At 59.7% G+C, this 66,153-nt stretch overlaps 32 non-coding genes across 32 annotated transcripts; 19 read left to right on the top strand and 13 right to left on the bottom strand.

Annotated features, from left to right (window-relative positions):
* Window positions 1–7,903: 7,903 nt before the first annotated feature.
* Window positions 7,904–7,976, bottom strand: TRNAV-CAC. Its single transcript has one exon. It is a non-coding gene; the product is annotated as a tRNA-Val (tRNA).
* Window positions 7,977–13,722: 5,746 nt separating this feature from the next.
* Window positions 13,723–13,794, top strand: TRNAE-UUC. The gene has a single exon. It is a non-coding gene; the product is annotated as a tRNA-Glu (tRNA).
* Window positions 13,795–14,606: 812 nt separating this feature from the next.
* On the bottom strand, window positions 14,607–14,678 carry TRNAE-UUC. Its single transcript has one exon. It is a non-coding gene; the product is annotated as a tRNA-Glu (tRNA).
* A 7,997-nt stretch (window positions 14,679–22,675) lies between these two features.
* Window positions 22,676–22,749, bottom strand: TRNAN-GUU. Its single transcript has one exon. It is a non-coding gene; the product is annotated as a tRNA-Asn (tRNA).
* Window positions 22,750–26,023: 3,274 nt separating this feature from the next.
* Window positions 26,024–26,095, top strand: TRNAD-GUC. The gene has a single exon. It is a non-coding gene; the product is annotated as a tRNA-Asp (tRNA).
* An 825-nt stretch (window positions 26,096–26,920) lies between these two features.
* Window positions 26,921–26,992, top strand: TRNAG-UCC. Its single transcript has one exon. It is a non-coding gene; the product is annotated as a tRNA-Gly (tRNA).
* A 301-nt stretch (window positions 26,993–27,293) lies between these two features.
* On the top strand, window positions 27,294–27,365 carry TRNAE-CUC. The gene has a single exon. It is a non-coding gene; the product is annotated as a tRNA-Glu (tRNA).
* Window positions 27,366–29,688: 2,323 nt separating this feature from the next.
* On the bottom strand, window positions 29,689–29,759 carry TRNAG-GCC. Its single transcript has one exon. It is a non-coding gene; the product is annotated as a tRNA-Gly (tRNA).
* Window positions 29,760–31,263: 1,504 nt separating this feature from the next.
* Window positions 31,264–31,346, bottom strand: TRNAL-CAG. The gene has a single exon. It is a non-coding gene; the product is annotated as a tRNA-Leu (tRNA).
* Window positions 31,347–31,976: 630 nt separating this feature from the next.
* TRNAD-GUC lies at window positions 31,977–32,048 on the top strand. Its single transcript has one exon. It is a non-coding gene; the product is annotated as a tRNA-Asp (tRNA).
* Window positions 32,049–32,879: 831 nt separating this feature from the next.
* On the top strand, window positions 32,880–32,951 carry TRNAG-UCC. The gene has a single exon. It is a non-coding gene; the product is annotated as a tRNA-Gly (tRNA).
* A 301-nt stretch (window positions 32,952–33,252) lies between these two features.
* Window positions 33,253–33,324, top strand: TRNAE-CUC. Its single transcript has one exon. It is a non-coding gene; the product is annotated as a tRNA-Glu (tRNA).
* A 2,326-nt stretch (window positions 33,325–35,650) lies between these two features.
* Window positions 35,651–35,721, bottom strand: TRNAG-GCC. The gene has a single exon. It is a non-coding gene; the product is annotated as a tRNA-Gly (tRNA).
* Window positions 35,722–37,227: 1,506 nt separating this feature from the next.
* Window positions 37,228–37,310, bottom strand: TRNAL-CAG. Its single transcript has one exon. It is a non-coding gene; the product is annotated as a tRNA-Leu (tRNA).
* Window positions 37,311–37,943: 633 nt separating this feature from the next.
* On the top strand, window positions 37,944–38,015 carry TRNAD-GUC. Its single transcript has one exon. It is a non-coding gene; the product is annotated as a tRNA-Asp (tRNA).
* Window positions 38,016–38,849: 834 nt separating this feature from the next.
* Window positions 38,850–38,921, top strand: TRNAG-UCC. Its single transcript has one exon. It is a non-coding gene; the product is annotated as a tRNA-Gly (tRNA).
* A 301-nt stretch (window positions 38,922–39,222) lies between these two features.
* Window positions 39,223–39,294, top strand: TRNAE-CUC. Its single transcript has one exon. It is a non-coding gene; the product is annotated as a tRNA-Glu (tRNA).
* Window positions 39,295–41,618: 2,324 nt separating this feature from the next.
* Window positions 41,619–41,689, bottom strand: TRNAG-GCC. Its single transcript has one exon. It is a non-coding gene; the product is annotated as a tRNA-Gly (tRNA).
* Window positions 41,690–43,195: 1,506 nt separating this feature from the next.
* On the bottom strand, window positions 43,196–43,278 carry TRNAL-CAG. Its single transcript has one exon. It is a non-coding gene; the product is annotated as a tRNA-Leu (tRNA).
* Window positions 43,279–43,908: 630 nt separating this feature from the next.
* TRNAD-GUC lies at window positions 43,909–43,980 on the top strand. The gene has a single exon. It is a non-coding gene; the product is annotated as a tRNA-Asp (tRNA).
* Window positions 43,981–44,812: 832 nt separating this feature from the next.
* TRNAG-UCC lies at window positions 44,813–44,884 on the top strand. Its single transcript has one exon. It is a non-coding gene; the product is annotated as a tRNA-Gly (tRNA).
* A 301-nt stretch (window positions 44,885–45,185) lies between these two features.
* On the top strand, window positions 45,186–45,257 carry TRNAE-CUC. Its single transcript has one exon. It is a non-coding gene; the product is annotated as a tRNA-Glu (tRNA).
* Window positions 45,258–47,582: 2,325 nt separating this feature from the next.
* TRNAG-GCC lies at window positions 47,583–47,653 on the bottom strand. Its single transcript has one exon. It is a non-coding gene; the product is annotated as a tRNA-Gly (tRNA).
* Window positions 47,654–49,157: 1,504 nt separating this feature from the next.
* On the bottom strand, window positions 49,158–49,240 carry TRNAL-CAG. The gene has a single exon. It is a non-coding gene; the product is annotated as a tRNA-Leu (tRNA).
* Window positions 49,241–49,873: 633 nt separating this feature from the next.
* On the top strand, window positions 49,874–49,945 carry TRNAD-GUC. The gene has a single exon. It is a non-coding gene; the product is annotated as a tRNA-Asp (tRNA).
* An 831-nt stretch (window positions 49,946–50,776) lies between these two features.
* On the top strand, window positions 50,777–50,848 carry TRNAG-UCC. The gene has a single exon. It is a non-coding gene; the product is annotated as a tRNA-Gly (tRNA).
* A 301-nt stretch (window positions 50,849–51,149) lies between these two features.
* Window positions 51,150–51,221, top strand: TRNAE-CUC. The gene has a single exon. It is a non-coding gene; the product is annotated as a tRNA-Glu (tRNA).
* Window positions 51,222–53,549: 2,328 nt separating this feature from the next.
* TRNAG-GCC lies at window positions 53,550–53,620 on the bottom strand. The gene has a single exon. It is a non-coding gene; the product is annotated as a tRNA-Gly (tRNA).
* Window positions 53,621–55,126: 1,506 nt separating this feature from the next.
* On the bottom strand, window positions 55,127–55,209 carry TRNAL-CAG. Its single transcript has one exon. It is a non-coding gene; the product is annotated as a tRNA-Leu (tRNA).
* A 633-nt stretch (window positions 55,210–55,842) lies between these two features.
* On the top strand, window positions 55,843–55,914 carry TRNAD-GUC. Its single transcript has one exon. It is a non-coding gene; the product is annotated as a tRNA-Asp (tRNA).
* An 824-nt stretch (window positions 55,915–56,738) lies between these two features.
* TRNAG-UCC lies at window positions 56,739–56,810 on the top strand. Its single transcript has one exon. It is a non-coding gene; the product is annotated as a tRNA-Gly (tRNA).
* Window positions 56,811–57,111: 301 nt separating this feature from the next.
* Window positions 57,112–57,183, top strand: TRNAE-CUC. Its single transcript has one exon. It is a non-coding gene; the product is annotated as a tRNA-Glu (tRNA).
* The last annotated feature ends 8,970 nt before the right edge of the window (window positions 57,184–66,153 follow it).

Genomic DNA, 66,153 nt, shown 5'->3' with positions numbered 1-66,153 from the left:
GGACGTGACACGAGGACTGGGGGAGCGATGACGTCCGCCAGCGGGAGGCGGGGCCGGACATGACCGGGGGCGGGGGACCGGGGACGTCCGCCGGCGGAAGGCGGGGCCGGACGTGACAGGAGGCTAGGGAGGTGGGACATCCACGGGCAGGAGGCGGGGCCGGGCGTGACAGGGGGCGGGGCGTGCGGGCGGAGACCTCGGTGGGCGCGGTCGTCGGGCGTCCTCGGGCTTCCGGGAAACGCTGGCTCACCTTTTCTCGGGCCTCAAGCGTCTCATCCGGGATTTGGATTCCCCGGGATGTTTGATGAGGCTGGCGAGGTTGGCCGATGTGCAGGGTCGATGTCCCGGAGAAGACACTTCCGTGTCCCTGGGCACGTGCGCGTGGCTGGCACACTGCGGGCACCCGCCCTGAGCCTGGGGGAGAGGGGTCAGGGATTAGGCGCAACTCGGACGCCCCCAGAAGTAGGAAGGCGAAATCACCACGTGACGAATAAGTTTTGGGGAAATACGCGTTAATGTGGCCCCGTTTGTCTTTGTAATGAAAAGGTACTCATAATCTCGCCTCTGCCTGACTCTTCCTGGCTCTTCCTCTTCCTGGCTCATTTGACATGATGCCGCCCGTCTTTTTACCGTACTCGCAATTCGGGGCGCACTGACCTTTCTTTTACGAACGTTTGTCATTTGGTAGATACTATGTTAACGTGATAAAAATAAGTTCATGGGAGTGCGGAACCACTTAAGAGAAAACCTGGCCTCCGTTTTCACAAAGGAAAAAAAAAAATAGGATAGGCTTCCCTGGTGCGGAGGGGAAAATGGTTTTTGTTTTCGTTTTGTTTTTAAATGGAGCCCTGAGGCATCAGCTCTTATACTTGGGACTCTACCTCTCACTCACTATATGCTGCCTTAAAGCCATTCAACAAGGAGTCCAGTAGGTATCTGAAATTCAATACTCAACGGACTCCTCTTTTTCAGCTGTATTTTTCAGGTACTGCGTGGTGAACGCCCCCCTGGTGTCTCTTACAGGGCCACTTTGGTAGTTGTGTATCTGCTCGTGTATGTGGTTTGACAAACCAGTTTTTTTAAAAAACAAATGGCTTTAAAAAAAAATAATAATAAGTTCAAACATTGAAGTACATGCAAGGAAAAGTAAATCTTTCCACCTGTGCCCTCAGTTCCCCATTCCCTTTCCCAGAAGCAACCAGTTACCGGTGTCTCGCAGGTTCTGCACGGATAATCCACGCATGTGCATATTTCTCTGTGCATATGATGTGGTTTGAAGGAGGGCTCAGGAGCCAACAGCCCAGAAAGAATTCTTGAGACATTTGCATAATAAAAGGTGGTTCTATTATAACAGGGGGACAGGACCCCTGAGCAGAGAGAGCTGCCCCGGGATTGTGAAGGCAATTGATTTTTATACTCTGGAGTTGGGGGTGGGGTGGGTAAAGACCAGATGAAGTTTCCAAAAGGATTTTCCGACCTTAGAGAAGATTTACAGGAATCTGGAGGCCTGCCTAGGGTCAAGCTAAGATTTTTCCCTTTAGCAAGGCATTACCGTAAAGACGGGGAGTTCCTCGAAGAATGTTATACTCTCCCTGTCTCAAGTATTTGTCAATGGGCTTTACGTGTAAGGAAATTTAATTTCACCTCTAGTTTCTTTTGCCTTGTTCTCCACATCACTTACATATATGTCCTCCATTTTTCCTTCCCCAAACACCACATATTACACACATGGCTCTGTCCCCGAGTCTTTCAATTAACATAACTTAGAGCCCCTGAATGAGTCCAAAAGTGAGGCGCTCTGCAAGATTCTATGGTTGGGCTTTAACGTGCGTGCTTTCAGCTTTTTGACAACTTAGGCAGGAGTCCCAGCCATGGGAATTATAGATGCATTTCTGGCCTCTGCCATGCACCGGCTGTTCCTAAACAAAGGGAAAAGGTTTGTTGAGTCTTCTCACTGGAGTTGGGCAGGATGGTGAAGCCTGAGACTCCCGACTCAGCCACGTGGAGCCCATCCCCCCAGCAGTGTGTGCGGCTCTTACCGGAAGCACCAAAACTTGAGTAGAACTACTGGCCTGTGTAGCGTGGCCTCTTCGAAAGCCAAGGCCGCTTTTGCATCAGTGGGGGTTCCCTGGGGCCTCACCAAATAGGTGGTGGTGATGCTTGTTGCCCGGGAGGCCACGTTCAGGCAGACAGGCTAGAGCAATGGAATATGGAAAGGGCCCACAGTTAGCACTTAGCTGAATACAAACAGGCCCATCAGGCAACCCACTTCAAAATAACCCCCTCAAAGTATTCATAGGCCGTAACTAACCAATGGACGGACTATTTACAACTAGGCACTGTTACCAAAAAAGGGAAAATTCCAAAAGTTGCCATACCTCCTTACTTTCCCTTTTTTTTTTTTTTTTTTTTCAACATTAAAAAAACTTTTTGGGGGCGCCTGGGTGGCTCAGTCGGTTGGGCGTCTGACTTCGGCTCAGGTCGTGATCTCGCGGTTTGTGAGTTCGAGCCCCACATCAGGCTCTGTGCTGACAGCTCAGAGCCTGGAGCCTGCTTCGGATTCGGTGTCTCCTTCTCTCTCTGCCCCTCCCCAACTTGTGCTCTTTCTCTCTATGTCTCTCAAAAAATAAATAAATGTTAAAAAAAATGTTAAAAAAACTGTTTTGAGAGAGAGAGAGAGAGAGAGAGCGAGCATGTGCACATGAGCAGGGCAGAGGGAGAGAGAATCCCAAGCAAGCTCCAACACTGGCTTGATCCAACAACCCTGGGATCATGACCTGAGCCGAAATCAAGGGTCACATGCTTGGGGCGTCTGAGTGGCTCAGTCGGTTAAGCATCCAAAGTCGGCTCAGGTCATGATCTTGCGTTCGTGAGTTTGAACCCCACGTCGGGCTCTGTGCTGACAGCTCAGAGCCTGGAGCCTGCTTCCGATTCTGTGTCTGCCTGTCTCTCTGCCCCTCTACCACTCATACTCTGTCTCTCAAAAATAAATAAATGTTTTTAAAAAACTAAAGAAAAAAAGAGTCAGATGCTCAACCAGACTGAGCCACCCAGGTGCGCCTCGCTTTCCCTGCTTAAAAGAAGCCCCCCTCCCACTCTCTTTGCAGACAGAGTCTCCTCCGCTGTCCTGCCCACCACTCCCCTGTGGTGGATTCAATAAAAATCTCCTTTGTTCTGCCTCAGATGAAATCTTTCACCTCTCATGCCACCAGCTTCGGCCCATCATTACCCCACATTTGGGGACCCCCATCCAACCGGACAGACACCCCATTTAGGCAACAACAGAAGGTTCTTGGTTCATCATGAAAATGAAGTCAAGGACATGCACGCAGCACAGCAGATGGGTGACACAAGCTGGAAAGTTTATTAAAGTGAAAAGTACACCCTTGAGATAGGAGAGAGGCCAAGCTCAAGAGAGAGAGAGAGAGCTGTGTGCCTTTGGTGGTTGTGATGTGGAAGACGTTGGGGTTTGGAGTCAATGGCCAAGAAAGAATTCTTGAGATGTCTTCAGTGCAAAAAAAAGTGGTTTGTTAAACCTGTGGGCAGAAAGAGTTGCCCTGGGATTGTAAGGAGCAGTTGATTCTATCCTTGGGGGTTGGAGGAGGGAAAGGCAAGGGAAGTTTCCAAAAGGACTTTCATATGCTAAAGAGGCCCAGCTAGGGTTCAGCTAAGGTGGTTTTTCCCTCTAGCAAAACATTAACATTAAGACAGTTTGGAGTTCCTGGAGGAATGACCTACTTTGCCAGCCTTTATAAGGACATTTAATTTATCTGCATTTCTTTCTGCCTTTGTTCCCCACATCAGTTGTTTCATTATCTTTTTTTTTTTTGACTGTTGTTAACTAGGGAATGGAATATTTGTTGCCTGAGGTGGGAAACAGGGTTTTGCACTTTTGCTTCGTAATTTGGTCAGGGGTTTCCTGTCTTGGCATCCGCCATCTTGGGCCTGTCTGGTTTGATCCGGCTTCCTGGGGAGTGTTTCCCGGACAGGCCTCAGACCTTCCCACAGCTGGCCACGACTTCTTTGTTGCTGGCCTCCGGGTGTCCTGTCAGAGCCTAACTAACTGTCTATGCTGACCTGCAGACTACCCTTTTCAGGCCCAAAACACACGCGACCCAGCCATTTTCTTATTTCTAAGCAAGCCTCGCGGATTCTATCCTGAAACTCCGCAGAAGGCTCATCACACTTTTCCTCGGACCTGGGGCGACAGCAGCCTGGGTTCTGCCTGACGGCAGAGAGGGGACTTGTTTGCTCCCGCAAAGAAGGTCTGTGTCCCTGCCCCCCGAATTTCCCTTCTGCATTCCACCAAGGATCAGACTTCGGAAGATGCTGACCAGTCTGGGTAGCACAGGCCTATCGCCCTACTAATTCTTTGTGCTCTCCATAAAGCCCTGAAATATTCTGACCAACAGGGAGGGACTCATTTCAAGGTGCACAAAGCTCTGAGGAATTTGCCCTTCTCCCCGACTGGCCCGGGTTTCTGGCGTCTACTCAGAAAGCAGCTAGCGGAATGGGTAACCTAGGAATGCTAGGTTAGTTGGTCTGGAACAAGGGTGAAGAAGAGCAGTCGACCACTTTGGGCTCAGGATAGAGAAGAAAGCAGGGCCACTGAGGGAGCTGTAGTTATTCCCTCCGTGCTGCTGTTTGGCTGCTGTTTCGCCATGTACAGCCGCAATGGCCGTATATCCATTCTCCGCCCTATTGTGCATTGCAGGGACATGCATTTCCCAAGCTTGCAAAGCAAAAGCCAAATTTCTTAATATGTCTCACAGGGAATTCTACTGCCCCCTAGCTCACTCTGATCCACTTACAGGGCTCTTTTTGCTATTTCCAGAATACAATAGCGCCTGCCACAGGACCTTTGCACTTGCTGCTGCGCTTGCTGGAAGCTGGGCATCCAGTTATCTACAGGGCTAGTTTCCTCACTTCTTGTAGGTTTTAACTCAAAAGTCACATTCTCAGGACCCCTTCCTTGGCCGTGCTGTCTAAAACTTCCCATGCCCCCCCCCCCACACACACGCATATCGCCGACACTTCCTATTCTGCTGCCCTCTATTTCCTCTTAGTATTTGTTATCACCGAGCATACTATATATTTGATCTTGTCATTGTCTGTCTCACCCACTGGACCGTAAACTCCATGCAGGCAGGGATTTGTTTTTGTCTCTCGTTGTCATTACCGAATCCCCAGGGGTTAGAACAGTACCTGGCACTTAGACACTCTATAAATATTTATTTAATAAAGAATGTATGACGGCATTGTTTGTCCTAGCAAGGAGTACGTGACAGCCTGGTATCCATCATGGGGGAAGGGACAGTAAAATGGGTGGGTGCTCACTGTAAAATTATTTACAGTAGTTGGAAACAAAGGACTAAATGTGCGTACAACCACGTGGGTAGACCCTAAAGTTACAGCGCTGAGTGTTACACACCTATCAACTGCACACTTTACAAGGATACATACAAATCCAAGATACATATCAAACACATTAGAGGGGGTGGGAGTAAGGAATAGGGATAAAGGAAAGAAGATTAAGACAAAAATAAAGAGTTTTGTACCCATCCATGTGGATAGAGGACAATGAATTGAGATTAACACTGTACCTGAGGTCCGCCCAAGAACTAATTAATGTTGTGAATATATATTCTTGTTTCATACAAACTTTTTTTTTAAGCTTATTTATTATTGAGAGACAGAGAGAGAGAGAGCATGAGCACTGGAGGGACAGAGAGAGGGGGAGACACAGACTCTGAAGCAGGCTCCAGGCTCCGAGCTGTCAGCACAAAGCCCGATGCGGGGCTGGAACTCAGGAACCGTGAGATCATGACCTGAGCTGAAGTTGGATGCTCAACAACTGAGCCACCCAGGTGCCCCTTGTTTTTGTTTTGTTTATTTTAGAGAGAGAGAATGAGACCGCATGAGCAGGTGAAAGAGGCAGAGAGAGAGAGAAACAGAGAGACAGAGAGAGTATCTTAAGCAGGCTCCATACTCAGCACGGAGCTCAGGACCTGAGCCGAAATCAAGTCAGATGCTCAACCCACTGAGCCACCCAGGCACCCCGAAAGGTTTTTAATATTTAAAAAAATAGTTTTTATGAAGGAAGTGGCCTACAACGTCCAGGTGCCTATGGCCAATGAAAGTCACAATATAGATCTGCTACAGTTAAGACAATGAGCATATTCATCACCCCCTTCAAATTTCTGTGGGCCCCTTTTTATTTATGTATTTAAAGTTTATTTATTTTGGAGCTCATGGGTGGCTCAATCAGTTAAGCTTTGGACTCTTGATTTCAGCTCAGGTCATGATCTCACATCGGGCTCTGTGCTGACAGTACAGAGCCTGCTTGGGATTCTCTCTCTTCCCCTCTCTCTGCCCCTCCTCTGCTCATGTGCTCCCTCTCCCTCTCTCAACATAAATAAATACACCTAAAAATAAAATTGAAAGAAATACATACACATTAAAAAAGTAATAAAAATACACAAAATACATTTGAGAGAGAGAGAGAGGTAGGGGCAGAGAGAGGGAGGGAGAGAATTCCAAACAGTGCAGAGCCTGATGCAGGGCTGAACCCATGAACTGCGAGATCATGACCTGAGCTGAAATCAAGAGTCCGAAACTTAATCGACTGAGCCACCTAGGCACCTCCGGGCCCCCTTTTCATCCTTATCACCTGCTATCCTCCCATTTCCCAAGCAAGCTCTGATCTGCTTCTGTCATTATAGTTTTCATTTTCTAGAATTTTACACAAATGGACTCCTCTAACCCTCTTTTTTGGTGGGGCTTTCACTCGGCCTAATTATTTTGAGGTCCATGTTGTATCACTAGTTCATTCCTTTTCGCGGAGGGGTTGAGGAGTATTCTTTTGCATGGGGATACCACAATTTACCTTCATCTGCTCATTGGCATTTGGGTTGTTTCCAGTTTCTGGCTATTACAGATAAAGCTGCTATGAACATTTGTAGACAAGCCTTCATATGGGCATTTATTTTCTTTTTGCTTGGTAAATACCGGGGATTGGAATGGCTCAGTCGTATTTTAGCAGTTTAACTTTCAAAGAAACTGCAAAGTGGACTTTTACATTCATACCAACACGTACGAGTGTATCGATTCCTCTGCATCCTGGACAGCCTGATACGGCAGGCGTTAATAACAGCGTCTAGTGAAATCCCAGCGTGTTTTTGATTTGCGTTTCTCTGGTTAACCACGTCGAACACCTTTTCGTGTGAGCATGTGCTACTCCTCTGTCTTCCCTGGTGAGGTGTCTGAGGGAGGGGTTGGATGGCGAGCATAACTCTTTAATGAGAAGAAAATGTCTCCTTTTCACCTGGTTGAGAACCGAGGGCCTTAGGATCCCCGTGGGGAGGGGCAGAGAAGAGGGAGGGAGGAGATCGCTGTCGTCGACTGAGAACCGGCGGGGGACCCATGGGGGAGAGAGCCCAGTGAAGGCAGGTTGGGCTGGGGGCCCGGCTCCTGGATCCCGGCACCCGAGAGCCGGACCGTCGCCAAGCACTGGCTGGGTCCCCGCACAGCTTTGGCAGATTGTCCGCAGGAGGCGCGACCGCCGCGGCCCCAGCCGAAGGGGGCGGAACCGAGCAGGGGGCGGAACCGAGCAGGGTCCGAGGCACAACCTGCTCATCGGGGGTCCGCAAAGGAACCGAGGGGCTTCGCTCGCTGAGCAGCCAAGAACTCTCCCTTTCCCGGCCGGAAAAGGACCCCGCAGCGGAGCGCGCCGAAGGGCTGCGGCGGTGCCTGCTGACCCGCGCGGGGCCGAGCCACCTGCCCACCCGCCGCCGGCTCCCGGGCGCCGGTAGTGTCCCCGCGGGCTCGGCGGATTCCTCCGCAGGACTCCCGACGGGGGTGGGGTGGGGGTTTGTTAAAAAAAAAAAAAAAAAAAAAGTACGGTTGTTTCCGCCCGGTTTCGAACCGGGGACCTTTCGCGTGTGAGGCGAACGTGATAACCACTACACTACGGAAACCGGACGGCAGCGGGTGCCTGGAAATCCGTCTTGAAGCTCTACGGCTGGGAGCCGCTGGCCGGCCGGCCGCGGTGAACCCGAGCGCGCCTCCCCCGGGAGCCCCCGGCCCAGCGGGCCCCGGCAGGTGTCGCCGGGGTGGAGAGTCGCAGTCTGCCCCGCGGATGCTGGCCGCGCTGGCGACGTGCGGTAACTACAGGTGGGAAGGGACAGGTGACGGACTTGGCCAGGGTAAGGAAAGCCAGCTTCTATTCGAAACAATACAAATATACTTGATGTTCGCCCAGCACGCAACTTAGAAGGCACTTAGGCAGGAAAACTCCGTTTTCTCTTTCCTATGTCTTTCCTCCTGGGAGTCTCATTTCTGCTCAAACACTTCCTGTCCGCTCCCCACCTGGGTGGGAGGCCTCCCCACTCCCAGCCTGGGACAGCAGCTCAATTCTGACACGATGCTCGCAGAGACAGCGTCAGATCCCCCAGGTTAAGGGCTCGGTCCCACCTGACACCCCTTGCCCCCCTTCAGGTACATATCACAAGGGCACGCTGTCACCTGTGCTTCTGACCAACCGGAGGTTCCCACCACCTCCTTCTGGGATTTGACAATGTGCTAGAATGACTCACTGAACTAAGGAAAACAGGTTACTTACCAGAGTGTCCCTTTATTATAAAAGGATGCAACTCAAGAATAGCCTGACGGAAGAGATGCATAGGGAGGGGTGCGGGAGAAGGGGCATAGATACGGGCTTTGTTGCCCTTTCCGGGCCCTCCCTGTGTTCCCCAAGCTCCCTGAACCCCCTCCCTAAGGGATCTTTTGCAGACTTCATCAAGGAGGCATGACCCATTATTAACTCAGTCTCCAGCCTCTCTCCAGAGTGGTGGTGGTGGTGGGGGGTGTCACTGAAATGTCCAAACTTTAAAAAAAAAAAAAATTTTTTTTAACGTTTATTTATTTTTGAGACAGAGAGAGAGCGTGAACAGGGGAGGGGCAGAGAGAGAGGGAGACACAGAATCTGAAACAGGCTCCAGGCTCTGAGCTGTCAGCACAGAGCCTGACTCTGGGCTGGAACTCACAGACCCTGAGATCATGACCTGAGCCGAAGTCGGACACTTAACCGACTGAGCCACCCAGGCGCCCCCCAAACTTTTAATCATAATGGTTTTTCTGGTGACTGGACCCCCATCCTGAGACTATCCAGGAGCCCACCAAGAATCACCCCATTAAAACATGACAGACGCCTCTCCGGGAAATTCCAAGGGATTTAGGAGCTCTGTGACAGGAACCAGGTCAAAGAGCAAATGTTAGAACAAAAGATGCTCCTAGCACCTTTAAAAAGAATTTTTTTTAAGTGTTTGTTTATTTTTGAGAGAGAGAGAGACAGAGAGAGAGTGAACAAGCAGGGGAGGGGCAGAGAGAGAGGGAGACACAGAATCCGAAGCAGGTTTTTTTTTTTTGTTTGTTTGTTTTCCTAGCACTTTTCTTTCTTAGAAAATTACAAGAGTTTTAGGAGCTCTGGCCCGGAGCCTGGGATGAAGACCAAAGTATACATTTCTCGTTATGTCACAGTATCACATTGCCTACGCATTTGGGCGGGGCCTCATTATTTTATAACACTGACTATTAAGTCAGACAGATGCTAGCACCTTCTCTCTCTTTCACTCGGGGCCAGGAAGGAGTTGGGGCCCTCGGCAGAGACCAAAACTAAGACTCAGAAAGTTGGAGAACGAACGAAGGCAGGTTGAAACGTAGGGGGCAGGTCAACTCAGGATGAGGTTACAGGATGGTCACCTCAGAAAAGGTTGTCCAGGGACAGGATCGCACCCGCCAACCTGAGTTCAAAGCTGAAGGTGGCCGCCAACGGTGCCACGTGCGGTCGCGGGCAGGGCTTCCCAGGTAGGTCTTGTCTTGTTCAGGCGCTCGCCGCAGGGAGGGAAGGCTGTACTTCACGCTCGGCCCTGCTGGGCCCAGCACCGGCCCTCGGCACCGCCCAGGGCCCAGCGCTGTGATCCAGAGCCTGGTAGCAGGACGGACTCGGGTGATGGCAAAAGCCAGACGCGGAAGTCATCGGGAGCCCAGCACTTCGCTTCATGTCTCCCAAAGCCCCGCTCCGGCTGAAAGCCACTCTTTCTTTTACCCAGAGTCGAGACCCAGGTCGAGAATTAGGCTGGACCCCGTGCTGGCTTGAAGGGACCCTTCCCTTGGACTGAGGGAGGGGGGTGCCAGGGCGGGGGAGGGAATTCCCATCCACCAGCCCTCAGCCTGATGATAACAGCTTCTCGGCAACCTCTTCTGTAAGCCCTCTTCTGTAAGCTAGAAGCCCTCTTCTGTAAGCTAGTTTCATTAACTTCTTTCTGAAATAGATCTTTTTTTTTTTAAATTTTTTAATGTTTATTTATTTAGAGACAGAGAGAGACAGAGCATGAACGAGGGAGGGTCAGAGAGAGAGGGAGACACAGAATCTGAAGCAGGCTCCAGGCTCTGAGCTGTCAGCACAGAGCCCGACGCGGGGCTCGAACTCATGGACCGTGAGAACATGCCCTGAGCCGAAGTCGGACGCTTAACCGACTGAAATATATTTTAACCTATAACCCTGAAATATATTTTAAAAGTAGGGGCGCCTGCGTGGCTCAGTTGCTTAAACGCCCAACCCTTGGTTTCAGCTCAGGTCATGATCTTGTGGTTTGTGGGTTCAAGCCCCGCATTGTGTTCCGTGCTGGCAGCACAGAGCCGGCTTGGGATTCTTTCTCTCTCCCTCTAGCTCTGAGAGACCAGCATAGGAGTCACACAAGGTGGAAATGCCAGAAACACTGCGGGCTTTCCACCCCTCCCCCTCCCAAGTCCACAAGGTTGTGGAAGGTGGTCATAGACAGCCCCTCTTCCCACTGGGGACGAAGAGGTGGCCTGGGGGGTGTGGGGCCCACGTGTGGGAGTGGGCAGAGCAGAGCAGAGGCTTGGCCTTGCGGAAGCGGTGGGTCAGCAAAATCCAACCGCGGGCTCAGGCCAGAGGCCTGCCTGCCTGGCTCCTGCTGCTGGAGAGGGCAGTAGGCGATCGCAAGGAGCCCTCTGTTGGCGTCTATCCTACAGGCGAAGCAAAAAGAGCGATCAACCGGGTCCAGGGTCCAGCCCGACGCCTGGCTGGGAGTTGCAGCCTGGGCTTCCTGAGCTCTTAGGCCTTGTGCAGAAAGCGGCAGGAAAAGGGCCGTGAAAGGTAGTGAAATATAAAGCTTTTCCCTTTGTTCCATGGCCTCCCTCCCAACCTGTCGTGGTGTCGTTTTTACTTGCTATTTAATGTCGTTCTGTGTGAAGAAAAATTAAAATGATTTGCACAAATGTTACATGTCATCTTTATATTGTACAAGGCCCATTTCTTATCCTCTACTTCATCTGGTTTTTTCTTAAAATTTTTTTAACATTTATTTATTATTGAGAGACAGGGCATGAGCATGGGAGGGGCAGAGAGAGTTGGAGGAGACAGAATCCAAAGCGGGCTCCAGGCTCTGAGCTGTCAGCACAGAGCCCGACGCGGGACCCAAACTCACCCACCAGGAGATCATGGCCTAAACTGAAGTTAGAGACTTAACCGACTGAGCCACCCAGGTGCCCCTCTTCTGCTTTATCTTGAGCTCCTATGGTCAAGCTTCTCTCCTCCCCGTAGGTCCTTGGACTTTGACGTGTCCCCAAGATTGAGCAGGCACCCCTATGCAGAACATGTCCCATTTACTAGCTGATCCTGACAATCGGGTGACCAAAGGGAAACACGTTTCCTGGGAAACTGCAGCATCATCGTGTTCTGTTCACTCTCCCTTGCTGCCTCAACTTCCCCTTAAAAGTTTCTGCTAAGCTCTGCTTACCTCACCCTATGACAGAAACGCCCTTTGCTGTTTGATTTTGAGATATTTGCAGATTTCTGAGATTGGAGCATTCTCTCTATTGCGGTAGTCTTTTTTGAGAAGTGTCTCCTTAACTAAGTCCGGATTTGGTTTTGGTTGGCAGTGCAAATACAAAAGCGTTTAACTCATAGGCAGAATCACCAGAATCACGCACATGAATTAAAAAAAAAAATTATTTCAATTCTAGTTAGTTAATATATGGTGCAATATCGGTTTCAGAAGTAGAATTTAGTGATGCATCACTTACATACAATACGCAGTGCTCATCACAAGGCCCTCCTTAGTACCCATCACCCAATTAGCTCATCCCGCCTCCCCCCCACCTTCCCTTCAGCAACCCTCAGTTTGTTCTCTGTATTTAAGAGTCTCTTATGGTTTGCCTTCCTCTCTTTTTTTCCCCTCTCGTCCCTTATGTTCATCCGTTTTGTTTCTTAAATTCCACATATGAGTGAAAACCTACGGTATTTGTCTTTCTCTAACTTATTTCCCTTAGCATAATACATTCTAGCTCCATCCACATCCTTGCTACTGGCAAGATTTCATTTTTTTGATGACTAATAATCCATTGTTTATATAAATATAAATATAAATATCTATATTATATATAATATAAATTATATATAATATATAATCTATATAATATAAATATTATATATAATATAAATATATATGAATACATATATATATTATATATATATTATATATTACATATATAATACATTATATTGTATATAATACATATATAATTACATTATAAATACATTATAAATACATATTATATATGTATATAATACATATATAATTACATTATATTGTATATAATACAATATACAATATATTATATATTACATATATAAATACATATATATATTATATATATTATATATATATATATATAATATATATATATATCTCACATCTTTTTTATCCATTCATCTGTCGATGGACATTTGGGCTCTTTCCATAGTTTGGAAATTTCCATAATTTCCACAGTTGTTGATAGTGCTATTAACATGGGGGTGCATGTGCCCATTCAAATCTGTATTTTTGTATCCCTTGGGTAAATACCTAGTAGTGCAATTGCTGGGTCAGGGTAGTTCTATTTTTAACTTTGAGGAACCTCCATACTGTTTCCCAGAGTGGCTGCCCCAGTTGGCATTCCCACCAGCAGTGTAAGAGGGGGGTCCCCTCTCCCCGCATTCCCAGAACATGTTGCACAGATTTAACTGTTTTTATTTTACTCCTGAATATGCCCATCCTACCGCCATTTTCTGCCTTCAGCTTGCTGATATGGAAGGAAGGACTGGAAGGAAAAGGAACTCTGGCTTGTGCTGTCTTCACCTTTCCTTCTGTGTCATCCTTTCCCCCCTAAGCAGTTGGCTAATACAGGAAGTGAGGGAAGAAAGGATATGATAGGATTATTTGGTCTTTGGTCTTTTTGCTTAGAACGCCATAACCTTCTTTTTGCGTTTGAAGCAAATTCTGCTTGGAAAGGAAAGCGTGGCCTCGGGGCTGGCAGGTCAGTTTATTCTGTCACCAAGACAACGTGCTTACTGTGCACTCGCCTTAAGTCTCTGAACTCCCATTGCGGCAGTGGGTCCATCCCGAATTCTGTGTTCATCAAAGGTAGCAAATGCTAGGTACAAATGCGCCACGAGGAAGGTGGACACGAATGTTGCTGGTGTCTTCTCTGCTCATACGCAGGCGCCCTGGTTCCAATGGACTCTGTTACGAAACCCACATTTAAAGGTTATTTAAAATTTCAAGGACATTTCCCGGACATCCCCCCCGAATTCCAAGACACAGAATCAGTCCTAAGCTCCTTTTCCAGAAGGCGCTACTTACGTTTGTTGAGCACCGCTCCCTGGTGGTCTAGTGGCTAGGATTCGGCGCTTTCACCGCCGCGGCCCGGGTTCGATTCCCGGTCAGGGAAGCCTGTTTTCTTTCTGATCCCCACCGACATTCTGCTGTTGCCGCCAACAACTCGGTTTTGACCAAGGCTCACGTGCGCGCACCTCACATGCCATCCTGTCCCGAGGTGTGTCAATATCACGGGAATGGGGTACACGGGGTGTATGTGAAGAATGAAAAATTCCTCTAAGCCTAGCCAAACTCGCCTCTGCCTCACTCTATTGGGAATTATGGATTTGTTTTTTCCATCTAAGAAAATTTCTACATGAAACGAGTTCTATCAAATGACTCTCACATCTATTACGGTTTGATTGGCATAGGTACGGTTTTAGTAATGGATGTAATTTTTTCCCTGTTCATTGAAACCCTAAGGTACATGCGAGAGGTGTAGACAGCTCAGGTGATTTTACCAGATCTGGGGCCGTTCGGTCTTTTGTAAGCGCAAGAATACATTTCTATATGTTGATTAGTTCATTTTACCTGTAAGACAGGAACTATAATACAAAGACGGATAGCAACTCATATGACACCAGTCTTTGGCTCCCTGGTGACTTTGTCTGCGGTTCTCAGCACTGATTTCAGGATCACCTGGGAAAAGCTTGAGAGGCAGGCAGATTCTGCGAGGCATCGTCTTAATCCGGGGATCCGTGAGCTTGGCCTTGGCGGGCAGGAGTGGGGAGCCACGGGAGCACTGGCTGGCCTGCAAGGCTGCGTGCAACCGGCCTTGGGGGTAACCAGGCTCAGGAGCCGTAACAGTAGCAAAATGTTAGTGGTGGACAGAAAGGAAAGGCGGGGGGGGGGGGGAGAAAAAAAAAGAAGGAAGGCACAACCCGCTTCCCTGACCGGGAATCGAACCCGGGCCGCGGCGGTGAAAGCGCCGAATCCTAGCCACTAGACCACCAGGGAGAGGTGTTTAGCATCCCTGAGCGTCAACTCCTAGAATAAGATCTTAAGAATGATGCAGCCACCTGTTAGGGGCCTTTAGAAACGTCTGGAGAATGTTCTGTAGGGGGGTGTGTGGTGCTGGATGCAGCGACTGCCACGTGGGTCAGAGGGTGGCAGGAAACTTTAGTGGCAGAAAAGTTGCAAAAAAGACTGTCACAAGTCAAGCCAGGGAAGAGGACACTTTTTCCTACATTTTCGTCACCGACTCCCTCTGACCGCAGGGCTCGCTCGGGTTTCTTTCTTTTTTCCCCCCTCTTCATTCCTAAAATATTTGTGCGTCTCTCACTTCAAGTTTCCCCGTGGTTGATTGAGGAAACCCATGTCTCTCTTTTGCTCCCTCACCCCCCAAAAAGGATGCTGTTCCTGATCTTCTCCGATGATGGCCCTCCCCTGCGCAGAGGGAGGAGCATTCAGGGCCAAGGGGACACGCCCACCGGGAGCCGCCCCCCTCTCCCCGGCCAGGCTCTGTTATTTGGGACGTAGAATGACCTGCACAAATGGCTGACGTTTGGTTAGGGCGCCCCTCTCCCCCACCCGCGTGGTGGAAGTGGGTTAGCGTCCGGTGCGTGCAAGTAAGGCTCGACAGGTGGCCAAAGGGAGGCTGTTTGCAGGGGTTCGAACAGATCCTGGTGCCCATACACCTGCACAGGACCCCTCTCAGCGCAGGAAGGAGCTAGAATTGAGAGGAGAGGGTCTTTCCTGGGCCACGGTGGTCAGGCAGAACTATGAGGAGTCTCACAATTCTAAATGCAAATCTGGACCCACAGGTCCTTAAGAAAATATTTTTGTCAATGTAGATGGAAAGCTCTCATTGTATGTTACTGCTTATGAGCTTAATTGATCAATTTAAAGCATCTAGACATATGGTATGTGGCCCTCCATTTGTACTGTTCCCCGCAATCACAAATATGAGGCACCAATGGAGGGTCTTTTGGACTCTTCCCTTTTGTATTCCGTTTGCACTGCTTCTCTGACCTTCCAGGCCCACCCCCAACAGAGCTCTCAGCTCCTTACCCCACCACTGGGAGGATCTAAAGTCATGCTCCCCCAAACTAAGTCATCTTCCTCCATTCCCCCAACCAGGAACCTTTCCCACGGCCCCACCCCCACAGCACCCTTGGAAATAAGCTCAGAACCTTTTCTACCCACCATATCCGTTGAACGTACGGTCCTTTCTGTTTTAACCTCTGTGGCGCTCCCTCTGGTGAGGACACTGCCAAGTTCTTTGGGGGGTATTTTCACCTCAGCAGCTCAAAGCAGCCCGCGTGTGGTTTAAGGTAGTGGGCTAGCAGGTAACAGGTATGCAGTTTTTCCTTAAAATTGTATTCAGTAGCATGTTTCCAGTTAAAAAAAAAAAAGAAATTGTAAAGTTGTTTCTGTTTCCTGTAATTTGAGGAACCCTCAGATCTGCTAGGAGTTAATGAGAGGAGGGAGAAGGCGGCACCTGCTTGCCTGGTGTATCAGAGTTCTTCAGAGACACAGAACCAATCGGAGATCGACATCCACACGTATATTTGTATCTATGTCTGTGTGTATATCTATACCTATACCTGTACCTACACGTATATCTGTATCTTTATCTATATCTATATATGTTTCTGTATCTGAAGATCACATGATCATGGAGTGTCGAGGTCTGCAAAGTGAGCTGGCAAGCTGGAGGCCCAGGAGAGTCGGTGGGTCCAGTTGGAGTCTGAAGGCCTGAGAATCAGGGAAGCTGCTGGTGTAGTTCAAGTCCAAAGACCAAGGCCAGTACGCTCGAGACCCAGGAAGAGCTGGTGTTCCAGTCCAAGTCCAAAAGCAGGAAAAACTCAATATCCTAGTTCAAAGGCAGTCTGGCAGGAGGAGTTCTCTCATCTGATTGGATGAGGCCCACCCACATTAGCCAGGGCAATAAGCTTTACTCAGTCTGCTGACTTAAATGTTAATTCCATCCAAAAACATCGGCACAGAAACACTCCAGGGGCACCTGGGTGGCTCAGTCGGTTAGGCCTCCGACTTCGGCTCAGGTCATGATCTCACGTTCGTGAGTTCGAGCCCCGCGTTGGGCTCTGTGCTGACCGCCTGGAGCCTGCTTCCGATTCTGTGTCTCCCTCTGTCTGTGTCCCTCCCCATGTCTCTCTCTCTCAAAAATAAATTAAAAAAAAATTAAAAACAACAAAAAAGAAACACTCCAAATAATGTTTGACCAAATATCTGGGCACCCTATGACCCAGTCAGGTAGACACATATAATTAAACATCTTAGAAGGTGATGCCTTATACTAAACACACAGAAGAGACAGAAGAGAGATCTGCCTTGGTTAGGCTTCAGTGTAGGATAGTTGCTTCTTCAGAGCACTTTTGCCTTTGCCTCTGCTCTGTCTGGATATAGTGCAAAGTTGCTTTCATCCGGTCACATAAGAGGGATGAATTAAAAAGAAAAAGTCCGTTCTGACAGAGCAACAGCAGGGCTGGAGAATAGCAGGTTACCAACACACCTCCCCCAGGGGACTCGAACCACCAATATACTGATTTATGGTCAAACCAGCTGACCATTGGACTTCAAGGACTCTGCGGCTGAGTTTTGTTTTTTTTTTTTTTAAGTGGCATGCATAGAAGTTTAACTATTTTAGAGTGGAACTATTCAGTTACTGAGTAGTACTCAGTTACTTAGTACATTAACAATGTACCAAGTAACTTTGTGTAACTACCTTAACTATCTAGTTCTAAAACATATTCATCATCCCAAAATAAAGCCCCACATCCATGAAGCAATTACTCCTCTACACACGCTCCTCCTGGAAGCCATCATCTTGCTTTCTGTTCCTGTGGACTTATCTATTCGGGATATTTCATTTACACGGAATCATACAACAGGTAACATTCTGTCTGTGGCTTCTTTTACTTAGCTTGTGGTTGGAGTTCCTTCATGCTGCGACATGTATCATTTAAATGTTAATTCCATTCCTTTTTATGGCTGATTAACATTTCATTGTGTGTATATGCGACATGTTTATACATCCACCCATTGATGGAACTTTTGGTTGTTTCTCCCTCTTGGCCTCTGTGAGTAGTGGCGCTGTGAACATTCACATGCAAGGACTAGTTTGAGTAGCTAGGTTTTTTTTTTTTTTTTTTTTCTAACGTGTATTTATTTTTTGAGAGACAGAGACAGAGCAGGGGGAAAGAACCGAGGAGGGACAGAGAGAGAGGGAGACACAGCATCTGAAGCAGGCTCCAGGCTCTGAGCTGTCAGCATAGACCCTGACACAGGGCTCAAACCACCTGAGACACCCAGGCGCCCCTTGGTGCCCCTGGTTTTAATTACTCTGGGTATATACCTAGTAAGTAAAATCGTGGGGTCATTTACATTCTCACCAGCAATGTTTGGTGGTCCTCATTTCTCCTTCCTGCCAACACTTTCTATTTTCTATTTTTGTTGTTGTATTTAAAGTGACAGCAATCTTAGTGGGTATGGAGTTAACATCACATGTGTTCTAGAATGACTAAAATTAACAAGATTCATGATACCAAAGGAAAAAGAGGACCTTCGGTATGACTCCATTTATGTAAAATCTAGAAAATGCCAACTAATCTACAGTGGCAATAAGCAGATCCGTAATCGCTCAAGATGCTGCGCAGGTCAGTGGGGACGTGACTTAGCAAAGGGCAGAAGGGGGAATTATCAAGGGCTATAAGGACACTTCTGGGGATGATGGGTACGTTCATTATCTTGATTGTAATCATGGCTTCAGTAGTACGTACATATGTCAAAACTGTATATTTTATTTATTTATTTATTTATTTATTTTTATTTATTTATTTATTTATTCAATGTTTATTTATTTTTGAGAGAGACAGAGAACAAGCAGGGAAGAAGCAGAGAGAGAGGGACACACAGAATTGGAAGCAGGCTCCAGGCTCTGAGCTGTCCGCATAGAGCCCAATGTGGCTCAAACCTAAGAACCATGAGATCATGACCTGAGCCGAAGTTGGACACTCAACCAACTGAGCCACCCAGGTGCTCCTTTATTATATATTTTAAATATGGGCAGTTGGTTGTATGTTAAATACTAAAGTGTTAAAAAAAACAAAAAACAAAAAACAAGGTGAGGGGTGCCTGGGTGGCTCAGTCAATTAAGCATCTGACTCTTGATTTAGGCTCAGGTCACGATCTCACGGGTTCCTGAGATGGAACCCCACGTGAGGCTTTACACCGACAGCGCAGAGCCTGCTTGGGACTCTTTCTCTCCCCTCTCTGCCCCTCTCCCACTTGTGTGGGCTCTCTCTTTCTCTCTCTCAAGAAAAAAAAAAAACACCAAAAAAAGGAAACAAAGCCAAACAGTTTTACATATACCTTTTGGAGGTCACTAAAGTCTCTTCATTTTAAACGGTGCCATAACTTGAAAATGTAGGGGACTGATTACACCATTCTCTTTTTTTAAGACTGTTTTAAAAGGAGACTTTCTGAGCCTTTAAATTTCTCACACCTGGGACAAAGTCCTAAGTCATTAGCAATGCAGGTTCCCAGATGGCAACAGATGACCCTTCACTGCTACACAGCAGTTCTCGGGTTGTTAGACTCCCTTTCCAGAGTATTCAAAATATCTTGCCTGCTTTCCATCCAACAAAGCCCTTTCACCTATTTCGGATACCCATATTTTTCTGTTACTGATTTCTAAATATTAGTGGTCTTGGATAGAAAATGCATAAATAAACTTTAGCAGATTAAGCAGGAAAGGAATTAATTGAGAGATCACTGGGCGGTCATAGATTTATGAGAATTAACAACCAGACTCAGATAAAGGGAATAACCAAAGGGGAGCTAGGAGGCCAGAAATATAGCTAAACTCATGCCAAAGAAAGAGTCTGGGAAGGAAACTACAGAATCTGTCAAAACTACACGCTAGCTTTGACTTCCTGGATAAAGGAATTCTAAACTGTTTATGAGTCTACACATCATTGGCTCTTGAATCAGAATCTGGGGAAGTACCTTCTAGCTAAAAGAACCAAGAAGAATTTTTCCTCCTCTACACTGCCTATAATGAAACACTAGAAAGGAGACATGAAGTAAGGACTGAGTATTCAGTTTTCAGCTGGAATTTGGACAAAATGTAAGACTTGGGACAGTTTCCATCCAGCAAATGCTTCAGGAAGAAAGGGAGGGCCAAGGAGATCAAACCCAGGTGCTGTCAGGAAACATGGTCCAGGGGAAAGAGGAACCTAAATCTGTATCTACAGAAGCCTTTGCACCTCACGAAGATTGAAGGAGTGCCTCCTAGACTTTTTCAGAAAGAAAGAAGGCCTTTTATGAATCTTAAGGGCTTGCCTCAGAGACCCTTCCTGTTAAGAAGGCTTTTAAGGATCTTAAGGACATTGACCCACAGCAACCTTACCAGGGGCCCAATGTAGAAAAGGGCTGATCTCAAAGAGATTTGTGAGTGTGGCTTTTGCCTAATAAGTGAAGTATATATTGATATATTTATAAGAAACTCTTCAAGCTTTTAAAGGAAGTATATCGGGGCGCCTGGGTGGCTCAGTCGGTTAAGCGTCCGACTTCAGCTCAGGTCACGATCTCACGGTCTGTGAGTCCGTGAGTTCGAGCCCCGCGTCGGGCTCTGGGCTGATGGCTCAGAGCCTGGAGCCTGCTTCCGATTCTGTGTCTCCCTCTCTCTCTGCCCCTCCCCCGTTCATGCTCTGTCTCTCTCTGTCTCAAAAATAAATAAACGTTAAAAAAAAATAAAGGAAGTATAAAGTATATCAGCTTGGATCGAAAGGGACAGAGGCAGTACAAAATTAAAAGAAGCCTCTGGACCTGCAAACGCCTATGAGCAGGAAGCAGGCTGAGCAAATGATCAGCTGTGAACACCGACTATTCCTCTGGAAAAGTAAGCAGAATTCAGGAAGCAGAAGTGAGGAATTCCCAGTAAGTAGTAATGGGGTTTAATCAAGGAACTGGCCACATGAATCTGACTGGATGTCAGAGTTGATGTGGACCACTGGTCTTCAATTTCTCTCTTTCGAATGGGATTGGCAACAGAGGTTGACCCATGCCTGTCCCAACACTGTATGTTGGAGATGTGGGGGCCGGATAACTTATTCTTTCGCTCAAAAGTCTTTTGACCAAGAAGAAACTACTCACGGGGCCTCAGGTATAGCAGGAACAACTCAGAAATGAGATAAGGAGCTTACGAAGAGAGGGGGAACATGGAGTTCTGCAGGCAAAGGAAGCATGTTTGTGGCTCAAAGGACAGCAGTCTCTGGGTGGACTGTGAACCACCAAGCTTTACCCTAACAGCAGAAAGTCTAACTCATTACAAAGATCAGGCAGAGTCCATGGGCTGGCATTTCCTATTGGATAACTTGTGGCAAAACACCAGACTGTACTCCTGGGTTAACTGCCAGCTCCTGGGTGCAGCACTTTGGGGAGTTCAGCTCTAGGCAGTCAGAGACCCTGCCCTGCTCTCCTGAGTCTGAAAACCTGGCAGTACAACGGATTTGGATGATTCCAGAAGCCAAGTTCTTTCGGCCAATATGGGGCGAGTACATAGAATAGCCTTGGAGCCTCCATAGCTTTGTAAACGGCAGGAGAAAGATTTAGGGACCATGGTGCCCCATTTGTTCTGGAAATTCCCCCCAGGGGGCACAGTTGGATCACACTGATCTTGGTAGGAATTTCAGAAAGTAGGTTATGAACTGAAAAAGTATGGTAACTGTATCTGTTTTCTCACTCATCATTTTATTTACAGCTCTTTACAGAGTGCCTGGCATATAAGAGTTGTCAACATATGTTTGTTGAATGAATGTATGTGTGCATGAATAAATAGATGAATAACAGGTACATATTTAGAGACTAGGGACAAGCCAGGATTTTGTGTTTTTCGAAAAGCCTTCAGGGAGAAAGTTTGATTTAGCCAACAGTTTCGTTTCTGTGGTCTTCCTGTCCTGACTTCTGAGCTAAGAAGGGCATCTGAGAGATGAAAGGTCAGCTTTGGCTGAGGGGAAAGTCCAGCTCACAGGAATTCCTGGCATGAGAACACTCACAGACAGGAGTCCTGGCAACACATTCCTTGCACTATAACAGGACTTCTCAAGGTGACCCGGGTCCAGTCCCCGAGGGAACCTGGCAGTGGGCTAACAGGAATGGAAGGCAGAGAAGTTAAATTGGAAGAACTTGACGACGGATGGATTTGCTGGGTGAGGGAAAAAGACTTGAAGGAAGTCCCCTTCCCATCTGGCTTGTTTCCCTAAAGGTGGTGGTAATGCCATTCACTAAGAGAGGAAACACTGGAAAAGACTCTCATGCCTCGGGGATGAGGAGAAGATGAACTCAGCTTGGGAGAGGATAACCCTGAGGGCAACGGGTCACGTGAAGCAGGCAGGTGGAGGCGTGGGTAGGTTTAGAACTCAGAGAGGTTCTGGAGACACAAATTTGAAAGTCAACAAGATCACCAAAAGAGAGCACAATATGAAACGAGAAGCGTTGGAGCCACAGTCAAAGCCTTGAAGGTTTATTTCTAGGACCTTCACTGCAGCCTTATATATAAGAGCAGTGTCCAGTTCTAAGTAAGTAGCAGGATAAGCGTGAGAGCACATTAATGCAGGGAATGCTTTAAACTTTAATCCCTTTTAAACGCGGCCAGAGATCATTGGGTTTCTCCAGGTGCTTGCCATCTGCTACAAGAATTAACTGAACTCAAAAGAGCCTTAACTGTTTTCTGTACTAGCAGTGCCCATTTGCAAAGGCCCACTTGCTTTGGAATTCTGCCAAAAAAGCAGCTCGAAAAAGGTTTTGATTTTAGAGGAAAGGGAAGTACAGATACCTCTAGATTCTCCATAGAAAGCTCCTGATCATAAGATGTGGCACTCAGAGAATTTCTCTTAGTACACAAGTAATTCGCAGAATTTTGGATTGGAAATGGAACTCTGATTTTTAAAATGAAGGGAAAAAAAAAAAAGTGAGGTTATCACTTTAGGCGTCCCTGGGTGGGATCGAACCACCAACCTTTCGGTTAACAGCCGAACGCGCTAACCGATTGCGCCACAGAGACTACCCACAATCCCTGGCAAAATTTTGCACGTCCTCTGTATGTGTAGACCATTAACCAAACACTAGCGTTCCGCCATCTGGGTTCGTTTCTTCATCTTGAGATTGCAAGTAGGTTCCGAGTTATGTGATTCTAAAAGCCAGAACATTAAACCATCCCTGTCCTACAACAGTAGAATCCTTGCTTCCTTTCTTCCCAATCTCTTAGCACCAGCGGGAAGCGACGTCCTCTTTCTCCCCAAGTAGAGATCTGGACACGAGTTAAGACCAGATTCACCACCGGAGGAAATGGAGAATGGCGGGACGGAGTGGAGAACTAAGCAGGGAGACAGCTTGCTGCTGATTTGAACTGACATCCCTGCTTGGGACATCAGCCTGATACTCCTACTTCGCTAAACTTCTATGAAACCCACTTACATTACCTCTCTGTGAATTATAAAACCCAGATGCCGAGCGTTTATTTAAAAACGTAACTTCAAAAGGGCAGTGATCTTCAAAGCTCTTCCTGAATGTGATTCTCAAGTAGTAGTGACTATTCCACGGGGGAGGGAAGACAACCTCTGGAGACCGGACACACAGACTAGGTTGAACACTTCCCCCAGTGCTCCTCCTTCTACTCACAATTGTGATTCAAAAATATCGCCAATGGGCCCTGGCTCTCGGTAGAGAATTTAGTAACTTATAAGAATTTAGTAACTAAATTTCTTCTTAAACATTTTTAAATTTAATAAATTTATTTTTTAATTAATTAATTTTTAAATTTTACATCCAAATTAGTTAGCATGTAGTGCCGCAATGATTTCAAAAGTAGATTCCTTAATGCCCCTTACCCATTTAGCTCATCCCCCCTCCCATAGTCCCTCCAGCAACCCTGTTTGTTTTCTATATTTGAGAGTCTCTTATGATTTGTCCCCCTCCCTGTTTTGGTGTTATTTTTACTTTCCTTCCCTTATGCTCATCTGTTTTGTCTCTTAAAGTCCTCATATGAATGAAGTCATATGATTTTTGTCTTCCTCTGACTAATTTCCCTTAGCATAATACCCTCCAGTTCCACCCACGTGGTTGTAAATGGCAAGATTTCATTCTTTCTGATTGCCGAGTAATACTCCATTGTATGTATATACCACATCTTCTTTATCCGTTCATCCATCGATGGACATTTGGGCTCTTTCCATTCTTTGACTATTGTTGATAGCGCTGCTATAAACATTGGGGTGCATGTGCCCCTTTGAAACAGCACATCTATATCCTTGGATAAATACCTAGTAGTGCAATTGCTGGGTCGTAGGGTAGTTCTATTTTTAATTTTTTGAGGAACCTCCATACTATTTTCCAGAGTGGCTGCACCAGGTTGCATTCCCACCAGCAGTGCAAAAGAGATCCTCTTTCTCTGCATCCTCCCCAACGTTGTGTTGTTGCCTGAGTTGTTAATGTGAGCCATTCTGACAGGTGTGAGGTGGTATCTCATTGCGGTTTTGATACAACTAAAATGTTTTACATTGAAACCAATCTGCAAGTTACTTTGAATCAAGAAAATAAGTTTTAGTAATGAACGTAATTTGACTGATCGGATGAAATTCTAAGAACAGGTAAATTTTCAGAATTTTGTAGAGCCTGTGGGCATTTGGAGAAACCCTCTGGCATTTCCAGGGGTAGATACCGTGACTCAGAAATTCCTGGCTAGAGAAACACAGATCGTTCATTACACAGACTTAGGCTCAGAAAAACACGAGTACAGGTACACCTCATATAGTTAGTCTTCTAGATGTAAACAGGTGGAAACTTCAGCTGCTTGTAAAACCAGATCAAAGTCATCTTCACGAAGTAGAAAATATTAGCATGCCATTTCTCTGCTAGACAACAAAGCAGATATGACTGAAACACACTGGTTCCTCAGGGATACATCTGCAGTTGACTCAAAAGATTTTATAAAAATTCACAGGCCAAGTTACCTAGAGGTACAGGGGTCATGGCAGATGGCTGAGTCAACAGACCCGAAGGGCTTTTTCCCACCCATATATTTTCTTACCAGGCTCTGAGGATCCACGTCCTGTACTAAGGAAGAAAGCCCAGTAGCTTCAGAGAATACATGGGTACTGAAGGGAAAGCCAGCTTTCCCATATGACCAGAAGCTAAAAGCCTAGGAAGAAAATACAGAAAATACAGAGCACAGAACTGATTTCCCAGGATCACAAACAATATGAGGCACTATTTGCAATATAGCCAGGACGCCGGATGGGGGGGAAAAAAATCAAGTGGTGTGAAAAAGATTGGCAAAAGGGAGGAGTTCTGAAAAAGGGAAAAAAAAATCAAAATAAAAGGTCTTCAGAGAAAGGAAAAACTAAAGAAGTCAAGACAAGCTAGTATAAGGAGGATATATTAAATAGTTTTAATGTAATGCACGTCGCACTGGGATACAAGTTGCACACAACGCAGGAGAGTGCGATTCACCTTGGAGAGCACCCATAGAAGAAGGGTACGGAGCTGGTGAGAAGGAACGGGAAGATCCCGGCTAGGTGTAAGGTAAGGCAGGAACGGGAAACTAGTAAGTGAAATCTTGGTGGCGGGCAAGTGGAACGAGGGATGGGGGTGGGGAGAGGAGGGCGAGGACGGTACTTCTGGGTAACACGCTGGCCGCTGGGCCATATGAGGGAGGGTATCAGTCACGCAACTGGAAAAACACGCACACGAGAAGTCCACTCTGTCCTCCCGTGTGATGCACAGGCTCCCACCTGCTTGGGGTTGGATCTCCCTCACCGGCTCCACCTGTATCTGCGTGCTCTCTCACTATCATTGCCTGATGGTCCCAATGCAGGGACGAGGCGAGAATTTGCTTTTCACAACCAGGTTCGGATTCCACGGTCGGTCTCAGTTCTCCCATTCCTCCTAACCCACCACTCCCGTGGGACAGAGTAATTGCCGCAGGGAGGACTCCACCTCTGCCAAGGCTGGTTCCGCCGCCCGGAACCAAGACCACTGCCGTCGTTCATCCACACACCGCGTCCTCCTTTCCGGCACGATGCCCGCATTGCTGGCAAAAGGCAGCGTGCTGGAAGTACCAAGGGGAAACAGGTCCGTGAGTGGATCTGCGTCCCCTCCGAGTCGGGGCCAGAAATGCCGTGCGGGGAAGGAGAGCGAAGTCGGGGGTGTGGAGTCGGGAAGGGGGAGGCCCGGGCGGGGCGCCCGTGCAGGGCAGGGCGTCGAGGGCGGGCAGGGGCAGGCGTGGGGAGGCAGCCGGAGAGGGGTCGGGCGGGCGCCCGGGTGGCCGGCCGCCGCCGTCCTCGTTAGTATAGTGGTGAGTATCCCCGCCTGTCACGCGGGAGACCGGGGTTCGATTCCCCGACGGGGAGGCAAGACGCCCTTTTTGGTGGCCTGCGCAGCTCTGGGTCCCACCTCTTGCTCCCGAGGGAGGGGCAGGGGCGCTTCTTCTCGGCCGTCCGTCGTCCGGCCGGCGGCGCGTGCCCGGCCTGCCCACCGTCCACCGGGCCCAGCCCTTTGCGTGGCTCGAGGCCGGACGCTGGGTCGCCACCGCGCAGCCGGGGCCTCGTGCGGTCCCCGCGGCAGCCACAGCGAGCTCCTTGGCGACGTGCCGCCCAGCCGCGCAGCCGCGCAGCCGCCCAGCCGCCGTGGGTGTGGGTCGGGTGGGAGGCAGATGGGTCCGGTCCCGTGTGGATGCGGGAGGTGGTGTGTGAGGCCTGGCGGCCGCCCCCTCTGCTCCTTCCCGCGCGGGGCGGGGCCGGGCCGGGCCGGGCCGGGCCGCTAGCTGCGGGCCGCGGAGGACGCGGAAGACGCCGGGCCGGGGGCGTGGCGGGGCTCCCCAGCCGGCCTCCGAGGGCCCGAGAGCGGCCAGGCGGCCAGAGCGCCCTCCAGAGGCGGGCGGCGGTGGGCGCCGGGCGCCGGGCGCCGGGCGCAGGGCGGGCAGGTGGGTGGGCGGGCGTGCCCGGCGACCGGCCGGCGCAGCGGAGTCGGAGGGGCGAGGCTGGGGCTCCGGGTGGCCGGAGCCCGTGGTGGCCGGAGGCCCGTGGTGGCCGGGCAGAGCTGCGGCCGGCCGGGACGTCGGGGCAGGGCTGCGCCGGGCGGCGGCGGCGGCGGCGGCGGCGGCGAGAGAGCGCCAAGGCGAGAAGGCGCCGGAGCGCACCCTGGGCCGGCCGCGTCGGGCCGGCCCGGGCCGTGCAGCGTTGGTGGTATAGTGGTGAGCATAGCTGCCTTCCAAGCAGTTGACCCGGGTTCGATTCCCGGCCAACGCAGCCGGCCGACCTTTTGCGCCCCTCCGGGGCCCTCCTGGCCAGGCCCGCCGGGCGCTGGCAGTGGGGGACGGCGTGCCGGCCGCTGGGCGCTGGGCACGTGGCCCGAGGCGGCCGGCGTGCGGGTGCGAGGGCGACCGGCGCGCAGCGTTTTGCGGGTGCTGCCAGCGGGCCGGGTGGACTGCGTGGGGCCCGCGGGCGGCTGGACGTGCAGAGGCAGGGGCCTCGGGGCCCAAGCGGAGCCGCGTGGGTGGAATGGAGGCGCTGGGTCCAGGGGGCGCAGGCCAGGCGCGCAGCCTGTCGCTCCCTGGTGGTCTAGTGGTTAGGATTCGGCGCTCTCACCGCCGCGGCCCGGGTTCGATTCCCGGTCAGGGAAGCCTTTCTTCTTCCTCTGGCCCTCCGGGGCCTCCCCTCCCGGCCTGCCAGGCCGAGCCACCCACCGTCCGGTCCCCAGTGCACCCGCACCACCCCCTTTTAGCCCACGCCAGCACGCCAGGCCACAGGTGGCTAGCTTGTCGTGGGCCCCGCCGCCGCGACGACGACGACGACGACGACGGCGACGGCGGCGGCCGCGGCGGTGTGCGCACAAGGCCACCTGCCACGCCCCCACGGGCAGCCCAAGCCTCGCCCTGCCACCTCGGCCCCTCCGAGCCTTTTGGCCTGGCTGGCCCTCTGGAGGCCCTCGGCATCGCCTCTCCCCTTCGCCCCCCGCGCACGCGCTCGCCTGGCTCCTTCGCTTCCACAGCCCGAGACGCGAGTGGCCGGGGCGACCTCTGTCCCCCGCCGGGACCACCAGTGTGCGCAGAGGCCCCGGCCCCCCGAGTGTGCTCGGACCCCCACCGCCCCCGCCGGTGGCGCTCCTAGCTGGCCAGGCTGACGAGCCATCCCGTCCTCCCTCCCGAGGTGCCCGCGGTGGCGGTGCTGGGCGCGTGGGGCAGGTGAGCCACGCGCAGCCCTGAGTCCCGTCACCTGGCCGAGCCCCCCGGGCCTTGCCTCCCTCGCCCCCCTCGGGCCTGCGACCTCTCGGGCGGCTTCCCTGCCCCACGCGGGGCGGGAGCGCCACGACCTGGCTGGCTGCGTCTCTCCCCGGCGCCGGAGAGCAGACCCCACGGGCACGGTGGTCTTGGGCCCCGATGGGAGCGCACAGTCCGACCGCCGGGCCCGGGAGGTGGAGGAGGGAAGAGGCATCCGGGCCCGGCCCGGTCCCCCCGGGCACTGGAGGTGACACAGCGGGGAGGTGTCGTGGGAGCCGCGGGGGAAGAAACCCCAGCAGCCAGGCAGGTGGGTGGCGGTGCAGTCACCCCGGGGGACTGGGCGCACTCGTCGCCAACTTGTCATTCCAATTGCAGGACACGTCGGTCCCCTGCATCCTTTGGCAAAGGGGCCAGCGTGTCACCCAGAGGTCCCTTTCAACACCTCCGCGCCCCACCCCCCCACCCCCGATGAGCGGCGTCCTCCACCCCCGCCCCCACTCACGCACACTTTCTACAGTTGCGCTTTTCACAGTTTCCCATCCCGCCTCGCCCCGTGCCTCGCCATGATAGGCGCCGTCAGTCCCTCTGTCCACCCCTGTATCCGTCCTCTTCTGTGGATGCCTCCCACGGTCCATCGCACACCTCAGTCTCCTTCCCGCCCCATCTTGGACACCCTTGTCCGCCAGGGATTTGCTCTATGATCAGAGGTGTCCCCTCTCGAGGCCAAGCGGTCAGCCGGTGCGCCGCGCACACCTGCTGGGGCACACTCGCTTCAACCGGACGCCCCCCCTGCACCGGTGCGGAGGGGCCGCGGCGGCCGTGGGTCTCCGGGTGCTTCCCGTGCCCGCCAGAAGTTTCCTCGGAGTCCTTGCTTTTGCGTGTGTGTGCGTGTGCGTGTGGGTGTGGGTGTGGGTGTGTGTGGAGGGGTGGAGGTCGGGGTGGGAGAGGGATGGAGGACGGCGGTGGCCTTTGGTGCCGTGGGCGGCTCTAGCGGTGGAAGAGGAAGCCGCGTCGGCACGGTAGCGGCGGCGGCGAATCGGGACGCAGAGAATCAAGGGCCTGCGCGACCCTGACGTTAGGCACGCTGGGGTCCTGCGGGTGCGGGTGTCGGTGCCACCTGGAGTCTGTGGGCGACCCTCCCGGACAATGGGATGTATAGCGCACCTAGGCGTGGCAGCTTGGTTTCTGCCGGTGTTGCAAAAGGGGAGGATTTCTGGAGTGTGGATAGAGTGAGCCAGAGCCTGTGTGTGTGTGTGTGTGTGTGTGTGTGTGTGTGTGCGCGCGCGCGCGTGCGCGCGGGGGGGGGGGGGGGTTGGGGGCTGGTGGCAGGGGCGGGGGCGCGAGGTGGTGCCGAGGGAAGGGGAGGAGTGTGTGGGTGGCAGCGGCGAGTTGGTGCGTGGATGCGTTCCTTGCAGTGAATCGGGAGACTCGAGCGAGGCGAGCGTCGTTAAAGAGAAGAAGGGCAAGGCAGGTGTGTGGGCGGGCGCGGATGGGCCCTTGGCTCCCGGGCGGAGTTTTGTCCCTTGTCCCCAGGGCGAGCGAGCCAGGGAGGAGGAAGGGAATGTGCGGCAGGGGCGGGGATGGGATGGGGCGTGGGCGGGCCCCCAGAGAGGAGCAGAGGTGGCTTTGGCCAGGTGCTCTGAAGCTGGGAGAGAGGCAGCTTAGCAGGGAGAGAGGAAGCGTAGCGCGCAGTTGGCGCTGCGGGGCCAAAAGGGGATGGCGCGTTGCATGGGCCGGGAATCGAACCCGGGCCTCCCGCGTGGCAGGCGAGAATTCTACCACTGAACCACCCATGCACCCACGGACGTGGTCCACAGAGGGCTTCCCCAGCGGCGCCGGCCGCCTCCGTCGCCGGTCCCCGCCAGTAGTGAGCGTGAGCGTGAGCATGAGCGTCTGCTCCGTGGGAGCAGGAGGCGGGCGGTCTGCAAGACAGGCTCCAGGCACGCGGAGAGCCAGCCCCTGGGGCGCGGCGCGGCGCGGCGCGGACATCCGGGCAGAGGAAGGCAGGGAGGCGGACTGGGCTCATCCTGTGCTTTGTCCCTCGTCCAGGGCCGCCGCCACAGCCTGCCCAGTGTCGCCAGAGGCAGCCAGGAGCCGGACCCAGCCTGGCCAGCGCCCGAACCCCAAACAGCCGGAGCCATCTGTGGCAGGTGCAGGCAGGCGAGGGACCTTGCCTTCAGCTACTCCCAGCCCCGAGCCAAAGTCCGTTTGGCGGATGGTTTTCTCGCGCGTGCAGTGTGTGTCCCGGCGGACGGGGTGGGGAACGGACCTCTCGTGTGTGGAGCCGTGGGGCCGGGGGCGGGGATGGGTGGGCTGTGTGTGTGTGTGTGTGTGTGTGTGTGTGTGTGTTCGCGCTCGCGCCGGCGTCTGTCGGAGTTAGAGGCCAGGTAGCGCCGCGTGCGCCTCTGAGTGCGTCTGGGGCCAAGAGAGCAAAGGCCTGAGCGCGTTGGCCGGCGGCTCTCCCTAGGGGTCCGGCTCGGTGCCTTGACAGGTTGGGAGCCAGGAGGGCGATCTTGGATCCGGGAGGAACGCTGGGGCAGAGTGGCCGGCCGGCGGCCTCCCCGAGCCAGGAGATGCGCTGTGGCGCCCGGCTGGATGGCCCGGGGGGGTCTAGGGCTTCCGCTCCCTGCTCCCTGCAGCCACCTTCCCGGCTTGGACTCGTGAGCCAGGCCCACGGAAGGGAGGGGTCCACGCCGCCGGCCGGCCAGCAGACGGCTGGGCTGTATGGCTCCCGGGAGGCAGGCAGGCAGGCAGGCAGGTAGGTGTGGCCAGGGGAAGGCCCCCAGGTGGAGGATCGTGTGGGCCGCCTCGGGAGGGTGTGGAGAGAATGGACTGGGGCCGGGGGGAAAAGCACGGGGTGACGGTGGGGTGGGTGCGTGTTCCCGGTGGCGGCGGAAGCGGACGGCTGGCTGGAAGAAAGAGCCAGGCGCTGTCCAGCGGCCACAAGTGGGAGCGGGAAGCGCGGGGAGCTTTGCAGCCTGGGCTGGTCCGCGAGTGCCGGGGTGACGAGGGCAGGGGCGGGAATAGGCGAGAAGGAGGACCAAAGAGCCTCCAGAAAGCAGTAGGTGCGAAGTCAGCGAAGCCCGCGGGTGCGGGAAAGGCGCTCGAGTCGCCGGGGAGTGCGTGTGCGTGCGCGCACGCGCGCGCGCTCGCTCCGAGCCCGAGGCGGCGAGGGTGGAGGGGCTGGAGCTCGGTCCTGGGCAGCGTGTGCTCGGGTGCGAGGCGGGCCGCGGCGGCGAGAGGGTGTGGTCCAGGCCCGGGTGGCGTGGCTGCTGTGTGGGGCGGGCCAAAAGGTGGGCGTGTCAGGAGTGGGATTCGAACCCACGCCTCCAGGGGAGACTGCGACCTGAACGCAGCGCCTTAGACCGCTCGGCCATCCTGACGGCGGGTGTGGGCGCGTCGCCGCTGGCCTGGCTGGGACGCGGCGCTAACGCTGGTGTCCTTGGCCGTCATGGCGCCTGGCTGGCGGCTGTGTGGGTGCGCAAGGGGCGAGCCACGCGCGGCGGCCACGGAGGAGCACCGCCAGCCGCCTCGCCGCCGCCGCCGCCGCCGCCGCCGCCGCCGCCGCCAGCGCGGCTCCCGTCGCTGTCGCACCCCCACCCCCAGCTCCCTGCAGGCCCCGTCCAGCGTCGGCGCCCCTTGCCCTGCTCCCCACCCCGCCTTCCTCGCCCTCGCCCTCGCCCTCGCCCTCGCCCTGGCCCTCGCAGCCCCGCTTGCCGTCTGGGGCCTTTTCTCCCGGCGCGATGCCCGCCTGGCAGACGAGAGAGAGGCAGCGCTCGTTGGGAGTACTGAGCGCCGTCCGGGTCCGTGTGTGGGCCCGGGTGCGGGTGGACTCCGAGTCGGGGCCGGGGGCTGCCGTGCGGGAGAGGGGGCCGAAGCGGGGGTGGGGTCGGGTGGGGCGTGGCCCGGGCCGGGCGCCCGTGCAGGGCAGGGCGTCGAGGGCGGGCAGGGGCAGGCGTGGGGAGGCAGCCGGAGAGGGGTCGGGCGGGCGCCCGGGTGGCCGGCCGCCGCCGTCCTCGTTAGTATAGTGGTGAGTATCCCCGCCTGTCACGCGGGAGACCGGGGTTCGATTCCCCGACGGGGAGGCAAGACGCCCTTTTTGGTGGCCTGCGCAGCTCTGGGTCCCACCTCTTGCTCCCGAGGGAGGGGCAGGGGCGCTTCTTCTCGGCCGTCCGTCGTCCGGCCGGCGGCGCGTGCCCGGCCTGCCCACCGTCCACCGGGCCCAGCCCTTTGCGTGGCTCGAGGCCGGACGCTGGGTCGCCACCGCGCAGCCGGGGCCTCGTGCGGTCCCCGCGGCAGCCACAGCGAGCTCCTTGGCGACGTGCCGCCCAGCCGCGCAGCCGCGCAGCCGCCCAGCCGCCGTGGGTGTGGGTCGGGTGGGAGGCAGATGGGTCCGGTCCCGTGTGGATGCGGGAGGTGGTGTGTGAGGCCTGGCGGCCGCCCCCTCTGCTCCTTCCCGCGCGGGGCGGGGCGGGGCCGGGCCGGGCCGGGCCGCTAGCTGCGGGCCGCGGAGGACGCGGAAGACGCCGGGCCGGGGGCGTGGCGGGGCTCCCCAGCCGGCCTCCGAGGGCCCGAGAGCGGCCAGGCGGCCAGAGCGCCCTCCAGAGGCGGGCGGCGGTGGGCGCCGGGCGCCGGGCGCCGGGCGCCGGGCGGGCAGGTGGGCAGGTGGGTGGGCGGGCGGGCGTGCCCGGCGACCGGCCGGCGCAGCGGAGTCGGAGGGGCGAGGCTGGGGCTCCGGGTGGCCGGAGCCCGTGGTGGCCGGAGGCCCGTGGTGGCCGGGCAGAGCTGCGGCCGGCCGGGACGTCGGGGCAGGGCTGCGCCGGGCGGCGGCGGCGGCGGCGGCGAGAGAGCGCCAAGGCGAGAAGGCGCCGGAGCGCACCCTGGGCCGGCCGCGTCGGGCCGGCCCGGGCCGTGCAGCGTTGGTGGTATAGTGGTGAGCATAGCTGCCTTCCAAGCAGTTGACCCGGGTTCGATTCCCGGCCAACGCAGCCGGCCGACCTTTTGCGCCCCTCCGGGGCCCTCCTGGCCAGGCCCGCCGGGCGCTGGCAGTGGGGGACGGCGTGCCGGCCGCTGGGCGCTGGGCACGTGGCCCGAGGCGGCCGGCGTGCGGGTGCGAGGGCGACCGGCGCGCAGCGTTTTGCGGGTGCTGCCAGCGGGCCGGGTGGACTGCGTGGGGCCCGCGGGCGGCTGGACGTGCAGAGGCAGGGGCCTCGGGGCCCAAGCGGAGCCGCGTGGGTGGAATGGAGGCGCTGGGTCCAGGGGGCGCAGGCCAGGCGCGCAGCCTGTCGCTCCCTGGTGGTCTAGTGGTTAGGATTCGGCGCTCTCACCGCCGCGGCCCGGGTTCGATTCCCGGTCAGGGAAGCCTTTCTTCTTCCTCTGGCCCTCCGGGGCCTCCCCTCCCGGCCTGCCAGGCCGAGCCACCCACCGTCCGGTCCCCAGTGCACCCGCACCACCCCCTTTTAGCCCACGCCAGCACGCCAGGCCACAGGTGGCTAGCTTGTCGTGGGCCCCGCCGCCGCGACGACGACGACGACGACGACGGCGACGGCGGCGGCCGCGGCGGTGTGCGCACAAGGCCACCTGCCACGCCCCCACGGGCAGCCCAAGCCTCGCCCTGCCACCTCGGCCCCTCCGAGCCTTTTGGCCTGGCTGGCCCTCTGGAGGCCCTCGGCATCGCCTCTCCCCTTCGCCCCCCGCGCACGCGCTCGCCTGGCTCCTTCGCTTCCACAGCCCGAGACGCGAGTGGCCGGGGCGACCTCTGTCCCCCGCCGGGACCACCAGTGTGCGCAGAGGCCCCGGCCCCCCGAGTGTGCTCGGACCCCCACCGCCCCCGCCGGTGGCGCTCCTAGCTGGCCAGGCTGACGAGCCATCCCGTCCTCCCTCCCGAGGTGCCCGCGGTGGCGGTGCTGGGCGCGTGGGGCAGGTGAGCCACGCGCAGCCCTGAGTCCCGTCACCTGGCCGAGCCCCCCGGGCCTTGCCTCCCTCGCCCCCCTCGGGCCTGCGACCTCTCGGGCGGCTTCCCTGCCCCACGCGGGGCGGGAGCGCCACGACCTGGCTGGCTGCGTCTCTCCCCGGCGCCGGAGAGCAGACCCCACGGGCACGGTGGTCTTGGGCCCCGATGGGAGCGCACAGTCCGACCGCCGGGCCCGGGAGGTGGAGGAGGGAAGAGGCATCCGGGCCCGGCCCGGTCCCCCCGGGCACTGGAGGTGACACAGCGGGGAGGTGTCGTGGGAGCCGCGGGGGAAGAAACCCCAGCAGCCAGGCAGGTGGGTGGCGGTGCAGTCACCCCGGGGGACTGGGCGCACTCGTCGCCAACTTGTCATTCCAATTGCAGGACACGTCGGTCCCCTGCATCCTTTGGCAAAGGGGCCAGCGTGTCACCCAGAGGTCCCTTTCAACACCTCCGCGCCCCACCCCCCCACCCCCGATGAGCGGCGTCCTCCACCCCCGCCCCCACTCACGCACACTTTCTACAGTTGCGCTTTTCACAGTTTCCCATCCCGCCTCGCCCCGTGCCTCGCCATGATAGGCGCCGTCAGTCCCTCTGTCCACCCCTGTATCCGTCCTCTTCTGTGGATGCCTCCCACGGTCCATCGCACACCTCAGTCTCCTTCCCGCCCCATCTTGGACACCCTTGTCCGCCAGGGATTTGCTCTATGATCAGAGGTGTCCCCTCTCGAGGCCAAGCGGTCAGCCGGTGCGCCGCGCACACCTGCTGGGGCACACTCGCTTCAACCGGACGCCCCCCCTGCACCGGTGCGGAGGGGCCGCGGCGGCCGTGGGTCTCCGGGTGCTTCCCGTGCCCGCCAGAAGTTTCCTCGGAGTCCTTGCTTTTGCGTGTGTGTGCGTGTGCGTGTGGGTGTGGGTGTGGGTGTGTGTGGAGGGGTGGAGGTCGGGGTGGGAGAGGGATGGAGGACGGCGGTGGCCTTTGGTGCCGTGGGCGGCTCTAGCGGTGGAAGAGGAAGCCGCGTCGGCACGGTAGCGGCGGCGGCGAATCGGGACGCAGAGAATCAAGGGCCTGCGCGACCCTGACGTTAGGCACGCTGGGGTCCTGCGGGTGCGGGTGTCGGTGCCACCTGGAGTCTGTGGGCGACCCTCCCGGACAATGGGATGTATAGCGCACCTAGGCGTGGCAGCTTGGTTTCTGCCGGTGTTGCAAAAGGGGAGGATTTCTGGAGTGTGGATAGAGTGAGCCAGAGCCTGTGTGTGTGTGTGTGTGTGTGTGTGTGTGTGTGTGTGCGCGCGCGCGCGTGCGCGCGGGGGGGGGGGGGGGGTTGGGGGCTGGTGGCAGGGGCGGGGGCGCGAGGTGGTGCCGAGGGAAGGGGAGGAGTGTGTGGGTGGCAGCGGCGAGTTGGTGCGTGGATGCGTTCCTTGCAGTGAATCGGGAGACTCGAGCGAGGCGAGCGTCGTTAAAGAGAAGAAGGGCAAGGCAGGTGTGTGGGCGGGCGCGGATGGGCCCTTGGCTCCCGGGCGGAGTTTTGTCCCTTGTCCCCAGGGCGAGCGAGCCAGGGAGGAGGAAGGGAATGTGCGGCAGGGGCGGGGATGGGATGGGGCGTGGGCGGGCCCCCAGAGAGGAGCAGAGGTGGCTTTGGCCAGGTGCTCTGAAGCTGGGAGAGAGGCAGCTTAGCAGGGAGAGAGGAAGCGTAGCGCGCAGTTGGCGCTGCGGGGCCAAAAGGGGATGGCGCGTTGCATGGGCCGGGAATCGAACCCGGGCCTCCCGCGTGGCAGGCGAGAATTCTACCACTGAACCACCCATGCACCCACGGACGTGGTCCACAGAGGGCTTCCCCAGCGGCGCCGGCCGCCTCCGTCGCCGGTCCCCGCCAGTAGTGAGCGTGAGCGTGAGCATGAGCGTCTGCTCCGTGGGAGCAGGAGGCGGGCGGTCTGCAAGACAGGCTCCAGGCACGCGGAGAGCCAGCCCCTGGGGCGCGGCGCGGCGCGGCGCGGACATCCGGGCAGAGGAAGGCAGGGAGGCGGACTGGGCTCATCCTGTGCTTTGTCCCTCGTCCAGGGCCGCCGCCACAGCCTGCCCAGTGTCGCCAGAGGCAGCCAGGAGCCGGACCCAGCCTGGCCAGCGCCCGAACCCCAAACAGCCGGAGCCATCTGTGGCAGGTGCAGGCAGGCGAGGGACCTTGCCTTCAGCTACTCCCAGCCCCGAGCCAAAGTCCGTTTGGCGGATGGTTTTCTCGCGCGTGCAGTGTGTGTCCCGGCGGACGGGGTGGGGAACGGACCTCTCGTGTGTGGAGCCGTGGGGCCGGGGGCGGGGATGGGTGGGCTGTGTGTGTGTGTGTGTGTGTGTGTGTGTGTGTGTGTTCGCGCTCGCGCCGGCGTCTGTCGGAGTTAGAGGCCAGGTAGCGCCGCGTGCGCCTCTGAGTGCGTCTGGGGCCAAGAGAGCAAAGGCCTGAGCGCGTTGGCCGGCGGCTCTCCCTAGGGGTCCGGCTCGGTGCCTTGACAGGTTGGGAGCCAGGAGGGCGATCTTGGATCCGGGAGGAACGCTGGGGCAGAGTGGCCGGCCGGCGGCCTCCCCGAGCCAGGAGATGCGCTGTGGCGCCCGGCTGGATGGCCCGGGGGGGTCTAGGGCTTCCGCTCCCTGCTCCCTGCAGCCACCTTCCCGGCTTGGACTCGTGAGCCAGGCCCACGGAAGGGAGGGGTCCACGCCGCCGGCCGGCCAGCAGACGGCTGGGCTGTATGGCTCCCGGGAGGCAGGCAGGCAGGCAGGCAGGTAGGTGTGGCCAGGGGAAGGCCCCCAGGTGGAGGATCGTGTGGGCCGCCTCGGGAGGGTGTGGAGAGAATGGACTGGGGCCGGGGGGAAAAGCACGGGGTGACGGTGGGGTGGGTGCGTGTTCCCGGTGGCGGCGGAAGCGGACGGCTGGCTGGAAGAAAGAGCCAGGCGCTGTCCAGCGGCCACAAGTGGGAGCGGGAAGCGCGGGGAGCTTTGCAGCCTGGGCTGGTCCGCGAGTGCCGGGGTGACGAGGGCAGGGGCGGGAATAGGCGAGAAGGAGGACCAAAGAGCCTCCAGAAAGCAGTAGGTGCGAAGTCAGCGAAGCCCGCGGGTGCGGGAAAGGCGCTCGAGTCGCCGGGGAGTGCGTGTGCGTGCGCGCACGCGCGCGCGCTCGCTCCGAGCCCGAGGCGGCGAGGGTGGAGGGGCTGGAGCTCGGTCCTGGGCAGCGTGTGCTCGGGTGCGAGGCGGGCCGCGGCGGCGAGAGGGTGTGGTCCAGGCCCGGGTGGCGTGGCTGCTGTGTGGGGCGGGCCAAAAGGTGGGCGTGTCAGGAGTGGGATTCGAACCCACGCCTCCAGGGGAGACTGCGACCTGAACGCAGCGCCTTAGACCGCTCGGCCATCCTGACGGCGGGTGTGGGCGCGTCGCCGCTGGCCTGGCTGGGACGCGGCGCTAACGCTGGTGTCCTTGGCCGTCATGGCGCCTGGCTGGCGGCTGTGTGGGTGCGCAAGGGGCGAGCCACGCGCGGCGGCCACGGAGGAGCACCGCCAGCCGCCTCGCCGCCGCCGCCGCCGCCGCCGCCGCCGCCGCCGCCGCCAGCGCGGCTCCCGTCGCTGTCGCACCCCCACCCCCAGCTCCCTGCAGGCCCCGTCCAGCGTCGGCGCCCCTTGCCCTGCTCCCCACCCCGCCTTCCTCGCCCTCGCCCTCGCCCTCGCCCTCGCCCTGGCCCTCGCAGCCCCGCTTGCCGTCTGGGGCCTTTTCTCCCGGCGCGATGCCCGCCTGGCAGACGAGAGAGAGGCAGCGCTCGTTGGGAGTACTGAGCGCCGTCCGGGTCCGTGTGTGGGCCCGGGTGCGGGTGGACTCCGAGTCGGGGCCGGGGGCTGCCGTGCGGGAGAGGGGGCCGAAGCGGGGGTGGGGTCGGGTGGGGCGTGGCCCGGGCCGGGCGCCCGTGCAGGGCAGGGCGTCGAGGGCGGGCAGGGGCAGGCGTGGGGAGGCAGCCGGAGAGGGGTCGGGCGGGCGCCCGGGTGGCCGGCCGCCGCCGTCCTCGTTAGTATAGTGGTGAGTATCCCCGCCTGTCACGCGGGAGACCGGGGTTCGATTCCCCGACGGGGAGGCAAGACGCCCTTTTTGGTGGCCTGCGCAGCTCTGGGTCCCACCTCTTGCTCCCGAGGGAGGGGCAGGGGCGCTTCTTCTCGGCCGTCCGTCGTCCGGCCGGCGGCGCGTGCCCGGCCTGCCCACCGTCCACCGGGCCCAGCCCTTTGCGTGGCTCGAGGCCGGACGCTGGGTCGCCACCGCGCAGCCGGGGCCTCGTGCGGTCCCCGCGGCAGCCACAGCGAGCTCCTTGGCGACGTGCCGCCCAGCCGCGCAGCCGCGCAGCCGCCCAGCCGCCGTGGGTGTGGGTCGGGTGGGAGGCAGATGGGTCCGGTCCCGTGTGGATGCGGGAGGTGGTGTGTGAGGCCTGGCGGCCGCCCCCTCTGCTCCTTCCCGCGCGGGGCGGGGCGGGGCCGGGCCGGGCCGGGCCGCTAGCTGCGGGCCGCGGAGGACGCGGAAGACGCCGGGCCGGGGGCGTGGCGGGGCTCCCCAGCCGGCCTCCGAGGGCCCGAGAGCGGCCAGGCGGCCAGAGCGCCCTCCAGAGGCGGGCGGCGGTGGGCGCCGGGCGCCGGGCGCCGGGCGCCGGGCGGGCAGGTGGGCAGGTGGGTGGGCGGGCGGGCGTGCCCGGCGACCGGCCGGCGCAGCGGAGTCGGAGGGGCGAGGCTGGGGCTCCGGGTGGCCGGAGCCCGTGGTGGCCGGAGGCCCGTGGTGGCCGGGCAGAGCTGCGGCCGGCCGGGACGTCGGGGCAGGGCTGCGCCGGGCGGCGGCGGCGGCGGCGGCGGCGAGAGAGCGCCAAGGCGAGAAGGCGCCGGAGCGCACCCTGGGCCGGCCGCGTCGGGCCGGCCCGGGCCGTGCAGCGTTGGTGGTATAGTGGTGAGCATAGCTGCCTTCCAAGCAGTTGACCCGGGTTCGATTCCCGGCCAACGCAGCCGGCCGACCTTTTGCGCCCCTCCGGGGCCCTCCTGGCCAGGCCCGCCGGGCGCTGGCAGTGGGGGACGGCGTGCCGGCCGCTGGGCGCTGGGCACGTGGCCCGAGGCGGCCGGCGTGCGGGTGCGAGGGCGACCGGCGCGCAGCGTTTTGCGGGTGCTGCCAGCGGGCCGGGTGGACTGCGTGGGGCCCGCGGGCGGCTGGACGTGCAGAGGCAGGGGCCTCGGGGCCCAAGCGGAGCCGCGTGGGTGGAATGGAGGCGCTGGGTCCAGGGGGCGCAGGCCAGGCGCGCAGCCTGTCGCTCCCTGGTGGTCTAGTGGTTAGGATTCGGCGCTCTCACCGCCGCGGCCCGGGTTCGATTCCCGGTCAGGGAAGCCTTTCTTCTTCCTCTGGCCCTCCGGGGCCTCCCCTCCCGGCCTGCCAGGCCGAGCCACCCACCGTCCGGTCCCCAGTGCACCCGCACCACCCCCTTTTAGCCCACGCCAGCACGCCAGGCCACAGGTGGCTAGCTTGTCGTGGGCCCCGCCGCCGCGACGACGACGACGACGACGACGGCGACGGCGGCGGCCGCGGCGGTGTGCGCACAAGGCCACCTGCCACGCCCCCACGGGCAGCCCAAGCCTCGCCCTGCCACCTCGGCCCCTCCGAGCCTTTTGGCCTGGCTGGCCCTCTGGAGGCCCTCGGCATCGCCTCTCCCCTTCGCCCCCCGCGCACGCGCTCGCCTGGCTCCTTCGCTTCCACAGCCCGAGACGCGAGTGGCCGGGGCGACCTCTGTCCCCCGCCGGGACCACCAGTGTGCGCAGAGGCCCCGGCCCCCCGAGTGTGCTCGGACCCCCACCGCCCCCGCCGGTGGCGCTCCTAGCTGGCCAGGCTGACGAGCCATCCCGTCCTCCCTCCCGAGGTGCCCGCGGTGGCGGTGCTGGGCGCGTGGGGCAGGTGAGCCACGCGCAGCCCTGAGTCCCGTCACCTGGCCGAGCCCCCCGGGCCTTGCCTCCCTCGCCCCCCTCGGGCCTGCGACCTCTCGGGCGGCTTCCCTGCCCCACGCGGGGCGGGAGCGCCACGACCTGGCTGGCTGCGTCTCTCCCCGGCGCCGGAGAGCAGACCCCACGGGCACGGTGGTCTTGGGCCCCGATGGGAGCGCACAGTCCGACCGCCGGGCCCGGGAGGTGGAGGAGGGAAGAGGCATCCGGGCCCGGCCCGGTCCCCCCGGGCACTGGAGGTGACACAGCGGGGAGGTGTCGTGGGAGCCGCGGGGGAAGAAACCCCAGCAGCCAGGCAGGTGGGTGGCGGTGCAGTCACCCCGGGGGACTGGGCGCACTCGTCGCCAACTTGTCATTCCAATTGCAGGACACGTCGGTCCCCTGCATCCTTTGGCAAAGGGGCCAGCGTGTCACCCAGAGGTCCCTTTCAACACCTCCGCGCCCCACCCCCCCACCCCCGATGAGCGGCGTCCTCCACCCCCGCCCCCACTCACGCACACTTTCTACAGTTGCGCTTTTCACAGTTTCCCATCCCGCCTCGCCCCGTGCCTCGCCATGATAGGCGCCGTCAGTCCCTCTGTCCACCCCTGTATCCGTCCTCTTCTGTGGATGCCTCCCACGGTCCATCGCACACCTCAGTCTCCTTCCCGCCCCATCTTGGACACCCTTGTCCGCCAGGGATTTGCTCTATGATCAGAGGTGTCCCCTCTCGAGGCCAAGCGGTCAGCCGGTGCGCCGCGCACACCTGCTGGGGCACACTCGCTTCAACCGGACGCCCCCCCTGCACCGGTGCGGAGGGGCCGCGGCGGCCGTGGGTCTCCGGGTGCTTCCCGTGCCCGCCAGAAGTTTCCTCGGAGTCCTTGCTTTTGCGTGTGTGTGCGTGTGCGTGTGGGTGTGGGTGTGGGTGTGTGTGGAGGGGTGGAGGTCGGGGTGGGAGAGGGATGGAGGACGGCGGTGGCCTTTGGTGCCGTGGGCGGCTCTAGCGGTGGAAGAGGAAGCCGCGTCGGCACGGTAGCGGCGGCGGCGAATCGGGACGCAGAGAATCAAGGGCCTGCGCGACCCTGACGTTAGGCACGCTGGGGTCCTGCGGGTGCGGGTGTCGGTGCCACCTGGAGTCTGTGGGCGACCCTCCCGGACAATGGGATGTATAGCGCACCTAGGCGTGGCAGCTTGGTTTCTGCCGGTGTTGCAAAAGGGGAGGATTTCTGGAGTGTGGATAGAGTGAGCCAGAGCCTGTGTGTGTGTGTGTGTGTGTGTGTGTGTGTGTGTGTGCGCGCGCGCGCGTGCGCGCGGGGGGGGGGGGGGTTGGGGGCTGGTGGCAGGGGCGGGGGCGCGAGGTGGTGCCGAGGGAAGGGGAGGAGTGTGTGGGTGGCAGCGGCGAGTTGGTGCGTGGATGCGTTCCTTGCAGTGAATCGGGAGACTCGAGCGAGGCGAGCGTCGTTAAAGAGAAGAAGGGCAAGGCAGGTGTGTGGGCGGGCGCGGATGGGCCCTTGGCTCCCGGGCGGAGTTTTGTCCCTTGTCCCCAGGGCGAGCGAGCCAGGGAGGAGGAAGGGAATGTGCGGCAGGGGCGGGGATGGGATGGGGCGTGGGCGGGCCCCCAGAGAGGAGCAGAGGTGGCTTTGGCCAGGTGCTCTGAAGCTGGGAGAGAGGCAGCTTAGCAGGGAGAGAGGAAGCGTAGCGCGCAGTTGGCGCTGCGGGGCCAAAAGGGGATGGCGCGTTGCATGGGCCGGGAATCGAACCCGGGCCTCCCGCGTGGCAGGCGAGAATTCTACCACTGAACCACCCATGCACCCACGGACGTGGTCCACAGAGGGCTTCCCCAGCGGCGCCGGCCGCCTCCGTCGCCGGTCCCCGCCAGTAGTGAGCGTGAGCGTGAGCATGAGCGTCTGCTCCGTGGGAGCAGGAGGCGGGCGGTCTGCAAGACAGGCTCCAGGCACGCGGAGAGCCAGCCCCTGGGGCGCGGCGCGGCGCGGCGCGGACATCCGGGCAGAGGAAGGCAGGGAGGCGGACTGGGCTCATCCTGTGCTTTGTCCCTCGTCCAGGGCCGCCGCCACAGCCTGCCCAGTGTCGCCAGAGGCAGCCAGGAGCCGGACCCAGCCTGGCCAGCGCCCGAACCCCAAACAGCCGGAGCCATCTGTGGCAGGTGCAGGCAGGCGAGGGACCTTGCCTTCAGCTACTCCCAGCCCCGAGCCAAAGTCCGTTTGGCGGATGGTTTTCTCGCGCGTGCAGTGTGTGTCCCGGCGGACGGGGTGGGGAACGGACCTCTCGTGTGTGGAGCCGTGGGGCCGGGGGCGGGGATGGGTGGGCTGTGTGTGTGTGTGTGTGTGTGTGTGTGTGTGTGTGTTCGCGCTCGCGCCGGCGTCTGTCGGAGTTAGAGGCCAGGTAGCGCCGCGTGCGCCTCTGAGTGCGTCTGGGGCCAAGAGAGCAAAGGCCTGAGCGCGTTGGCCGGCGGCTCTCCCTAGGGGTCCGGCTCGGTGCCTTGACAGGTTGGGAGCCAGGAGGGCGATCTTGGATCCGGGAGGAACGCTGGGGCAGAGTGGCCGGCCGGCGGCCTCCCCGAGCCAGGAGATGCGCTGTGGCGCCCGGCTGGATGGCCCGGGGGGGTCTAGGGCTTCCGCTCCCTGCTCCCTGCAGCCACCTTCCCGGCTTGGACTCGTGAGCCAGGCCCACGGAAGGGAGGGGTCCACGCCGCCGGCCGGCCAGCAGACGGCTGGGCTGTATGGCTCCCGGGAGGCAGGCAGGCAGGCAGGCAGGTAGGTGTGGCCAGGGGAAGGCCCCCAGGTGGAGGATCGTGTGGGCCGCCTCGGGAGGGTGTGGAGAGAATGGACTGGGGCCGGGGGGAAAAGCACGGGGTGACGGTGGGGTGGGTGCGTGTTCCCGGTGGCGGCGGAAGCGGACGGCTGGCTGGAAGAAAGAGCCAGGCGCTGTCCAGCGGCCACAAGTGGGAGCGGGAAGCGCGGGGAGCTTTGCAGCCTGGGCTGGTCCGCGAGTGCCGGGGTGACGAGGGCAGGGGCGGGAATAGGCGAGAAGGAGGACCAAAGAGCCTCCAGAAAGCAGTAGGTGCGAAGTCAGCGAAGCCCGCGGGTGCGGGAAAGGCGCTCGAGTCGCCGGGGAGTGCGTGTGCGTGCGCGCACGCGCGCGCGCTCGCTCCGAGCCCGAGGCGGCGAGGGTGGAGGGGCTGGAGCTCGGTCCTGGGCAGCGTGTGCTCGGGTGCGAGGCGGGCCGCGGCGGCGAGAGGGTGTGGTCCAGGCCCGGGTGGCGTGGCTGCTGTGTGGGGCGGGCCAAAAGGTGGGCGTGTCAGGAGTGGGATTCGAACCCACGCCTCCAGGGGAGACTGCGACCTGAACGCAGCGCCTTAGACCGCTCGGCCATCCTGACGGCGGGTGTGGGCGCGTCGCCGCTGGCCTGGCTGGGACGCGGCGCTAACGCTGGTGTCCTTGGCCGTCATGGCGCCTGGCTGGCGGCTGTGTGGGTGCGCAAGGGGCGAGCCACGCGCGGCGGCCACGGAGGAGCACCGCCAGCCGCCTCGCCGCCGCCGCCGCCGCCGCCGCCGCCGCCGCCGCCAGCGCGGCTCCCGTCGCTGTCGCACCCCCACCCCCAGCTCCCTGCAGGCCCCGTCCAGCGTCGGCGCCCCTTGCCCTGCTCCCCACCCCGCCTTCCTCGCCCTCGCCCTCGCCCTCGCCCTCGCCCTGGCCCTCGCAGCCCCGCTTGCCGTCTGGGGCCTTTTCTCCCGGCGCGATGCCCGCCTGGCAGACGAGAGAGAGGCAGCGCTCGTTGGGAGTACTGAGCGCCGTCCGGGTCCGTGTGTGGGCCCGGGTGCGGGTGGACTCCGAGTCGGGGCCGGGGGCTGCCGTGCGGGAGAGGGGGCCGAAGCGGGGGTGGGGTCGGGTGGGGCGTGGCCCGGGCCGGGCGCCCGTGCAGGGCAGGGCGTCGAGGGCGGGCAGGGGCAGGCGTGGGGAGGCAGCCGGAGAGGGGTCGGGCGGGCGCCCGGGTGGCCGGCCGCCGCCGTCCTCGTTAGTATAGTGGTGAGTATCCCCGCCTGTCACGCGGGAGACCGGGGTTCGATTCCCCGACGGGGAGGCAAGACGCCCTTTTTGGTGGCCTGCGCAGCTCTGGGTCCCACCTCTTGCTCCCGAGGGAGGGGCAGGGGCGCTTCTTCTCGGCCGTCCGTCGTCCGGCCGGCGGCGCGTGCCCGGCCTGCCCACCGTCCACCGGGCCCAGCCCTTTGCGTGGCTCGAGGCCGGACGCTGGGTCGCCACCGCGCAGCCGGGGGCCTCGTGCGGTCCCCGCGGCAGCCACAGCGAGCTCCTTGGCGACGTGCCGCCCAGCCGCGCAGCCGCGCAGCCGCCCAGCCGCCGTGGGTGTGGGTCGGGTGGGAGGCAGATGGGTCCGGTCCCGTGTGGATGCGGGAGGTGGTGTGTGAGGCCTGGCGGCCGCCCCCTCTGCTCCTTCCCGCGCGGGGCGGGGCGGGGCCGGGCCGGGCCGGGCCGCTAGCTGCGGGCCGCGGAGGACGCGGAAGACGCCGGGCCGGGGGCGTGGCGGGGCTCCCCAGCCGGCCTCCGAGGGCCCGAGAGCGGCCAGGCGGCCAGAGCGCCCTCCAGAGGCGGGCGGCGGTGGGCGCCGGGCGCCGGGCGCCGGGCGCCGGGCGGGCAGGTGGGCAGGTGGGTGGGCGGGCGGGCGTGCCCGGCGACCGGCCGGCGCAGCGGAGTCGGAGGGGCGAGGCTGGGGCTCCGGGTGGCCGGAGCCCGTGGTGGCCGGAGGCCCGTGGTGGCCGGGCAGAGCTGCGGCCGGCCGGGACGTCGGGGCAGGGCTGCGCCGGGCGGCGGCGGCGGCGGCGGCGAGAGAGCGCCAAGGCGAGAAGGCGCCGGAGCGCACCCTGGGCCGGCCGCGTCGGGCCGGCCCGGGCCGTGCAGCGTTGGTGGTATAGTGGTGAGCATAGCTGCCTTCCAAGCAGTTGACCCGGGTTCGATTCCCGGCCAACGCAGCCGGCCGACCTTTTGCGCCCCTCCGGGGCCCTCCTGGCCAGGCCCGCCGGGCGCTGGCAGTGGGGGACGGCGTGCCGGCCGCTGGGCGCTGGGCACGTGGCCCGAGGCGGCCGGCGTGCGGGTGCGAGGGCGACCGGCGCGCAGCGTTTTGCGGGTGCTGCCAGCGGGCCGGGTGGACTGCGTGGGGCCCGCGGGCGGCTGGACGTGCAGAGGCAGGGGCCTCGGGGCCCAAGCGGAGCCGCGTGGGTGGAATGGAGGCGCTGGGTCCAGGGGGCGCAGGCCAGGCGCGCAGCCTGTCGCTCCCTGGTGGTCTAGTGGTTAGGATTCGGCGCTCTCACCGCCGCGGCCCGGGTTCGATTCCCGGTCAGGGAAGCCTTTCTTCTTCCTCTGGCCCTCCGGGGCCTCCCCTCCCGGCCTGCCAGGCCGAGCCACCCACCGTCCGGTCCCCAGTGCACCCGCACCACCCCCTTTTAGCCCACGCCAGCACGCCAGGCCACAGGTGGCTAGCTTGTCGTGGGCCCCGCCGCCGCGACGACGACGACGACGACGACGGCGACGGCGGCGGCCGCGGCGGTGTGCGCACAAGGCCACCTGCCACGCCCCCACGGGCAGCCCAAGCCTCGCCCTGCCACCTCGGCCCCTCCGAGCCTTTTGGCCTGGCTGGCCCTCTGGAGGCCCTCGGCATCGCCTCTCCCCTTCGCCCCCCGCGCACGCGCTCGCCTGGCTCCTTCGCTTCCACAGCCCGAGACGCGAGTGGCCGGGGCGACCTCTGTCCCCCGCCGGGACCACCAGTGTGCGCAGAGGCCCCGGCCCCCCGAGTGTGCTCGGACCCCCACCGCCCCCGCCGGTGGCGCTCCTAGCTGGCCAGGCTGACGAGCCATCCCGTCCTCCCTCCCGAGGTGCCCGCGGTGGCGGTGCTGGGCGCGTGGGGCAGGTGAGCCACGCGCAGCCCTGAGTCCCGTCACCTGGCCGAGCCCCCCGGGCCTTGCCTCCCTCGCCCCCCTCGGGCCTGCGACCTCTCGGGCGGCTTCCCTGCCCCACGCGGGGCGGGAGCGCCACGACCTGGCTGGCTGCGTCTCTCCCCGGCGCCGGAGAGCAGACCCCACGGGCACGGTGGTCTTGGGCCCCGATGGGAGCGCACAGTCCGACCGCCGGGCCCGGGAGGTGGAGGAGGGAAGAGGCATCCGGGCCCGGCCCGGTCCCCCCGGGCACTGGAGGTGACACAGCGGGGAGGTGTCGTGGGAGCCGCGGGGGAAGAAACCCCAGCAGCCAGGCAGGTGGGTGGCGGTGCAGTCACCCCGGGGGACTGGGCGCACTCGTCGCCAACTTGTCATTCCAATTGCAGGACACGTCGGTCCCCTGCATCCTTTGGCAAAGGGGCCAGCGTGTCACCCAGAGGTCCCTTTCAACACCTCCGCGCCCCACCCCCCCACCCCCGATGAGCGGCGTCCTCCACCCCCGCCCCCACTCACGCACACTTTCTACAGTTGCGCTTTTCACAGTTTCCCATCCCGCCTCGCCCCGTGCCTCGCCATGATAGGCGCCGTCAGTCCCTCTGTCCACCCCTGTATCCGTCCTCTTCTGTGGATGCCTCCCACGGTCCATCGCACACCTCAGTCTCCTTCCCGCCCCATCTTGGACACCCTTGTCCGCCAGGGATTTGCTCTATGATCAGAGGTGTCCCCTCTCGAGGCCAAGCGGTCAGCCGGTGCGCCGCGCACACCTGCTGGGGCACACTCGCTTCAACCGGACGCCCCCCCTGCACCGGTGCGGAGGGGCCGCGGCGGCCGTGGGTCTCCGGGTGCTTCCCGTGCCCGCCAGAAGTTTCCTCGGAGTCCTTGCTTTTGCGTGTGTGTGCGTGTGCGTGTGGGTGTGGGTGTGGGTGTGTGTGGAGGGGTGGAGGTCGGGGTGGGAGAGGGATGGAGGACGGCGGTGGCCTTTGGTGCCGTGGGCGGCTCTAGCGGTGGAAGAGGAAGCCGCGTCGGCACGGTAGCGGCGGCGGCGAATCGGGACGCAGAGAATCAAGGGCCTGCGCGACCCTGACGTTAGGCACGCTGGGGTCCTGCGGGTGCGGGTGTCGGTGCCACCTGGAGTCTGTGGGCGACCCTCCCGGACAATGGGATGTATAGCGCACCTAGGCGTGGCAGCTTGGTTTCTGCCGGTGTTGCAAAAGGGGAGGATTTCTGGAGTGTGGATAGAGTGAGCCAGAGCCTGTGTGTGTGTGTGTGTGTGTGTGTGTGTGTGTGTGTGCGCGCGCGCGCGTGCGCGCGGGGGGGGGGGGGGGTTGGGGGCTGGTGGCAGGGGCGGGGGCGCGAGGTGGTGCCGAGGGAAGGGGAGGAGTGTGTGGGTGGCAGCGGCGAGTTGGTGCGTGGATGCGTTCCTTGCAGTGAATCGGGAGACTCGAGCGAGGCGAGCGTCGTTAAAGAGAAGAAGGGCAAGGCAGGTGTGTGGGCGGGCGCGGATGGGCCCTTGGCTCCCGGGCGGAGTTTTGTCCCTTGTCCCCAGGGCGAGCGAGCCAGGGAGGAGGAAGGGAATGTGCGGCAGGGGCGGGGATGGGATGGGGCGTGGGCGGGCCCCCAGAGAGGAGCAGAGGTGGCTTTGGCCAGGTGCTCTGAAGCTGGGAGAGAGGCAGCTTAGCAGGGAGAGAGGAAGCGTAGCGCGCAGTTGGCGCTGCGGGGCCAAAAGGGGATGGCGCGTTGCATGGGCCGGGAATCGAACCCGGGCCTCCCGCGTGGCAGGCGAGAATTCTACCACTGAACCACCCATGCACCCACGGACGTGGTCCACAGAGGGCTTCCCCAGCGGCGCCGGCCGCCTCCGTCGCCGGTCCCCGCCAGTAGTGAGCGTGAGCGTGAGCATGAGCGTCTGCTCCGTGGGAGCAGGAGGCGGGCGGTCTGCAAGACAGGCTCCAGGCACGCGGAGAGCCAGCCCCTGGGGCGCGGCGCGGCGCGGCGCGGACATCCGGGCAGAGGAAGGCAGGGAGGCGGACTGGGCTCATCCTGTGCTTTGTCCCTCGTCCAGGGCCGCCGCCACAGCCTGCCCAGTGTCGCCAGAGGCAGCCAGGAGCCGGACCCAGCCTGGCCAGCGCCCGAACCCCAAACAGCCGGAGCCATCTGTGGCAGGTGCAGGCAGGCGAGGGACCTTGCCTTCAGCTACTCCCAGCCCCGAGCCAAAGTCCGTTTGGCGGATGGTTTTCTCGCGCGTGCAGTGTGTGTCCCGGCGGACGGGGTGGGGAACGGACCTCTCGTGTGTGGAGCCGTGGGGCCGGGGGCGGGGATGGGTGGGCTGTGTGTGTGTGTGTGTGTGTGTGTGTGTGTGTGTTCGCGCTCGCGCCGGCGTCTGTCGGAGTTAGAGGCCAGGTAGCGCCGCGTGCGCCTCTGAGTGCGTCTGGGGCCAAGAGAGCAAAGGCCTGAGCGCGTTGGCCGGCGGCTCTCCCTAGGGGTCCGGCTCGGTGCCTTGACAGGTTGGGAGCCAGGAGGGCGATCTTGGATCCGGGAGGAACGCTGGGGCAGAGTGGCCGGCCGGCGGCCTCCCCGAGCCAGGAGATGCGCTGTGGCGCCCGGCTGGATGGCCCGGGGGGGTCTAGGGCTTCCGCTCCCTGCTCCCTGCAGCCACCTTCCCGGCTTGGACTCGTGAGCCAGGCCCACGGAAGGGAGGGGTCCACGCCGCCGGCCGGCCAGCAGACGGCTGGGCTGTATGGCTCCCGGGAGGCAGGCAGGCAGGCAGGCAGGTAGGTGTGGCCAGGGGAAGGCCCCCAGGTGGAGGATCGTGTGGGCCGCCTCGGGAGGGTGTGGAGAGAATGGACTGGGGCCGGGGGGAAAAGCACGGGGTGACGGTGGGGTGGGTGCGTGTTCCCGGTGGCGGCGGAAGCGGACGGCTGGCTGGAAGAAAGAGCCAGGCGCTGTCCAGCGGCCACAAGTGGGAGCGGGAAGCGCGGGGAGCTTTGCAGCCTGGGCTGGTCCGCGAGTGCCGGGGTGACGAGGGCAGGGGCGGGAATAGGCGAGAAGGAGGACCAAAGAGCCTCCAGAAAGCAGTAGGTGCGAAGTCAGCGAAGCCCGCGGGTGCGGGAAAGGCGCTCGAGTCGCCGGGGAGTGCGTGTGCGTGCGCGCACGCGCGCGCGCTCGCTCCGAGCCCGAGGCGGCGAGGGTGGAGGGGCTGGAGCTCGGTCCTGGGCAGCGTGTGCTCGGGTGCGAGGCGGGCCGCGGCGGCGAGAGGGTGTGGTCCAGGCCCGGGTGGCGTGGCTGCTGTGTGGGGCGGGCCAAAAGGTGGGCGTGTCAGGAGTGGGATTCGAACCCACGCCTCCAGGGGAGACTGCGACCTGAACGCAGCGCCTTAGACCGCTCGGCCATCCTGACGGCGGGTGTGGGCGCGTCGCCGCTGGCCTGGCTGGGACGCGGCGCTAACGCTGGTGTCCTTGGCCGTCATGGCGCCTGGCTGGCGGCTGTGTGGGTGCGCAAGGGGCGAGCCACGCGCGGCGGCCACGGAGGAGCACCGCCAGCCGCCTCGCCGCCGCCGCCGCCGCCGCCGCCGCCGCCGCCGCCGCCAGCGCGGCTCCCGTCGCTGTCGCACCCCCACCCCCAGCTCCCTGCAGGCCCCGTCCAGCGTCGGCGCCCCTTGCCCTGCTCCCCACCCCGCCTTCCTCGCCCTCGCCCTCGCCCTCGCCCTCGCCCTGGCCCTCGCAGCCCCGCTTGCCGTCTGGGGCCTTTTCTCCCGGCGCGATGCCCGCCTGGCAGACGAGAGAGAGGCAGCGCTCGTTGGGAGTACTGAGCGCCGTCCGGGTCCGTGTGTGGGCCCGGGTGCGGGTGGACTCCGAGTCGGGGCCGGGGGCTGCCGTGCGGGAGAGGGGGCCGAAGCGGGGGTGGGGTCGGGTGGGGCGTGGCCCGGGCCGGGCGCCCGTGCAGGGCAGGGCGTCGAGGGCGGGCAGGGGCAGGCGTGGGGAGGCAGCCGGAGAGGGGTCGGGCGGGCGCCCGGGTGGCCGGCCGCCGCCGTCCTCGTTAGTATAGTGGTGAGTATCCCCGCCTGTCACGCGGGAGACCGGGGTTCGATTCCCCGACGGGGAGGCAAGACGCCCTTTTTGGTGGCCTGCGCAGCTCTGGGTCCCACCTCTTGCTCCCGAGGGAGGGGCAGGGGCGCTTCTTCTCGGCCGTCCGTCGTCCGGCCGGCGGCGCGTGCCCGGCCTGCCCACCGTCCACCGGGCCCAGCCCTTTGCGTGGCTCGAGGCCGGACGCTGGGTCGCCACCGCGCAGCCGGGGCCTCGTGCGGTCCCCGCGGCAGCCACAGCGAGCTCCTTGGCGACGTGCCGCCCAGCCGCGCAGCCGCGCAGCCGCCCAGCCGCCGTGGGTGTGGGTCGGGTGGGAGGCAGATGGGTCCGGTCCCGTGTGGATGCGGGAGGTGGTGTGTGAGGCCTGGCGGCCGCCCCCTCTGCTCCTTCCCGCGCGGGGCGGGGCCGGGCCGGGCCGGGCCGGGCCGCTAGCTGCGGGCCGCGGAGGACGCGGAAGACGCCGGGCCGGGGGCGTGGCGGGGCTCCCCAGCCGGCCTCCGAGGGCCCGAGAGCGGCCAGGCGGCCAGAGCGCCCTCCAGAGGCGGGCGGCGGTGGGCGCCGGGCGCCGGGCGCCGGGCGCCGGGCGGGCAGGTGGGCAGGTGGGTGGGCGGGCGGGCGTGCCCGGCGACCGGCCGGCGCAGCGGAGTCGGAGGGGCGAGGCTGGGGCTCCGGGTGGCCGGAGCCCGTGGTGGCCGGAGGCCCGTGGTGGCCGGGCAGAGCTGCGGCCGGCCGGGACGTCGGGGCAGGGCTGCGCCGGGCGGCGGCGGCGGCGGCGGCGAGAGAGCGCCAAGGCGAGAAGGCGCCGGAGCGCACCCTGGGCCGGCCGCGTCGGGCCGGCCCGGGCCGTGCAGCGTTGGTGGTATAGTGGTGAGCATAGCTGCCTTCCAAGCAGTTGACCCGGGTTCGATTCCCGGCCAACGCAGCCGGCCGACCTTTTGCGCCCCTCCGGGGCCCTCCTGGCCAGGCCCGCCGGGCGCTGGCAGTGGGGGACGGCGTGCCGGCCGCTGGGCGCTGGGCACGTGGCCCGAGGCGGCCGGCGTGCGGGTGCGAGGGCGACCGGCGCGCAGCGTTTTGCGGGTGCTGCCAGCGGGCCGGGTGGACTGCGTGGGGCCCGCGGGCGGCTGGACGTGCAGAGGCAGGGGCCTCGGGGCCCAAGCGGAGCCGCGTGGGTGGAATGGAGGCGCTGGGTCCAGGGGGCGCAGGCCAGGCGCGCAGCCTGTCGCTCCCTGGTGGTCTAGTGGTTAGGATTCGGCGCTCTCACCGCCGCGGCCCGGGTTCGATTCCCGGTCAGGGAAGCCTTTCTTCTTCCTCTGGCCCTCCGGGGCCTCCCCTCCCGGCCTGCCAGGCCGAGCCACCCACCGTCCGGTCCCCAGTGCACCCGCACCACCCCCTTTTAGCCCACGCCAGCACGCCAGGCCACAGGTGGCTAGCTTGTCGTGGGCCCCGCCGCCGCGACGACGACGACGACGACGACGGCGACGGCGGCGGCCGCGGCGGTGTGCGCACAAGGCCACCTGCCACGCCCCCACGGGCAGCCCAAGCCTCGCCCTGCCACCTCGGCCCCTCCGAGCCTTTTGGCCTGGCTGGCCCTCTGGAGGCCCTCGGCATCGCCTCTCCCCTTCGCCCCCCGCGCACGCGCTCGCCTGGCTCCTTCGCTTCCACAGCCCGAGACGCGAGTGGCCGGGGCGACCTCTGTCCCCCGCCGGGACCACCAGTGTGCGCAGAGGCCCCGGCCCCCCGAGTGTGCTCGGACCCCCACCGCCCCCGCCGGTGGCGCTCCTAGCTGGCCAGGCTGACGAGCCATCCCGTCCTCCCTCCCGAGGTGCCCGCGGTGGCGGTGCTGGGCGCGTGGGGCAGGTGAGCCACGCGCAGCCCTGAGTCCCGTCACCTGGCCGAGCCCCCCGGGCCTTGCCTCCCTCGCCCCCCTCGGGCCTGCGACCTCTCGGGCGGCTTCCCTGCCCCACGCGGGGCGGGAGCGCCACGACCTGGCTGGCTGCGTCTCTCCCCGGCGCCGGAGAGCAGACCCCACGGGCACGGTGGTCTTGGGCCCCGATGGGAGCGCACAGTCCGACCGCCGGGCCCGGGAGGTGGAGGAGGGAAGAGGCATCCGGGCCCGGCCCGGTCCCCCCGGGCACTGGAGGTGACACAGCGGGGAGGTGTCGTGGGAGCCGCGGGGGAAGAAACCCCAGCAGCCAGGCAGGTGGGTGGCGGTGCAGTCACCCCGGGGGACTGGGCGCACTCGTCGCCAACTTGTCATTCCAATTGCAGGACACGTCGGTCCCCTGCATCCTTTGGCAAAGGGGCCAGCGTGTCACCCAGAGGTCCCTTTCAACACCTCCGCGCCCCACCCCCCCACCCCCGATGAGCGGCGTCCTCCACCCCCGCCCCCACTCACGCACACTTTCTACAGTTGCGCTTTTCACAGTTTCCCATCCCGCCTCGCCCCGTGCCTCGCCATGATAGGCGCCGTCAGTCCCTCTGTCCACCCCTGTATCCGTCCTCTTCTGTGGATGCCTCCCACGGTCCATCGCACACCTCAGTCTCCTTCCCGCCCCATCTTGGACACCCTTGTCCGCCAGGGATTTGCTCTATGATCAGAGGTGTCCCCTCTCGAGGCCAAGCGGTCAGCCGGTGCGCCGCGCACACCTGCTGGGGCACACTCGCTTCAACCGGACGCCCCCCCTGCACCGGTGCGGAGGGGCCGCGGCGGCCGTGGGTCTCCGGGTGCTTCCCGTGCCCGCCAGAAGTTTCCTCGGAGTCCTTGCTTTTGCGTGTGTGTGCGTGTGCGTGTGGGTGTGGGTGTGGGTGTGTGTGGAGGGGTGGAGGTCGGGGTGGGAGAGGGATGGAGGACGGCGGTGGCCTTTGGTGCCGTGGGCGGCTCTAGCGGTGGAAGAGGAAGCCGCGTCGGCACGGTAGCGGCGGCGGCGAATCGGGACGCAGAGAATCAAGGGCCTGCGCGACCCTGACGTTAGGCACGCTGGGGTCCTGCGGGTGCGGGTGTCGGTGCCACCTGGAGTCTGTGGGCGACCCTCCCGGACAATGGGATGTATAGCGCACCTAGGCGTGGCAGCTTGGTTTCTGCCGGTGTTGCAAAAGGGGAGGATTTCTGGAGTGTGGATAGAGTGAGCCAGAGCCTGTGTGTGTGTGTGTGTGTGTGTGTGTGTGTGTGTGTGTGTGCGCGCGCGCGCGTGCGCGCGGGGGGGGGGGGGGTTGGGGGCTGGTGGCAGGGGCGGGGGCGCGAGGTGGTGCCGAGGGAAGGGGAGGAGTGTGTGGGTGGCAGCGGCGAGTTGGTGCGTGGATGCGTTCCTTGCAGTGAATCGGGAGACTCGAGCGAGGCGAGCGTCGTTAAAGAGAAGAAGGGCAAGGCAGGTGTGTGGGCGGGCGCGGATGGGCCCTTGGCTCCCGGGCGGAGTTTTGTCCCTTGTCCCCAGGGCGAGCGAGCCAGGGAGGAGGAAGGGAATGTGCGGCAGGGGCGGGGATGGGATGGGGCGTGGGCGGGCCCCCAGAGAGGAGCAGAGGTGGCTTTGGCCAGGTGCTCTGAAGCTGGGAGAGAGGCAGCTTAGCAGGGAGAGAGGAAGCGTAGCGCGCAGTTGGCGCTGCGGGGCCAAAAGGGGATGGCGCGTTGCATGGGCCGGGAATCGAACCCGGGCCTCCCGCGTGGCAGGCGAGAATTCTACCACTGAACCACCCATGCACCCACGGACGTGGTCCACAGAGGGCTTCCCCAGCGGCGCCGGCCGCCTCCGTCGCCGGTCCCCGCCAGTAGTGAGCGTGAGCGTGAGCATGAGCGTCTGCTCCGTGGGAGCAGGAGGCGGGCGGTCTGCAAGACAGGCTCCAGGCACGCGGAGAGCCAGCCCCTGGGGCGCGGCGCGGCGCGGCGCGGACATCCGGGCAGAGGAAGGCAGGGAGGCGGACTGGGCTCATCCTGTGCTTTGTCCCTCGTCCAGGGCCGCCGCCACAGCCTGCCCAGTGTCGCCAGAGGCAGCCAGGAGCCGGACCCAGCCTGGCCAGCGCCCGAACCCCAAACAGCCGGAGCCATCTGTGGCAGGTGCAGGCAGGCGAGGGACCTTGCCTTCAGCTACTCCCAGCCCCGAGCCAAAGTCCGTTTGGCGGATGGTTTTCTCGCGCGTGCAGTGTGTGTCCCGGCGGACGGGGTGGGGAACGGACCTCTCGTGTGTGGAGCCGTGGGGCCGGGGGCGGGGATGGGTGGGCTGTGTGTGTGTGTGTGTGTGTGTGTGTGTGTGTGTGTTCGCGCTCGCGCCGGCGTCTGTCGGAGTTAGAGGCCAGGTAGCGCCGCGTGCGCCTCTGAGTGCGTCTGGGGCCAAGAGAGCAAAGGCCTGAGCGCGTTGGCCGGCGGCTCTCCCTAGGGGTCCGGCTCGGTGCCTTGACAGGTTGGGAGCCAGGAGGGCGATCTTGGATCCGGGAGGAACGCTGGGGCAGAGTGGCCGGCCGGCGGCCTCCCCGAGCCAGGAGATGCGCTGTGGCGCCCGGCTGGATGGCCCGGGGGGGTCTAGGGCTTCCGCTCCCTGCTCCCTGCAGCCACCTTCCCGGCTTGGACTCGTGAGCCAGGCCCACGGAAGGGAGGGGTCCACGCCGCCGGCCGGCCAGCAGACGGCTGGGCTGTATGGCTCCCGGGAGGCAGGCAGGCAGGCAGGCAGGTAGGTGTGGCCAGGGGAAGGCCCCCAGGTGGAGGATCGTGTGGGCCGCCTCGGGAGGGTGTGGAGAGAATGGACTGGGGCCGGGGGGAAAAGCACGGGGTGACGGTGGGGTGGGTGCGTGTTCCCGGTGGCGGCGGAAGCGGACGGCTGGCTGGAAGAAAGAGCCAGGCGCTGTCCAGCGGCCACAAGTGGGAGCGGGAAGCGCGGGGAGCTTTGCAGCCTGGGCTGGTCCGCGAGTGCCGGGGTGACGAGGGCAGGGGCGGGAATAGGCGAGAAGGAGGACCAAAGAGCCTCCAGAAAGCAGTAGGTGCGAAGTCAGCGAAGCCCGCGGGTGCGGGAAAGGCGCTCGAGTCGCCGGGGAGTGCGTGTGCGTGCGCGCACGCGCGCGCGCTCGCTCCGAGCCCGAGGCGGCGAGGGTGGAGGGGCTGGAGCTCGGTCCTGGGCAGCGTGTGCTCGGGTGCGAGGCGGGCCGCGGCGGCGAGAGGGTGTGGTCCAGGCCCGGGTGGCGTGGCTGCTGTGTGGGGCGGGCCAAAAGGTGGGCGTGTCAGGAGTGGGATTCGAACCCACGCCTCCAGGGGAGACTGCGACCTGAACGCAGCGCCTTAGACCGCTCGGCCATCCTGACGGCGGGTGTGGGCGCGTCGCCGCTGGCCTGGCTGGGACGCGGCGCTAACGCTGGTGTCCTTGGCCGTCATGGCGCCTGGCTGGCGGCTGTGTGGGTGCGCAAGGGGCGAGCCACGCGCGGCGGCCACGGAGGAGCACCGCCAGCCGCCTCGCCGCCGCCGCCGCCGCCGCCGCCGCCGCCGCCGCCGCCAGCGCGGCTCCCGTCGCTGTCGCACCCCCACCCCCAGCTCCCTGCAGGCCCCGTCCAGCGTCGGCGCCCCTTGCCCTGCTCCCCACCCCGCCTTCCTCGCCCTCGCCCTCGCCCTCGCCCTCGCCCTGGCCCTCGCAGCCCCGCTTGCCGTCTGGGGCCTTTTCTCCCGGCGCGATGCCCGCCTGGCAGACGAGAGAGAGGCAGCGCTCGTTGGGAGTACTGAGCGCCGTCCGGGTCCGTGTGTGGGCCCGGGTGCGGGTGGACTCCGAGTCGGGGCCGGGGGCTGCCGTGCGGGAGAGGGGGCCGAAGCGGGGGTGGGGTCGGGTGGGGCGTGGCCCGGGCCGGGCGCCCGTGCAGGGCAGGGCGTCGAGGGCGGGCAGGGGCAGGCGTGGGGAGGCAGCCGGAGAGGGGTCGGGCGGGCGCCCGGGTGGCCGGCCGCCGCCGTCCTCGTTAGTATAGTGGTGAGTATCCCCGCCTGTCACGCGGGAGACCGGGGTTCGATTCCCCGACGGGGAGGCAAGACGCCCTTTTTGGTGGCCTGCGCAGCTCTGGGTCCCACCTCTTGCTCCCGAGGGAGGGGCAGGGGCGCTTCTTCTCGGCCGTCCGTCGTCCGGCCGGCGGCGCGTGCCCGGCCTGCCCACCGTCCACCGGGCCCAGCCCTTTGCGTGGCTCGAGGCCGGACGCTGGGTCGCCACCGCGCAGCCGGGGCCTCGTGCGGTCCCCGCGGCAGCCACAGCGAGCTCCTTGGCGACGTGCCGCCCAGCCGCGCAGCCGCGCAGCCGCCCAGCCGCCGTGGGTGTGGGTCGGGTGGGAGGCAGATGGGTCCGGTCCCGTGTGGATGCGGGAGGTGGTGTGTGAGGCCTGGCGGCCGCCCCCTCTGCTCCTTCCCGCGCGGGGCGGGGCCGGGCCGGGCCGGGCCGGGCCGCTAGCTGCGGGCCGCGGAGGACGCGGAAGACGCCGGGCCGGGGGCGTGGCGGGGCTCCCCAGCCGGCCTCCGAGGGCCCGAGAGCGGCCAGGCGGCCAGAGCGCCCTCCAGAGGCGGGCGGCGGTGGGCGCCGGGCGCCGGGCGCCGGGCGGGCAGGTGGGCAGGTGGGTGGGCGGGCGGGCGTGCCCGGCGACCGGCCGGCGCAGCGGAGTCGGAGGGGCGAGGCTGGGGCTCCGGGTGGCCGGAGCCCGTGGTGGCCGGAGGCCCGTGGTGGCCGGGCAGAGCTGCGGCCGGCCGGGACGTCGGGGCAGGGCTGCGCCGGGCGGCGGCGGCGGCGGCGGCGAGAGAGCGCCAAGGCGAGAAGGCGCCGGAGCGCACCCTGGGCCGGCCGCGTCGGGCCGGCCCGGGCCGTGCAGCGTTGGTGGTATAGTGGTGAGCATAGCTGCCTTCCAAGCAGTTGACCCGGGTTCGATTCCCGGCCAACGCAGCCGGCCGACCTTTTGCGCCCCTCCGGGGCCCTCCTGGCCAGGCCCGCCGGGCGCTGGCAGTGGGGGACGGCGTGCCGGCCGCTGGGCGCTGGGCACGTGGCCCGAGGCGGCCGGCGTGCGGGTGCGAGGGCGACCGGCGCGCAGCGTTTTGCGGGTGCTGCCAGCGGGCCGGGTGGACTGCGTGGGGCCCGCGGGCGGCTGGACGTGCAGAGGCAGGGGCCTCGGGGCGCAAGCGGAGCCGCGTGGGTGGAATGGAGGCGCTGGGTCCAGGGGGCGCAGGCCAGGCGCGCAGCCTGTCGCTCCCTGGTGGTCTAGTGGTTAGGATTCGGCGCTCTCACCGCCGCGGCCCGGGTTCGATTCCCGGTCAGGGAAGCCTTTCTTCTTCCTCTGGCCCTCCGGGGCCTCCCCTCCCGGCCTGCCAGGCCGAGCCACCCACCGTCCGGTCCCCAGTGCACCCGCACCACCCCCTTTTAGCCCACGCCAGCACGCCAGGCCACAGGTGGCTAGCTTGTCGTGGGCCCCGCCGCCGCGACGACGACGACGACGACGACGGCGACGGCGGCGGCCGCGGCGGTGTGCGCACAAGGCCACCTGCCACGCCCCCACGGGCAGCCCAAGCCTCGCCCTGCCACCTCGGCCCCTCCGAGCCTTTTGGCCTGGCTGGCCCTCTGGAGGCCCTCGGCATCGCCTCTCCCCTTCGCCCCCCGCGCACGCGCTCGCCTGGCTCCTTCGCTTCCACAGCCCGAGACGCGAGTGGCCGGGGCGACCTCTGTCCCCCGCCGGGACCACCAGTGTGCGCAGAGGCCCCGGCCCCCCGAGTGTGCTCGGACCCCCACCGCCCCCGCCGGTGGCGCTCCTAGCTGGCCAGGCTGACGAGCCATCCCGTCCTCCCTCCCGAGGTGCCCGCGGTGGCGGTGCTGGGCGCGTGGGGCAGGTGAGCCACGCGCAGCCCTGAGTCCCGTCACCTGGCCGAGCCCCCCGGGCCTTGCCTCCCTCGCCCCCCTCGGGCCTGCGACCTCTCGGGCGGCTTCCCTGCCCCACGCGGGGCGGGAGCGCCACGACCTGGCTGGCTGTGTCTCTCCCCGGCGCCGGAGAGCAGACCCCATGGGCACGGTGGTCTTGGGCCCCGATGGGAGCGCACAGTCCGACCGCCGGGCCCGGGAGGTGGAGGAGGGAAGAGGCATCCGGGCCCGGCCCGGTCCCCCCGGGCACTGGAGGTGACACAGCGGGGAGGTGTCGTGGGAGCCGCGGGAGAAGAAACCCCAGCAGCCAGGCAGGTGGGTGGCGGTGCAGTCACCCCGGGGGACTGGGCGCACTTGTCGCCAACTTGTCATTCCAATTGCAGGACACGTCGGTCCCCTGCATCCTTTGGCAAAGGGGCCAGCGTGTCACCCAGAGGTCCCTTTCAACACCTCCGCGCCCCACCCCCCCACCCCCGATGAGCGGCGTCCTCCACACCCCCCCCCCACTCACGCACACTTTCCACAGTTCCGCTTTTCACAGTTTCCCATCCCGCCTCACCCTGTGCCTCGCCATGATAGGCGCCGTCAGTCCCTCTGTCCACCCCTGTATCCGTCCTCTTCTGTGGATGCCTCCCAAGGTCCATTGCACGCCTCAGTCTTTCTCCTGCCACATCAATCCCCACCTCACGGTGGTCTTAGTCCTGGCTGGACCTCAGAGCTCGACCCTTGGGCCAGGTGGTTGGTGGAGGGAAAGGGAATGTGGGCACTGGTGTTTTGCCAGCACAGAGGCAGTGGAGGTGAGAGAGCGTGGAGATATTCGGAATGGAGGGGGAAAACGCAGCGTCCACCCAGCTCGGTGTGGGCAGAGGCACCTTGGGGACAGGGAGGACCTCTATCTATGGTGTTATTCAATTTGAGGCCCCATACTCTCCATCCTATGGCACAGTTGCCAGCGTGGTACCCAGAAATAGCTTCCTCCACCTGTGTTCAGCTACCCGCTCTCAGCAGCACCCCCTCCAAACCCTGGTTTCACTGTTAACAGTTTCATGTCCCCACCTTCCCTTACACCCAGCCTCAATATGTTCCAAGTCTCTCCTCAGCATGTATGTATCTTTTCTTGATGTTCAAGTTTTCTTTAAAAGAGACATTTCCACCACAGACAATAATGCATCAGGTTGTGAAATTGATTATTGAGTCACAGATTAATATTCTAACAGCCAAGGGAATCGTGGGAGATACCAAAGCTTGGTCGGTCCTAGAAATAGTTTTTTCCTAGAACATTAGAGGTAGGATGCTCCTGCTGACAGGTTGATTTATGAGTTGTAGCCCTTTCAGACTGTGTGGGATGAAATTTCTGTTGTTTTAAGGTCTCACTGTGGTTAATATTTTTGGAAGCCCTAGGAATTAAATATCATGTGTGTAATTGCCATCTAGGTCTTGGAATTAATATTCTACCTTATATCTTTGATCTCTTGCCTTTCTACATGGCCAGTCTCTGGCTTGTCATATTTTTAGCCTTATTAGCCTTTATCGATATTTGTTGGGGTTCTGGCGGTCCCAGCAGACTCTCGATTTCATGGGTAATGAATTTTAGCCTGTAGGGCATAAAGCTAAAATAAAGTAAAACCCTCCTGTGAAATGTGCCCTCCTTGTACGTGGAGGAAAGGAACACTTTTATCTTGCAAGGCAAAGGGGCACAGAGAAGAATCTGAAAATTTGCAATATTTGAGAAAGAGTGCTGGTGAGGATTCGAGGAAATGGTCCATATCATCCGGTCTTTTGGAAGTCAAATTATAGGACAAAGTTTTTAGAGAAAAATTTGGATCTATGTAAATTTTAAATGTGTTTATCATTTATCAAGCAGTTCAACTGGGGGAATTTATCTTAATATTTGCACCGGTGGGCAAAGTTGTATGTTCATTACTTCATTATTGGTGTCCTAGAAAACTAGGCAATGTTCCCCATATTCACAGCTAGGAACTTGTTTATGAAATATACAACACAATATAACTGTTTAAAAGAGTCAGTAGGTAAGTACATATATTAGTTATACTTTTGTGGTAGTCAGCTTGTAAGATAGTTTCTGATGATCACCACCTCCTGGTTTTCCAAACCCGCCACAGTCCTTTCCCACATTGTAGTGGGATTTGTCTTTGTGAATGACAGAACATAGCCAAAATGTAAGTATGTCACTTCTAAGATTTGTTTAGAAAACGCTATGGTTTCCACCCTGGGCTCTCTCTCACTCTCTCTTTCTCTCTCATAACTTTCTTTGGGGAAAGCCAGTGAACACTTCGCGCTGATTCACAGGCAGCCTAGGAGTGGCCCAAAGGGGGAGGAACAGGGCTTAAGTGAACCACCACCCACACGAGCTCTGAATTGGGCCCCCCATTGTAGTTAAAGCTTCAGGTGACTTCAGGCCCAGGCAACGGCTTGACAGCGACTTCACGAGGACGCGGAAGCAGAAACCGTGAAGCTAAGTTGTTCCTGGATTCCTCACTCCAGAAGCTGTGACATAATACATGTTTCTTCTTTGAAGCTGCTAAGGTTTGGAGTAATATAACATGTGCTCCGTAGAGAACAAACTAACGATATATCAGTTGTCTGCAGATAACTAATACAAATTACATGCTAAAAAAGTAAATTGTACCATAGTGAATTTGTAATATGATAAATGATGAAAAATCATAAATCATATAATTATTTTCATAGAAACTCTCGAAATTCAAAATACAATAATATGGCAAGTAGGGGCTCGTATCATTTGTCCCTCAGTCTTATTTAAATGTGCTTAGGGGGGCCTACATGACTCAGTCGGTTAAGGGTCCGCATCTTGATTTTAACGGGGTCATGGTTTTGTGGTTTGTGGGATCAAGTCCCACGGCAGGCTGTGCGCTGACAGCACAGAGCCTGCTTGGGATTCTCTCTCTGCCCCAACCAAGCTCATGCTCTCTCTGTTTCTCAAAATAAATGAAATTTATTTTTAAAATGTTTTTAAATGTTTTTACAATTAATTTTTTAAATTGATGTATAAATGGCATGCAATAAAATGGACACATTTAAAGTGCACTATTTTGGGGGCGCCTGGGTGGCTCAGTCGGTTAAGCGTCCAACTTGGGCTCAGGTCATGATCTTGTGGTCGGTGAGTTCAAGCCCCGCGTCGGGCTCTGTGCTGGCTCTGTGCTGACAGCTCAGAGCCTGGAGCCTGTTTCAGATTCTGTGTCTCCCTCTCTCTGACCCTCCCCCGTTCGTGCTCTGTCTCTCTCTGTCTCAAAAATAAATAAACGTTAAAAAAAATTTTTTTTTCTGTCACCACTGAGTACTTTTGTTTTCTAGAGCATGCTGTCTGCTAGAATTTCTGTGATTATAAAAATGTTTTATATTTGTGTTTTCCACGATGGTAGCCACTAGTCACATATGGCTATTGAGCACTTGAAAAGAGGCTCGTCCAAACTGAGAAATCCTGTAAGTGTGAAATACACACTCAATTTCAAAGACTCAATATGAAGACAAGAGTGTAAAACATCCATATATTTTTATACCAATTCTACATTGAATTAGCATTATATGGGGTATATTGGGTATTATGGATTACATTGTGTCCCCTCAAAATCCGTATATTGAAATCCTAAGTCCCAGGACCTCCGAATGGGAGCTTATTTGGAAATAGGACGTCTCTCTCCTCTGTAATGAGGATGAAGTCAGATTGCAGTAGAGTGGGCTGCTAATACAATGTGGATGCTACTCACCCGTCATCAATATGGATGCTACTCACCCATATTCAAAGGGGAAATTCAAATACACAGACATACTCACGGGGGAAGAACACCAGGTAAAGTCTGGAGTTCTGCTGCAAGCAAGGAAATATCAGCAGCTAGGAAGGAGGCCCGGAACATATCCTTCTCTAGTATCTTCCGAAGGAGCATGACCCTGATGACACTTTGATCTGGCTTCCAGCCTCTGAAACTGTGAAACAATAAATTTATGTTGGTCAAGCCAGTCAGTTCATGGTACTTTATTATGGCAGCTATTTAAAATTAATATGTTGGGGTCGACTGGGTGGCTCAGTTGGTTAAACGTCTGACTCGTGATTTGGGCTCAAGTCATGATATCATGGTTCGGGGGTTTGAGGCCCACGTAGGGCTCTCCACTGACCTTGAGGAGCCTTCTTAGGATTCTCTCTCCTTCTCTCTCTGCCCTCCCTAGCTTGTTTTCTGTCTCTCAAAATAAATAAAAACTTTTTAAAAAATTAACACATTGGATTCAATGTTATTAATTAATTTTAGGGGCACCTGGATGGCTCAGTCGGTTAAGTGTCCAACTTCGGCTCAGGTCATGATCTCGCAGCTTGTGAATTCGAGCCCTGTGTCAGGCTCTGTGCTGACATCTCAGAGGCCTGGAGCCTGCTTTGGATTCTGTGTCTCCCTCTCTCTCTGCCCCCTCTGCTGCTTGCTCTCTGTCTCTGCCTCTCTCTCAAAAATAAACATTAAAATTTTATAAATTAATTTTATATGTGCCTTTTTTTAAATACTCCCTTTTGAAGAAGGCCCTGAATCTGCCCTCTTCAAACACCCTACAGAACAGATGTACGAATTTCTGAAAAACCAAGCAATCCCATTTTAAACAAAACAACAAGCATATTCCTTATTTTGTGGCATGGCGGCTAAGGTGATATAGACCCCCAGAGGAAACTTTTCCATAGTTAAGGCAACAAGAATGGAATCAAGCTCCCCACACCTACGATGGAACGGATACCTATTCCTACCCTTGCCCCTCTGGAGTGTGTATTGTGACCACATAAGGAGTTGTGATGAGATCACAGTAAAGAATTATGGTGGAGGCGAACTGTAGCACAAAAGTCTGTAAGAATAAGTCATTTATTTGACTTTTTTTTCTAATTTTTTTATACGAAGAAGGAAATAGCTATCCAATCATCAAACGTATGAGGTGAGCCCTCAGCAAAATTGTCAGTCAATTGCTTTTTATTTCTCTCCTTCCAACCCTTCCCTGAGCTACCCTGTCTTCTCACTGGCCCTCTCCCTAATTGCTGGCATTCCCAGCATTCTGGATCTTTGTCTCCTCTGATGAAACTACCAGCCTGAGAAGGTGATTCTCCCTGTGGTGTTAAATGACTGTCCTCAGCTAGGGATGAAGGTTGGTTATAAGAAAACAAAACCCACTCGAACTAGATTAAATAAAGAGTGACCGTAAGCCGATGAGAGGAAACCTCAAAGCTATTTAAAGACGGGAGAAAAAGCATGACGTGAGCCGGCTGAAAGCGAGACTGGAAGTGTGTTTGGGAAGCCACGATTCGAAGACGTGACCACTCGCGTCTGCTTTTTTCTCTACTTCTCTCCAGTTTCGACCAACTCCCTCATTCTCTCTTGCTCTCTCACTCTCTCCCCTGTCCGTCCTCCAATCCTTCCCGTCTCCTTCTCTCAGATGGCTTCTTTTACTTTCACATGACCTAACGTGGCGTGATTTGAAAAGCTCTTTCAATTAAGGACCTCCCGTAACCTACCTAAAGCGTTTGCAACGCGGTTCAATTTCAAAGAGCATCTGATTGGTCGTTGGTCGTCGTGAGCTCCCTCCTTCCTGGGTAGTGATAGGCCCTGGTCGCCCTGAGGTGGGAGGGGAGTGAAGGAGTTAGGAGAGGCCTTTTCCAACCTGCAAGACGGAGGGCTGTCTCTTCTATCTAGGAGCGGGGCGCAGGGAGTGGAGCACGCGTGTCAGGTTTCTGCTGACGTTACCTATTGAAAATAGATATTGACATTACCTATTGTGCCCCTGTGGGTCTGGATGTATTGTGAAAAATACTGTAAAAAGTATATACTTACGATTTCATAAATGCTAGAGAGATCATCCCCATTAGGGAAGAGATGATTTTTTTTTTACCTTCCCTTTTTTTACTTCTTACTTTTCAAAATGCTCTATTATATATGTGAATTTAAATATGCGGCTCACCAAAGCATAAGAGACTGTTAAAAACTGAGAACAAACTGAGGGTTGATGGGGGGTGGGAGGGAGGGCAGGGTGGGAGGGAGGGCAGGGTGGGTGATGGGTATTGAGGAGGGCACCTTTTGGGATGAGCACTGGGTGTTGTATGGAAACCAATTTGACAGTAAATTTCATATATTAAAAAATAAAAAAAAATAATTAAAAAAAAAAATAAATAAATATGCGGCTCACATTACATTTCTACTGGACAACACTGCTCTACGGGTATACTTAGCAACAAATGGATCCCATCAGGTTTACCGGAGAGCTGTTTCTTCTGCTTCTAGTCCTTTATCTGGTGATGCCTATCTACTCCACATCCCTAGTAAATACGGAAAGTCAGTCTCTGTTTAGCAAACAGCAACTGGTCCTGCCTTTGATATTTACCTAGAACACTCTCCCATTTATATGTAATCTAGCTCTCAAAATCTCAGGTCCTCTTGATGATCTATTTGGAAGAACTCTCTGACTTTGACACTTGATACTCTCTTCTGAGCATGTTTTTGAATCTGCCGTTCAAATCCACAAACTTCTAGCCGTAGACATTTTTGCTGGCAACATGGATGGTTATTCGCCCATCCTGATCCCATGGGAGCTATCCTATTGGGCAGGTGTGCTTGATTTTGCTTTAGGAGAACTAAACAGATGCCATATTATTCAATCATGAACAATGACATTGTTCTAGGAATTATAGAGAGCATCTTACTACCGTTATGTAATTCAGCAAAAATAAGCGTTACGTATCTATTAGGATCTCTGCCTTGGAGAATTCAGTCTGTTGAGGTTACTCTTGAGTTGTGGAAAGAGACAGAGAAATGGACAGGATAACCTATAAGTGGTAAGTGCAGATGAGAGAATGAGACAGGGAGGTATAAGGGGACCTAGGTTTTAGCACTGAAGAGAGAGATGCCCTGGGGGCTCCTAGGTGGCTCAGTCAGTTGAGCGTCCAACTTCGGCTCAGGTTATGACCTTGCAGCTCGTGGGTTTAAGCCCCTCATTGCGCTCTGTGTCGGACTCTGTGCTGACAGCTCAGAGCCTGGAGGCTGCTTCAGATTCTGTCTCCCTCTCTCTCTGCCCCAACCCACTTGCATTCTGTCTCGGTATCTCTCAAAAATAAATAAACATTAAAAAAAAGAGAGAGCGATGCCCTGGGTCAACTCACAGCCCTTGTCTGGACTATGGTTTCCTCGCTTACACAAATGAAGGGTTGGACTTCAACTCTTTAGTCTTATGATTCCTTTTTTTTTTTTTTTAACATATATAGTAGGAAAAAAAGATACTCCTTTCCATGGACAAACAATCATGCTCAGACATTTCAACTTTCCTACCTCAGAGAGAATTCCGAATATTCGCGAACAACTTTCTGAAATGGGGGAAGATATTGTATCTCTGATTATGAGCATGAACCACACCACCTGTATTCCTGCCCTTGTTCACAGGTTGTCTTAATCCTCAAACCACTGTAGATCTTGCATAGACAGTTTAGAGTGCTCTCTGATGCCTCAGAAATGCCGCTCCTGACCTTGGAATGCTGAATAGAATTTTCTATAAGTTCTGATAAATGTGTTGGGGTAGGTGGCCAGGAAATCTTATAGGAGGCATTATTAAAAATGCAAGCCCAGGATACATACAGTTCTGTCTAATCTGAGGCAACAGAACAAGGCTCTAGGAGATATGTGCACATAAAGGCTTTGGATCTTCTGGAAGGGATAGATCTCTCTTCCTCTGCTCATCGCACACTTACACATTGAATTTAGCACACATACCTTTAAAGTTCTACCTGAGGCCGAAGAGCAATTTCCTTTACTTTCTACACTGTCATGTCAAGAGCTCTGCTTCTGCAAATCTGTCCCAGAAGGCTGCAAAAACAACCAATCTTCATAGGTTCTTTATCAATTCCATTGGCTTCATTTCCTAATAGCAAAACAAAACACCCTAAAACCCAAACCCAACCCCCCCCAAAAAAAAAACCCAAAAAAGACCAACCAACCAACAAAAAACCCTGGGCTCTCTTAGTATATGGGAGGAGTCATTGGTGGGGTGGGGATGGGCGTTCTATCTTTTATTGACACTGGTTAACTAGAGAGTGGAATATTCATTGCTTGGGGCAGGAATTTCTTGGACGCAGGGTTTCTGCCTCTTTTTCCTTATTTGGTCAGGTGTTGCCTACTGTGGTATCTGCCATCTTGGGCCTGTCTGTTTTCATCCCGCTTCATGTGGAGTGCTGCCAGGACAGGCCTCTGACTTTCCCCCTAGCTGGCCACGACTTCCTTGTTGCAGACGTCCAGGCATCCTGTTAGAACCTAACTGCCTACTCTAACATGGTGACTGGCTTTGTTTCCCACAGTCGTTTGGCCTGATTAAAATTTTAGGTGCTTTCCCT

This window comes from Panthera leo, chromosome F3 (genome assembly GCF_018350215.1).
Source record: "Panthera leo isolate Ple1 chromosome F3, P.leo_Ple1_pat1.1, whole genome shotgun sequence".
Taxonomy (NCBI): domain Eukaryota; kingdom Metazoa; phylum Chordata; class Mammalia; order Carnivora; family Felidae; genus Panthera; species Panthera leo.
This window is presented reverse-complemented; position numbering and strand designations above follow the sequence as displayed.